This window comes from Musa acuminata, chromosome BXJ1-10 (assembly GCF_036884655.1).
Source record: "Musa acuminata AAA Group cultivar baxijiao chromosome BXJ1-10, Cavendish_Baxijiao_AAA, whole genome shotgun sequence".
NCBI lineage: Eukaryota > Viridiplantae > Streptophyta > Magnoliopsida > Zingiberales > Musaceae > Musa > Musa acuminata.
Genome location: NC_088336.1, coordinates 5,074,044 through 5,146,132, shown reverse-complemented (window position 1 = coordinate 5,146,132; position 72,089 = coordinate 5,074,044). Strand labels below are relative to the sequence as shown.

The 72,089-nt window shown below is 38.5% G+C and overlaps 1 protein-coding gene across 1 annotated transcript; it reads right to left on the bottom strand.

Annotated features, from left to right (window-relative positions):
• Positions 1-38,586: 38,586 nt before the first annotated feature.
• LOC103973590 (caffeoyl-CoA O-methyltransferase) lies at positions 38,587-41,252 on the bottom strand. Its single transcript, XM_009388207.3, has 5 exons — positions 41,069-41,252; positions 40,817-40,896; positions 39,413-39,557; positions 39,197-39,328; positions 38,587-39,009 (listed from the first exon to the last, which is right to left on the bottom strand). Exons 1-5 carry the CDS (start codon positions 41,156-41,158, stop codon positions 38,710-38,712), a joined length of 747 nt encoding a protein of 248 aa, XP_009386482.1. The 5' UTR covers positions 41,159-41,252; the 3' UTR covers positions 38,587-38,709.
• Between the last annotated feature and the right edge of the window lie 30,837 nt (positions 41,253-72,089).

Here is a 72,089-nt window from a genome sequence, read left to right as displayed (position 1 = left end):
CAAGTAATTTCAAAGTAAACTAAGGGGGTTTTGGTTACCTCGTCGTCGAAAGTCATTAAGGCGTAGTTCGCCATCTTGTTTTTGTTGGTTTGCTTCTCGTCATTGGATGAGCTCAATTCGTCCTAAGTTGCCTTGAATACTTCCTTCTCCTTTTTAACTGCATTTTTACTTTATGATTCATGTTTAATAAATTTTATAAATTTACTTGTAAGAAGTTCTTTGTAATCTTGAGTTTTTGCTCAAGTGATCTTCTATTGTTCGAAGTGTCAAATCCTTCCTGTTCTTTGGAAGGTTATTCTCATGTTTGTTTTATGTTATACAACTCATTTTATAGGTCATTAAAAACCTGATAAGTTCTTCAAGTGGAAGATAGTTCAAATCCTTGGCCTTTTGAATGACTGATACTTTAGGGTCCCAATTCTTTGGAAGGGATCTCAATATTTTGTTAACGAGTTCAAAATTAAAAAAACTTTTACGAAGTACTTTTAGACCGTTGACGACATCCGTAAACTACGTGTACATGTCTCCAAGGGTCTCACTTGGTTACATCCGAAACAATTCAAAATCATGCATCAAAAACTTGATTTTCGAATATTTAACTTTAACAGTGCTTTTGTATGTGATTTCAAGTATATGTCAAATGTCAAAAGTCATTTCACATATAGAAACTCGATTGAATTCAGTTTTATACAAAGCACAAAATAAAGCATTCATAGTTTTGGCATTAAAAAGAAAGTCTTCTTCTCCAAATCATTCCAATCGTTCATTGGATGAGAAGACTTTTGAAATCCGTTTTCGATAATATTCCATAAATTAAGATTCAACAAAAACAAAAAAACTCTCATCCAAGTTTTTCAATAAGTGTAGTCCGTCCTATTGAACATAGGAGGACGAAGGATAAAGTAACCCTCTAGAAAGTCGAAAAGAGCCATTTTTCTTGGGTGTTAAAATAAATAAGAAAAATATGGCTCTAATACTAATTGTTAGGATCAAGAATGACAATAAGGGGGGGGGGGTGTGAATTAGTGCAGCGGATAAAAATGATGTCGGTACGAAAATCTTTCGTTTGATAAAAGCTCATATCAGAAATGTGAGTTTAACTTGAAAACGTATGGAAGAGTGTAATGAGAAAGTAAAGCAAGTAAGGCAGTTTGCAATAAAGGTAAATTGGAAGAAGTAAATGCAAACATAGTTTTATAGTGGTTCAATCGTCGAGACCTACATCCACTCCCGATTCCTCTTCCGTCGAAGTCATCGGTATTCACTAATGATCGTCTTTTAACGGACGAAGATCAACTATCCTTTTACACCCTTTCTCCTTTTCACAAGTTTAGGAGACAATCCTTATAAGCCTACCTTTCTTAGACCTCACTTCTCCCTTTAGATGAACTTCTAAATACTAGGAAGAAGTAATCCTAAATCCTAAGAGAGTATCCAAAGTATTCTTTCCCCCATATTCAACTTAATTTGGTGCTCAATTCTTGCTCTCCCCCTCTTTTATGATGACAACAACTTGATGACGGAGTTAAACTTAACTCTAGGAGTTTAAACAAACTCCCCCTATCAATATGCCATATTGATAGAACTTTGAATTTAAACTGAATTCAAGTCATTGCAATATTCATCATGAATACTTGCAACACATCATCATGAACTTATGCATAACATCATACTTCTCCCCCTTTGTCATAAACAAAAAGGAGAAGTCCAACTATTCTTGTATTTGGAATATTAGTTTAACTCCTTGCATGAAAAACATAATATCAAGTTTTATCATCATGCAGTTTTGAAGCTAGAAAATTTAGCAAGTGTTACATCATGCTTAGAACATTCAAGCTATCAAGTTTTAGATATGCAAGTTTTACAGCATACAAGATAGCACTTTTGGTAATGTTCAAGATAGCAAGTTCTACATCATGCAAGCTAGCAATGTTACAAGATTTTAGAACTTGCAAGCTAGCAATTTAGAGATGTTCAAGAAGGCAACTCTTGCTTCTTGAAATATGCAAGTTGCAAGCTAGCAAATTTTTGCTTCCTTTGCAATGTTTGAGCTCGCAATTTTGCTTCCATTGCAAAGTGTAAGTTTAGCATGTTTACTTTTCTTGAGATAGCAACTATTTGCTTCTCTTTAGACTACAAGCTAGCAATTTTTACGATATGCAAGTTTTACTACATACAAGCTAGCAAAAATTTCGAAAGCAAATGCAAGATAGCTTTCTTGTGTAAGCTTATGATTCTTGCTTCCTATTGCAATGTGCAAGTTGCAAGTTTTGCTTCTTGAGATAGGCAAGATAGCACTTTTGCAATTTTTGTTTGGCAAGCTTGTGATGTTCAAGATAACAAGCTCTTTCTTCTCTTTTGAAAAGTGTCATTTTTTCTTTCTTTGCAAAGTGCAAGCTAGCAAAATACCAAACTAGCAAGAGATAATGTTTTACATGAGGCAAGCAAACAATTTGGCAAGTGTTACATTTGCATCTTCTCTTTTGAGAAGTGTAATTTTTGCTTTCATCTTGAATTGTGTAAGCTAGCTAGTTTGCCTCTTTTCATGATGTCCACGCTAGAAATTCTTGCTCCCCCTTTGTCATTGTCAAAAAGAAGGGAAGACTCTTTTATCAATTTTTAGATTATGACAAAGGTAAGTATCAATCTTATTTGTGCATCATTATATATTCAAATTAAAACATACACAATTTCAAAAACCTTATTTTTCATGCACGATACCGAAAAATAAATCAATCATCATTAATGGGCATATCATACATGATACTCAAACATTAAAATTTTTAAGCATTTATCAACATGTTGATCATGATACCAAAATTTATTATTTAAAGCATTCATGATATATATCATATGCAATACATCATGTACATAATTGTCATAAGTATTGCATGCATCATTTTAAATTCATGAATATTTTATCATTGCATGCATCATACCAAATCATAAAATATACAATCATCATTAATGCGTGATTCCTAATCATCATTTATTTTACATCATGATGGTACCAAATTTGTCAAATTATATCCTACCATGCATGATCGAAACTTCTTATTTGTATACATCAAAACAAATTAATGAATATTTCATGTATTCATATCATCACATAGGGAATATCAAGAAGAATTATTAGGTGATGAGATGTATTTCATACATTTAAAGAATTTCACATAACAAAATTCAAGTCATAAGCCTTAAAAGATGTCATGAAAGAACATATAAACAATCTTGATTTATAAAATGAATACTCAAGTTATAATTTCAAAAAATCAAGAGAAACCGTGATTCATTTTACCAAATCTCCCCTTAAATAAATAACATAAAGAATTCTTAGGAGATCATGAAAAAGATAGAATCCATTCAATCTTGTAAGAGAACAAGATATTAATTCATGCATATAAAATCTTGATTTAAGCATAAGAAATCTCAATTTATAAATTTTGAAAAATCAAGATAAAGCTCATTTAAATCATCAAATCAAGATCGTTTTCAAGAGACTCACAAAAGTAATACAAATAGATTCATTAATTTCCCATTTTGAAAAATCAATAAAGTCAAAAAAATAAATATTTCAAGAAGAAACCTTTCCACCTTTTTGTTGTTTTAATTCAAGTAATTTATTTCATACATGCATGTTCTTTTCTTTTATGCCAAATAAAAACATGCATCAACATTTAGGATCGAAAAATAAATTTCGTCATAAAACCATCAAGATCAATAGATTCTCAAAAATTAATTGTTAGGATCAAGAAAATCCGAAAATGAAATTTTACCATATGTTTTTCAAATACACTCATGAAAATAACACATGCTTATCATTATATATAACTTAAAATCTCATGCATAAAATTGTCAATCATGGTATCAAAATATTTAATATTACATCATTATGCATTTCTTCATGCTTGATTTTATTTAATCAAAATCGAGAAATAACAAAGGAAATCAACATGATACACATTATTACTTCTTAACTACATATACAATATTATTATTTTCGAAATTACTAGCATGATCATAATTTTTGTATTTTTATTTTTAAATATGTAATTTTTAAGAAAATTAATTCTAAACTAAAAAATAAAATACATCATGAAAGCACCAAGTAATTTCAAAATTAATTAGGGGGATTTCGATTACCTCATCATTGAAAGCAGTTAAGGTGTAGTTTGCCACCTCGCCTTTCTTGATTTTCTCCTCGTCTTCGGAGGAGCTCGATTCATCCCACTTTGTGTTCTTTTTCTAGTGTTCAAAGCAAGTAGTTCCATTCTTTTTGTTCTTAAATTTTTAAAATTTCTTAGTGAGTAGTTCTTGTTCACCATTGTTAGGATCAAGAGCACTAAGAGGGGGGGGGGGGTGAATTAGTGCAGCATAAAACTTTCGACGATTAAAATCGCGTTCGTACGATAAGAGCGATTTCGGTAGAAAATCCGATTCGTAAATCACTTTAACTTGTAACCAAGCAAGATGTAGTTAAAGCAAAGATATAAGGGCAGTTTGCAGTTATGATAGAAATCAGAACGTAAACGCAAACTGAAATATGATGTTTGTATGATAAAAATGATTTACGTCTAAACGCCGATTCGGAAAATGTAGAGCTTGAAACACGATCGTATATGCGCAGAAGGCAGTAAGCTTTTGAGGAGGTTTGCAGTAAAGATAAGATGCTCAAAGTAAATGCAAACCGAGATTTAGAGTGGTTCGGTCATTCTTGACCTACTCCACTTTTGGCTTCCTCCACCGACGAGGTCACCGACGTCAACTAGAGGCCTTCCTTCAATAGGCGAAGGCCAACCACCCTTTTACAGTTTCACTCCTTTTGACGGGCTTAGGAGACAACCCTTACAGAATTTTCTCTCCTCTCTTTAAAGATCAGAACTTGGAAGAAAAGAGGGAGAAGAACTTTTGGCTTTTACAACAATTTTGAGCTCTAAGAATCATAGAATAAGATCAGGATTTCGGTGTGTTTTGAGTGCCCTTTCAGTGCTGAAAGGGTGGGCTATTTATAGGGCCCAACCCATTTTGAATTTGGAGCTCGACGACTGAGCCTCTAGGCAGTGCCACCTCCTGTCAGGGGCAGTTGCACCTCCTGCCAGAGCTCGAAGACCGAGCTCAGGCGGTGCCACCGCCTGACTGAGGCGGTTGCACCGCTCAGCCAGAGCTCGGAGACCGAGCCCAGGCGATGCCACCTCCTAGCTAGGGTGGTTGCACCGCCTAGTCTCACTCGGAAACTGAGCCCAAGCGGTGCCACCGCTTGGCTTGGGCGGTTCAACCGCCTGGCAGAAATCAAGGTCCGAATGGGTTGATCCATTCGGCCCAATTTGGATTTTTCAGGGGCCCAATTGCCCCAAGATTAAGTTAATGGGATCACCTCCCATTTCTAACTACGATATTTCCTAAGACATTTACAACAACTTGCTCCGGTGCGTCAATCGCTTCTTCCGGCGAGCTTCCGGCAAACTTCCGTCGATCATCCGATGAACCCTCGGTGATGCTCCTGTGGACTTCCGGCAAACTCCTGGACTTGCGACGATCCACTTAGTGAGTTGTGACGAGCTTCTTTGGCAAGCTCATGGACTTCTCGGATTTGTTCCCGCAGAACCTCCGACGACTGTCCGAACTTCCGTCGAACTCTCGAACTCCCAACGTGATCATTGTCTTGATTCCGGTGCAACTCCTACTGCATGTCTTTCTTCCATCGTAGTTAATCCTGTACACTTAAAACAAAACTTCGATCAAGACAATTAATCCTAAGCAATTAACCAAGTTGTCCGGCATGTCATTGGTCCCTCGACGCTTCATCCGATTCTTCGGCGCATCGTCCTCTCCTGCAGCCTATTGCCCAATCGGCCAGTTGACTCCGCAACTCCGATATCCTTGGCACAATACCCGCTCTTCTTGGCCCGATGCCCGAGTCCACAGCCCGAAGCCTTCTGTCGATACGTCGACCGATCCACCGGCCTGACGTCCTATCTTCTAACATGTTCCTCCGACACAACATGATTTTCCTGCTTTAATTGTCTCATCCTGATCGAAGCATCCTGTGTCACTCAAAACACAGATTAAATCATAAACATATATCAAGTAGTTTCATCATCAAAATACGAGATTCAACAATCTTCCCCTTTTTGATGATGACAATCACTTGATGACGGAGTTAAACTTAACTCCCGGAGTTTAAACAAACACCCCCTATCAATATGCCATATTGATAGAACCTTGAATTCAAACTGAATTCAAGTCATTGCAATATTCATCATGAATACTTGCAACACATCATCATGAACTTATGCATAAGTTTATGCATAACATTATACTTCTCCCCCTTTGTCATCAACAAAAAGGAGAAGTCCAACTATTCTTGTGTTTGGAATATTAGTTTAACTTATTGCATGAAAAACATAATATCAAGTTTTATCATCATGCAGTTTTGAAGCCAGAAAATTCAGCAAATGTTACATCATGCTTAGAACATTCAAGCTATCAAGTTTTAGATATGCAAGTTTTACAGCATACAAGATATCGCTTTTAGAACATGCAAGCTAGCAATGTTATAACATTTTAGAACTTGCAAGCTAGCAATTTAGAGATGTTCAAGAAGGCAACTCTTGCTTCTTTAAATATGCAAGTTGCAAGCTAGCAAATTTTTGCTTCCTTTGCAATGTTTGAGCTCGCAATTTTGCTTCCATTGCAAGGTGTAAGTTTAGCATGTTTAATTTGTTGAATCTCGGATTTTGATGATGAAGTCAATTGTCATTTGTTATCTAATCTATATGTTGAGATAAGTGTGCAGGATTAACTATGATGAAAGTAAGACATACAGCACGAGTTGCGCCGGAGTCAAGACAATGATCACGTTGGGAGTTCGAGAGTTCGACGGAAGTTCGGACAGTTGTCAGAGGTTCTGCGGGAACAAATCCGAGAAGTCCATGAGCTTGCCAAAAAAGCTCATCGGAACTCGCCAAGTGGATCGTCGCAAGTCTAGGAGTTTGCCGGAAGTCCGCAGGAGCATCACCGAGGGTTCATCGGATGATCGACGGAAGTTCGCCGGAAGCTCACCGGAAGAAGCGATTGACGCACCGGAGCAAGTTGCAGTAATTGTCTTAGGGAATATCGTAGTTAACACAATGATTAAGTTGGAAATGGGAGGTGATCCCATTAACTTAATCTTGGAGCAATTGGGCCCCTGAAAAACCCAAATTGGGCCGAATGGATCAACCCATTCGGACCCTGATATCTGCCAGGCGGTTGAACCGCCCAAGCCAGGAGGTGGCACCGCTTGGGCTAAGTCTCCGAGCGAGACTGGGTGGTGCAACCGCCCCAGCCAGGAGGTGGCACCGCCTGGGCTCAGTCTCCAAGCGAGACTGGGCGGTGCAACCTCCCTTGATAGGAGGTGGCACCGCCTGAGCTCGGTCTTCGAGCTCTGGCAAGAGGTGCAACCGCCTCAGTCAGGCGGTGGCACCGCCTGAGCTCGGTCTTCGAGCTCTAGCAGGAGGTGCAACCGCCCTTGACAGGAGGTGGCACCTCCTAGAGGCTCAGTCTTCGAGCTCTGCCAAGCGGTGCAACTGCCTCAGTCAGGAGGTGCAACCACCAGATCCTGGAATTCCTGGAATTGACAGTTTTGATCTCCAAATTTGAACTGGGTTGGGGCCTATAAATACCCCACCCTTTCAGCACTGAAAACACACAACTTACACCGAAATCCTGATCTTGTTCTGTGATTTTTAGAGCTCAAAATTATTGTAAAGGCCAAAAGTTCTTCTCCCTCTTTTCTTCCAAGTTCTGAGCTTTAAAGAGAGGAGAGAAAATTCTGTAAGGGTTGTCTCCTAAGCCCGTCAAAAGGAGTGAAACTGTAAAAGGGTGGTTGGCCTTCACCTATTAAAGGAAGGCCTCTAGTTGATGTCGGTGACCTCGTCGGTGGAGGAAGCCAAAAGTGGAGTAGGTCAAGATTGACCGAACCACTCTAAATCTCGGTTTGCATTTACTTTGAGCATCTTATCCTTACTGTAAACCTCCTCAATAGTTTACTGCCTTCTGTGCTTTTACGAACGTGTTTCAAAGTTCAGTGCTTTCCGAATCGGCGTTTAGACGCAAATCAGTTTTATTATACGAACGTCGTATTTTAGTTTACGCTTATATTCTGATTTTCATCATAACTGCAAACTGCCTTCATAGATTTACTTTAACGTCATCTCGCTTGATCTTAAGTTAAAGTAATCTTAGAATCGGCTTTCACACCGAAATCGCTTTTATCGTTCGAACGTTTTTTAATCGTACAAAGATTTCCGCTGCACTAATTCACCTCTTAGTGCTCTTGATCCTAACAATTGGTATTAGAGCGGGGTTAACTCTCAAACGGATTAAAACCCAAGAGAGATGGCATATGCCGGAAACCAAGAGGGCCATTCTATTACACGTCCACCCATGTTCAATGGGACGGACTACACCTATTGGAAGACCCGAATGAGGATCTTTCTTATTTTTATGGATTTTGAACTTTGGAATCTTGTCGAAAATGGATTTTTGAAGTCTTCTCTTCCAATGATCGATTGGAATGAATTGGAAAAGAAGGCTTTCGCTCTTAATGCAAAGGCTATGAATGCCTTATTTTGTGCGCTTGATAAAAACGAGTTCAACCGTGTTTCGGTTTGTAAAACCGCATTTGATATTTGGCACACACTCGAAGTGACTCACGAAGGCACAAGTAGAGTGAAAGAGTCAAAAATCAATCTTTTGTTACATTCTTTCGAACTTTTCCGGATGAAACTGAGTGAGACTATTGGCGACATGTTTACCCATTTCACAGATGTCGTCAATGGTCTAAAAGGACTCGGAAAAAGTTTTTCGGATTTTGAGCTCGTAAATAAAATTCTAAGATCCCTTCCTAAGAGTTGGGATTCTAAAGTCACTGCTATTCAAGAGGCGAAAGATCTAAACAACTTCCCTCTTGAAGAACTAATCGGGTCATTAATGACCTACGAGATGACTTGCAAAGCTCATGAAGAGCAAGAAGACATCCTTCCAAAGAATAGGAAGGATATGACACTTAGAACTTCAGAAGACCACTTGAGAGAAAACTCAAGTGATGAGGACTGTGACGATGATTTGGCACTTCTAACAAGAAAATTTAAAAAATTCATTAAAAGAAACAAGTTTAAGAATGATACAAAAAATAAACTTAAACCCAAGAAGGACCAAGTTATTTGCTATGAGTGCAAAAAGTCGGGACACTACAAAAGTGATTGTCCCCAAATCAAAAAGAGAACATCAAAGAAGAAGGCGCTCAAAGCAACGTGGGATGACTCGAGCGCGTCCGAAGAAGAGGAGTCTAACACCGAACAAGTTGCTCATTACGCCTTAATGGCCATCAGAGAGGAGGTAACGAATTTAATAGATGCAGACTTATCATTTGATGAATTATTAAATGCCTTCCATGACTTATTTGATGAATGCAAGATTATTAGTAGAAAATACAAATTGCTAAAAAAGGAGCATGATAGTCTTACTTGTAATTTCGATAAGTTAAAAGCTGAATATCATGATAGTTTAGGTTCATGCATAAAATGCCATGATCTAGAAACTCTCCAAAAGGAAAACTTGCTACTTAAGGACACCTTGAAGAAATTCGAGGTTGGTAGCAAGTCCTTGAACATGATCCTTACAAACAAGGGTCACGTTCCCAAAAGAAGTGGAATCGGATTTGTGAGAAGTCCTCACCAAAATCCAACTACCTTCATAAAAGGCCCCATCTTACATGTTCGACACCAAAGCAAATGCAACTTTTGTTGCAAATTTGGACACAAAACGCATTATTGTCCATTCAAGAAAATTAGTCCGAACAAATTAATTTGGGTTCCTAAAGGAACCATGATAAATTCTATGCAACATGATAAACAATGTAGATCTATTTTTGAGGCACCCAAAAGCAAATGGGTACCTAAAAATCATCCTTTCCTGTAAAGACATAAAAAATTATAAGCTGGAGCAAGAAATAATATCCTGCTCCTTGGATTCTCGATATTCATGACCCGAGATCCAAAGAGAACTCGCGATGCTCTCTAGCCTAAATAACAGAAGAGGATTAGAAAATTAAAATCACAAATGCGATTTAGATACAATCCTATTTGATTTCTCAGAATTGGAAACCCATGATTCTCAATGCACATATCCTCTGGATTTTCGAACCCATCAATTTCATCCGTTCGTAACTTTCGAATCCAATTCTATATCATGAACTGACTAAGTTTGTCATGAACTTGCAAGGCTTACCAACTTGAACAATCTATCACAAACATGTGTACGACATTGAGAGTATGCACGTCAAAAGATCTATCTTGATCGTGCAAAAGTTCTTATCTTAAAATGAAAATTCTTACGTAATTACGTAAGTAAAGTTGATTGCTCCACAAATAAAAATTCATCTCAAAGTCAAAAACATGCAAATCAGACCACACAGCAGTCAAAACCATGCTCACTGCCTGTAGCGGTTGCACTGCCCCAGCAGGAGGTAGCACCTCCGGCTGTCACGTGTTGCAAGCGGTTGCACCGCCCCAGCCAGAGGTGCAACCGCCCGCAACTCTGCCCCCTTTTAACCCGAGCTAGAGCCGACGGTGGAACTGACCCCAACTCACTCCCTTCCCCTCTTTACTCTTCCAAAGCTTCTCCACCTTCATTTCTCCCCTCATAGCATCCCAAATACTTCTCATTTCGAAGCAAAAAATTAACAATCTCTCCTTCTCTTGAAGATCTCACTAAGGTATTCTTTAAGAAGCCCTTAAATTCTATTTTTGATTCATTTACTCCTGCTCATTACTATCCTCCTAAACAGCAGTAGTTATGGGGTCTAGAAGATCCTCAAGGGACAAAGGGAAGAGGAGATTAGTGGAAGATTTTGATCTTACCCTTTTCGATTCAAAATATCATGCTGAAAAGTTTTCCTCTTTCGAACTTAGGAGTGTCAATAAGGGAAAATATGTAGATTTAAATGAACTAAGAGACTTAGAGACAATCCAATGGTTTGCAAGCTTAGATCTACTCCCTATTTTACAAATTAATGAACCCATCTATCCAAGACTTGTTAGATTGTTTTACAACAATATACAAGTAGATGAAGAAGAAAGAATGTCTACCTATCTCTTAGGACAACATATCTCCATTACGGATAAATTCATTTGCGACATGATAGGCATTCCCATAAAAAGTAGAGGACTTTACTTTAGAGGATCATGGGATGATGAAACTGTTGGGACAACATATGTTGAAGCCTTAGGAACAATTTTCGCCAATTCTAACTTAGCATTTGTTCCTAAAAGTTGTGAACATCTACTGCCATTAAACACTAAGGTACTTCATCATATCCTAACTAGCATCATTCTCCCTAAACAATACCATCATGATGAAGTAAGCCAATTAGAATTAGGAACTATGTATTTGATCATACAAGGACATGACATCTGTCTTGGTTATCTTATCCAGCAAAACATGTTAGAACTATCTAAGAAAGACATGATGCTTCCATATGGTGGTATAATCACTAGAATACTGAAAGCTTACGATATTCCAATACCACCGAAAGAAGAAGTAATAAAAGTAGATAGGTTTAGCATAATAAATAAAAATCTACTTCACCGATTAAGATGTGTTTATAGAAACGGTAACTGGGTTAGAATGCCTAGAAGAACCGATCCTCCTCAACCTAAACCAGAACCGGAAACACCAGTCTTTAGGGGTACTCAATCTCCTCCGATCTGTCCCTTTGAGGAAACACATTCATTTGAGGAAGCTCATACGGGGATTCGGATGGACCGATTTGAACAAAGACAAGAACGACTTGAACATCGACAAGATCAAATCCTATCTGAACTGCAGCAAATTCATCGACAATTTGACTCTTTATTTAGGCACTTTAATTTTCCACCTCATGAATGAGCTTGTATGTGTATATATATGAACACAATCACCTATTGTTATTGTAAACTCCTTATGTTACTCACCATGATGCCCTTTGCCTTGATCCTTGATATGGTTACCTGATGTATTTATTTGTGACCATATGCAGAGTTACAAACATCTCTCATTGTTTAATCTCGTTATTCATTATCGGATTTTACATTGAAACTAAATGTTTTTATAACTACTTTGAAAACCTTGTGCCTTGGTTTCCATGATAAATATAATTTGAAAAAATGATATACCAATGCAGTTGATGAGTCATGACATTGCCATGATATTATTATTGTCATAACACTAAACATCAACTAGCTGATATTTTTACAAAACCTCTAAATGAAGAACAATTTGATTTCATAAGAAGAGAATTAGGAATGTTGATGTGTCCGAATACATAAATTAGGTAAAATTATTTTTCGGACTTAATTGAATGATTAAATCACTTGATTGCCATTACATGCCTAAATACAATGTTGGAAATTATGTGTTGAATACAAAAATTTCCATAACAATAAGCATGTTTTGTCTTCATGATTGTATTTGAAAATCTATAGCATAGTCTTGTCCGAATGCATGAAAGTGTTAATTTCATTTTCGGATTCGCTTAACAATTGGTATCCCAAAAATCGAATTTTCTCATACACTTATATGAAAAATATTTTTCTGAAATGGATTTGATGAAATGATTTCTACTTATGAATTCCATCTTGAAATATGGATGATAATGTTTTTACTTGCAAAGATTTGCTTTACATACATATCTTAATACCTGAAGCATGATTTAATCTCTCATCGGTTTTAACTTCACTCAAAGTAAACTCACAAATAGCTGGTATCACAAATGGCCTTTCTCCTTCATGCAAAAAGATTATAACAAATAAAAAGGAAGAAGTATTCAAAGCAATCTACATATCATGATTTCCTTTATATGCTTGCACAATTGATTTCCTATCACTTACTATTGGAAAATAACATGAACCTAGTAAAGGCATGAACGACTATCACACTTATGCTCAAAATTTGCTTATATTGTTCTCCTGGTATCACAACTACTATGCTTTTTGTTGATAACAAAGGGGGAGAAATATATGAGTATTAATGTCATGCTTGCATCACCAAGAGATGCTATAATTTGCATTATGCCTTGTTTGTATCGTGTCAAGATATCAAACAAAAAACTTGTATCGTAATTTTACGTATTGATATCTTACCATGTGATGAAATGCAATAATTGCTAAAACATTTGAAATGTGTGCATCATGTAATGATATCAAAATCTTACTTCGCAGTTTTACATGTTGATATCTTACAATATGATGAATTGCTACTATTACTATCATTCAAACTTGTAATGTAAAATTTGAAAATGAATGTCAAGCCTTGACATTATCTTCAGAGAGATACATCATGATGGGAATCATGATGGGAGTATTGATAAGTTTAAATGATTTTAACTTATCAATATGTCTCTTGAATTCAAAGGTTTTGAATTCAAGAATGACTTATCTCAAGTATGGCATATAGACAAGGGGAGTTAAGGTTAACTCCATTATCAATTGATTGTCATCATCAAAAAGGGGGAGATTGTTGAATCTCAGATTTTGATGATGAAGTCAATTGTCATTTGTTATCTAATCTATATGTTGAGATAAGTGTGCAGGATTAACTATGATGAAAGTAAGACATGTAGCAGGAGTTGCGCCGGAGTCAAGACAATGATCACGTTGGGAGTTCGAGAGTTCGACGGAAGTTCGGACAGTCGTCGGAGGTTCTACGGGAACAAACCCAAGAAGTCCATGAGCTTGCCAAAGAAGCTCGTCGGAACTCGCCAAGTGGATCGTCGCAAGTCCAGGAGTTTGCCGGAAGTCCGTAGGAGCATCACCGAGGGTTCATCGGATGATCGACGGAAGTTCGCCGGAAGCTCACCGGAAGAAGCGATTGACGCACCAGAGCAAGTTGCAGTAATTGTCTTAGGGAATATCGTAGTTAGCACAATGATTAAGTTGGAAATGGGAGGTGATCCCATTAACTTAATCTTGGGGCAATTGGGCCCTTGAAAAACCCAAATTGGGCCGAATGGATCAACCCATTCGGACCCTGATTTCTGCCAGGCGGTTGAACCGCCCAAGCCAGGAGGTGGCACCGCCGAGCTAAGTCTCCGAGCGAGACTGGGCGATGCAACCGCCCCAGCCACGAGGTGGTACCGCCTGAGCTCAGTCTCCAAGCGAGACTGGGTGGTGCAACCTCCCCTGATAGGAGGTGGCACCGCTTGAGCTCGGTCTTCGAGCTCTGGCAGGAGGTGCAACCGCCTCAGTCAGGCGGTGGCACTACCTGAGCTCGGTCTTCGAGCTCTAGCAGGAGGTGCAATCGCCCCTGACAGGAGGTGGCACCGCCTAGATGACACGGACTTAGCTGGTTTTGCCTAAGTCGTGCGGCACCCTTGCGTGTCCGTCCGCAAAGGTCAGCCTCCCCGAAGCCTCCCATTGTCCCTTAGGACCATCAAAAGAGAGAACGGGTTAGAGAGAATGCCTCAAACGGGATCCACAAGCAAACATGTCCGAAAAACACTTCATAGACAATGCAAATTACAAACAGACTTTACAAGCTCTGAATAGTGGCACAACAAAGGGTAAAATGGTCCATTACAGACCGAAAAGCTCTCGCACGTGTCCACATGACACAACCTTTATTTACAAGCCTAAAGAGGCCACCACCCAACTAAAATGGGACTTATAAGCCTTCGGCCGCCCCTTTACATTCTGTACAGGGCATGAACATGCCAAAAGACACGGACACACATAAGCATTACATCCAACATCTTGTTGAGAAGTTTGTCCGTGACATTCTCCCCCACTTATCCCTTCGACGTCCTCGTCGAAGCCTTTGTGAACACTGCAACTCTTCACCTTTGCTGAGTCTTCAATCTTCCGCTCCAGCTGCAATGCGCCTCCTGGCTCCCAGCTGCACTCCGCTGCTGTTTTTGAGTAGTCGAACTTTGATCCGCCATGCTGCTTCAACTCACCAATGACTCTGACTGTGGTGTGGGGTTGGCTGAGTTGTGTTGATCCTTGTTGATTCCTGCGGATCTCCCAGATGAAGGAAAAGACCATCTTTACTGCGCCAGTCTCTCAAAATTCCCACATGCTGCTTGAACTGGGTGGATGCTTGTTGGAGCTTTAACGAGCATCGCCTCGCAAACTTCTGAAGTTTTTGGGTCCTTCCTCCACAAAATCTGCTCATTGACTCTTCTTTCAGTTAGTTGTCACATCCAAGTAGGTTCGCATCACTTCCGCTTTCGATTGGCATTTCGTTGGGAAATGAAGCGGACAATCTACTCTCAGTAGCACTGATCACCGTTGGTGAGGATTTGACAACTATTGTCTTCCATTATCTTCGAAGGGTCTTTGAACTTGTGCAGAGCTCCTCTGCTGGATAGATAAGAGAACTGGGGTACTCGGTTTCGCCCATTCTCTTAAGAGTTGAGAAGGCAAAGGTTACTTGACTTCGCCCGCCTCCTCGAGGTTGTACTTCATGCATCGAGCTGGTTACTGGCCTTCGCCTGCTCTTTGCTCACACTTCTGAAGCACTTGAAGTGTTTGCACTCCTTGCGTTGAGTTAGTTACTGTGATTCACCTTCTCAAAGCCATTGAACTTCTGGAATGCAGGAAGTTTCCACCCCAACTTGGAGTAATTCTCTAATAGATGAGGTCGCCTCTGGGATTGTACCGTCTTCTCCATCAACCCTGCCGCCTACTCCACTGAGTAGCAAAGGTACAGCACCGCGTACTGCTTGCTTCGTTCCTTGGTCGTGCACTCTTGCATGACCCGAAGTCCTTCACTTACGGCTATCTTGATGAGAAGCACACTGACACCGGTCTTACGAAGTTCCTCGGCCTCTGCCCTTCAGCCTTGTCCCGGTACTTGGAGATTGCCTCTGCATGCTCCACCTCCTCGGCCCCTTTCACGACCAAGCGCTCTCCCTCCGTGAGAGCAAGGGATCAATGACTTTGACGGAAGTCCCGCCTCTGCAGTACCATGGCGCTGCCATGCCCATGGCCCTACTATCCGTCACCTCGCATCTGCATCCCTTTTCTTCACGATCAATAGAGATGTCTCCGTGGCACTCCTCTGAGTCCACCTCCATTCTAACTGATTGCTTGACTTTGGGTAGCTAAGTCCCTCTGGACTCATCGTCGCTTCCTCGCCCCTTTCGACCCCCTGCTTCAACACCTCTGTGTTCTCCAAGCAGTCTGTTTGGTCGATGGAAAGACAGACTGCAACTCCCATGCATGGCCTCTGCCATCGCATTGTAGGGTTTGCACCGATTCTGTTCTCCATAGCTTCCTTGGTAGCAACGTTCGCTTACTCGGCCTTGTCCTCTGACTTGCCGGGCTCCCTTAAGCGAATATGAGCTCTGGAGCAGTCCAACTCTCCAGCTGCTTCGATCATACCTCTGCATGATCAAGTCCCTCCCATGGGACTCCCTGGTACTTGCATACGAACTTTTCCCTTGGTGGAACCCAGCCCCCATATGCTGATGACCAAGGTTTTCATCCGATGTAAAATTCGGTGCACGCCCGGAAGACCCGCCTCTGCGGTACCATGGCCTTCACTCCTTGAATCCATAGCCCTTCTTGCCGTCGTGTTGTTCACCAAAGCGGAGCTCCCAGTAGCTCCCGATCATACCTCCATATGATCTCATCCCTCACGGGACACACTGTCGTGTGTATCGCATTGCCACGAACTGTTCCACCACGATCCGCTGCACCATGTCGCCTCCTGGTGACATCTCCATTGCATTCTGATCCTTGTGGAATAAACTCGAATTGTGAACCCTCCATGTGTGGCCTCTGCCAATACATCGCAGGGTCTCATCCACCTTCGATTTTGTTCGCTCCTTTGGCAATCGACCTTCATCCACCCACTCTTGGGCCACACCTAGATGAAGCACCGCTCTAGGACAGTCCGTCGCCTAGTAGCTCCCGAAGTCCCCCGACTTCGCTGCAATTGATGCACCATTGTCTGGATCCTGGGCCTCTGCCCCTACCAGCACAATCTCCACTGCGCACCGCTTCCTTCATAGCAACTCGAATGGCAACACTGTGGCATATTCTTCAAGAGTACCTGCCTCTGCGTCCTCTTGCCTCGTGCTAAGGCCTTCTGAACCCAACTTCGCCTCCGCAAATTGAGTCGCCTTAGTTCCTCCCTCAAATGCTCCTCCGAGATAAGGTGCATGTGCCCCGAAGCTCCCTTCGTCTTTGGCACCATGCAAGATGAGTCCGCTCCGTCAGAATGAAGGACCCATGGAACAACATGATCCTGCTCTTGCCTCTGCAAGAGTTCATGTCCTTGACCTCTGTCTAAGGAAAGCACTATGCCTCTGCTCCATGTTCCAACTTCTCTGCTGGCTCCCTTCATGCGGCTTGGGTACTTCGCTAAGTTACACCCAAGTTGCTCCGCTCTTCGTTTTCGCATTGAGTCGATGGTGGTCCTCGTGCCCACCATTCCACGGGTCAGCCCTCCCTTGAGTCCGATCTCATATCGACTCCAAGTGTGCCTTCAATTGTGTTGCTCCCCCACTTGATCTCGCAATGCATCCACCAATGCATTCTCTCAAGCGAGATCATGCGACGACTCCTCGCCGCTTGCTCAGTCCATCGAGCTTCGTGGAGTTGTTGTTTATTGAGGTACTCCTCCTCAACATGTAAAGTCCGTCTCACATGATTCTCCCTCTGGAGTACCGAGACTTATCCCTCCTGGATAACTATCCCGTTGGAGCAACATATCTCTTCGTTTCGGAGACCACCATCCCCTTGGACTACTCCGATCTGCTAAACAAACTGTGCATTGTTCTGCCTCCTGCAAACGCACTTGCTAGATTGCGACTCCCCGTCAATACAGCCCCCACTGCACCCCTCAAGGTCTAGCAACATGCTGAACTCATTGCACACTTCAGCCGCCTACGGACGTATCCTTCACATGCCGAAGAGAAAGTTTCAATGCTCCATGGTGCCGAGTCTCGGCCGCCTTGGGATGGCCACGAACATTCCGTCGTCCGCATACAAGCCCATGCATGAGCACCAAAATCTTCGAGTTAGCAATTCCCCTCACCTCTGTGAGCTTTGCATAACTCTTTTGGTCGTTGAGCAACTCTTTCCACCTTGCATGGTCTCATTCTTGCCAAGCGCCTCGCTTGCCTAGAGCACCATCAAGTATAGTTGTCAACGTTGAGCCGTAGCTCAAACTCAGCCATCCCAACCTTTGTGCGCTCCAAATTCTTCCAAGCTTGCCTGTTCTCGTGGTGCCTCTTGCGCGAAGGGTTGGCCATTCCTCTGAATGCCAATCTCGGATGCCCGCTCCGCTGAGCGACTCCTTTCCCTACATCTCCATGCCCGTTTTCCCTCAAACGGTCGCGCGTGTGCTGACTGCCCTCAACGCAGCCCCGCTAGGTCCCCCACGTTTGCATGTCAAGTGTTTCTATGAGTGCTTGTCCCGCTCTGATACCATATGACACGGACTTAGCTGGTTTTGCCTAAGTCGTGCGGCACCCTTGCGTGTCCGTCCGCAAAGGTCAGCCTCCCCGAAGCCTCCCATTGTCCCTTAGGACCATCAAAAGAGAGAACGGGTTAGAGAGAACGCCTCAAACGGGATCCACAAGCAAACATGTCCGAAAAACACTTCATAGACAATGCAAATTACAAACAGACTTTACAAGCTCTGAACAGTGGCACAACAAAGGGTAAAATGGTCCATTACAGACCAAAAAGCTCTCGCACGTGTCCACATGACACAACCTTTATTTACAAGCCTAAAGAGGCCACCACCCAACTAAAATGGGACTTATAAGCCTTCGGCCGCCCCTTTACATTCTGTACAGGGCATGAACATGCCAAAAGACACGGACACACATAAGCATTACATCCAACATCTTGTTGAGAAGTTTGTCCGTGACATAGAGGCTCAGTCTTCGAGCTCTGCTAGGCGGTGCAACCACCTCAGTTAGGAGGTGCAACCGCCAGATCCCGGAATTCCGGGAATTGACAGTTTTGAACTCCAAATTTGAACTGGGTTGGGGCCTATAAATACCCCACCCTTTTAGCACTGAAAACACACAGCTTACACCGAAATCCTGATCTTGTTCTGTGATTTTTAGAGCTCATAATTGTTGTAAAGGCCAAAAGTTCTTCTCCCTCTTTTCTTCTAAGTTTTGAGCTTTAAAGAGAGGAGAGAAAATTCTATAAGGGTTGTCTCCTAAGCCCGTCAAAAGGAGTGAAACTGTAAAAGGGTGGTTGGCTTTCGCCTATTGAAGGAAGGCCTCTAGAGGAGTGTAATTTTTGCTTTCATCTTGAATTGTGTAAGCTAGCTAGTTTGCCTCTTTTCATGATGTCCACGCTAGAAATTCTTGCTCCCCCTTTGTCATTGTCAAAAAGAAGGGAAGACCCTTTTTTCAATTTTCAGATTATGACGAAGGTAAGTATCAATTTTATTTGTGCATCATTATATATTCAAATTAAAACATCCACAATTTCAAAAACCTTATTTTTCATGCACGATACCGAAAAATAAATCAATCATCATTAATGGGTATATCATACATGATACTCAAACATTAAAATTTTTAAGCATTTATCAACATGTTGATCATGATACCAAACATTCATCATTTAAAGCATTCATGATACATATCATATGCAATACATCATGTACATCATTGTCATAAGTATTGCATGCATCATTTCAAATTCATGAATATTTCATCATTGCATGCATAATGCCAAATCATAAAATATACAATCATCATTAATGCATGATTCCTAATCATCATTTATTTTGCAATATGATGGTACCAAATTTGTCAAATTACATCCTACCATATATGATCGAAACTTCTTATTTGTATACATCAAAACAAATTAATGAATATTTCATGTATTCTTATCATCACATAAAAAATATCAAGAAGAATTATTAGGTGATGAGATAAACATTTCATGAATACAAGGAATTGCATAAAAATCATATCATAAGTGTTTCTTGTATTCATATTATCACATGAAGCATACAAGACAACAATGCAAAGAAATCATGTCATGAAGAATATCAATGTGAAAATTCAGCAAAGATCACATGATACAATCGCAAAGTATGATATAATTATGCGAATATCATGAGATGATAATTTATCATATCAATGAAAGTTATCAATGAGGATCAATTTGTGAATACCAAAGATATGATTCATGGTTCATTAAAATTCTTCTTAACAAGTTCACGATCAAGATTCATATAATTCATAATAAAGCAAATTGATGTACAATCATCACACAAGACATACAAGGCAAAGAAATCTTGTTATTTCTATATTATGAAATATATGATATCAAGGCTCATGATTCATTTGAAAAGATATAGCACAAAGAGCAACTTGAAACATTCTTATCAAGATCACATTTTAAAATATTCCAAGTATCAAGATATCAATATGACACTTCATTGAATTCTGAGAAATCAAAAGACAAGTTACACTTCATTTGAAGAATTCTTTTTTGATAAATGTAGGGAGCATAATGAACGATCTTGATTTATAAAGAACTTTATGTTATAATTATCAAGATCATGATTTTAATAATTATTTTCTTTAGCAAAGAATCACAAAAGCACTTTATTTTTGCATAAGAAATCTCATTGTATTATGATTTATAAATTCTTTCTCTACACATGAATCATAGGAGATATGTATGTGAAACAAATCTTTGCAAGTAAAAATTATTTTTAAAGTATTTTTGCATAAGAAATCTCATTGTATTGTTAGGATCAAGATATGTATGTGAAACAAATCTTTGCAAGTAAAAACACTATCATCCATATTTCAAGATGGAATTTATAAGCAGGAATCATTTCATCAAATCCATTTCAGAAAAATATTTTTCATATAATAAGTGTATGAGAAAATCCGATTGTTAGGATACCAATTGTTAAGCAGATCCGAAAATGAAATTAACACTTTCATGCATTCGGACAAGATTTTGCTATAGATTTTCAAGTTCAATCATGAAGATAAAATATGCTCATGATCATAAAAATTTTTGTTTCCAAAACACATAATTTCCAACATGTTATTAAGGCATGTAATAGTGTAAAATCATCATGGCAATTAAGTGATTTGAACATTGAATCAAGAAAGTCCGAAAAATAATCTTAACAAGTTCATGCATTCGAGCACATTTTTGCCATAGTTTTTCAAATACACTCATGAAAATAACACATGCTTATCATCATGTATAGCTTAAAATCTTATGCATAAAATTGTTAATCAAAATATTTAATATTACATCATTATGCATTTCTTCAAATCAAACATGAATTTTTTTTAATCAAAATCGAGAAATAACAATGGAAATCAACGTAATACTCATTATTACTTCTTAACCATGATTTCATATTTTCAATCAAAATCATTTTATTTGTTTATCATAAAATATGCAATATTATCATTTTCGAAATTACTTAGCATGATCATAATTATTTTTTTTTAAACATGTAATTTTTAAGAAAATTAATTCTAAACTAAAAAAGAAAATACATCATGAAAGCATCAAGTAATTTCAAAATAAATTAGGGAGATTTCGATTACCTCATCATTGAAAGCGGTTAAGGCGTAGTTTGCCATCTCGCCTTTCTTAATTTTCTCCTCGTCTTCGAAGGAGCTCGATTCATCCCACTTTGTGTTCTTCTTCTTTGGCCTCTTCCTTCGTTCAAGTTTATTGTTTATTTTAGATTTTTGTTTAATAAACTTATTAAGATTTAGGGTTCGAAGTTCAAGTTCATCATTGTCCTCATCACTTGAGTCATCGCTCAAGTGGTATTCATTTGTCCGGAGTTCCAAATCCTTCCTGTTCTTTGGAAGGTGATTTTGTTCATCATGTTCATCATGTGCATTGTGCACTATTTCATATGTTATCAACGAACCAATTAGTTCTTCAAGTGATAAGTTGTTTAGGTTTTTAGCTTCTTGTATTGCAGTTACTTTTGAATCCCACTTCTTAGAAAGAGAACGCAAAATCTTGTTTACGTGTTCAAAATCCGAAAAACATTTTCCAAGAGCTCTTAAACTATTGACGACATCCGTGAAACGGGTGTACATGTCGCCTATAGTCTCGCTTGGTTGCATTCGAAAAAACTCAAAATCATGCAATAAAATGTTAACTTTCGAGTCTTTGACTCTACTAGTTCCCTCGTGCGTGATTTCAAGTGTTCGCCAAATGTCAAAAGCCGTTTTGCACGTAGAAATCCGATTGAACTCATTTTTGTCCAAAGAGCAAAATAAGGTATTCATAGCCTTTGCGTTTAAAGAAAAATACTTCTTTTCCAAATCCGACCATTCGTTCATCGGTTTAGAGGGAAGTTGAAAACTGTTTTCAATGATATTCCATAAATCCAAATTCATAGAAATCAAGAAAACTCTCATTCGAGTTTTCTAATAAGTGTAGTCCAATCCGTTAAACAGCGGTGGACGAACAACCGATAAGCCCACTTGAAAGCCATGAAGAGCCATTTCTCTCGGGTGTAAATCCGAAATGAGAAATACAGGGCTCTGATACCAATTGTTAGGTTCAAGAGCACTAAGAGGGGAGGGTGAATTAGTGCAGTAGAAAACTTTCGACGATTAAAATCGCGTTCATACGATAAGAGCGATTTCGATAGAAAATCCGATTCGTAAATCACTTTAACTTGTAACCAAGCAAGATGCAGTTAAAGCAAAGATATAAGGGCAGTTTGCAATTATGATAGAAATCAGAACGTAAACGCAAACTGAAATATGATGTTCGTATGATAAAAACGATTTACGTCTAAACGCCGATTCGGAAAATACAGAGCTTGAAACACAATCATATATGAGCAGAAGGCAGTAAGCTTTTGAGGAGGTTTGCAGTAAAGATAAGATGCTCAAAGTAAATGTAAACCGAGATTTAGAGTGGTTCGGTCAATCTTGACCTACTCCACTTTTGGCTTCCTCCACCGACGAGGTCACCGACGTCAACTATAGGCCTTCTTTCAATAGGCGAAGGCCAACCACCCTTTTACAGTTTCACTCCTTTTGACGGGCTTAGGAGACAACCCTTACAGAATTTGCTCTCCTCTCTTTAAAGATCAGAACTTGGAAAAAAAGAGGGAGAAGAACTTTTGGCTTTTACAACAATTTTGAGCTCTAAGAATCACAGAATAAGATCAGGATTTCGGTGTGTTTTGAGTGCCCTTTCAGTGCTGAAAGGGTGGGGTATTTATAGGCCCCAACCCAATTTAAATTTGGAGCTCAAAACTGTCAATTCCCGGAATTTCAGGATCTGGCGGTTGCATCGCCTGAGTGAGGCGGTTGCACCACCTGGCAGAGCTCGAAGACTGAGCCTCTGGGCGGTGCCACCTCCTGTCAGGGGCGGTTGCACCTCCTGCCAGAGCTCGAAGACCGAGCTCAGGCGGTGCCACCGCCTGACTGAGGCGGTTGCACCGCTCAGCCAGAGCTTGGAGATCGAGCCCAGGCGGTGCCACCTCCTGGCTAGGGCGGTTGCACCACCCAGTCTCGCTCGGAGACTGAGCCCAGGCGGTGCCACCGCTTGGCTTGTGCAGTTCAACCGCCTGGCAGAAATTAGGGTCCGAATGGGTTGATCCATTCGGCCCAATTTGGGTTTTTCAAGGGCCCAATTGCCCCAAGATTAAGTTAATGGGATCACCTCCCATTTCCAACTTAATCATTGTGCTAACTACGATATTTCCTAAGACATTTACGGCAACTTGCTCCGGTGCGTCAATCGCTTCTTCCGGCGAGCTTCCGGCGAACTTTCGTCGATCATCCGATGAACCCTCGGTGATGCTCCTGCGGACTTCCGGCAAACTCCTGGACTTGCAACGATCCACTTAGCGAGTTCTGACGAGCTTCTTTGGCAAGCTCATGGACTTCTTGGATTTGTTCCCACAGAACCTCCGACGACTGTCCGAACTTCCGTCGAACTCTCGAACCCCCAACGTGATCATGGTCTTGACTCCGACCCAACTCCTGCTACATGTCTTACTGCCATCGTAATTAATCCTGCACACTTATCTCAACATATGGATTAGATAACAAATGACGATTGACTTCATCATAAAAATTCGAGATTCAACAAGCAAGGCTCGCAAGTTGCATATGACTCAAAGTCAAATGGATCTAGATATCCATCCTTTAGCAACTTTTGACTCCTTCCCTCATGGATGTGACCTAGCCTACAATTCCACAAGTATGCATTATTAACCTCATCTTGTTTCCTCTTAGACACATTTACATTCATGATATGTGGAGTAGTGTCTAGTATAAACAAACTATTATGCAATGTTCCTTTCGTGATGATCTCATCATCTAATAATATTGAACAACCATTGTTCTCAAAAACTAATTTATATTCATTAATTATCAAATATGAAATAGAGATAATATTTTTGATAATAGAAGGAATAAACTAGCATGCATCCAATGCAATAATAGCTCACCAAGCAAATGTGGAGCGACCTTGCCAACAACTACTATAACAACTTTTGCTCTATTACCCATCTTGAGCTCCATCTTGCCTCTCGCCAATCTCCTAGGCCTTGCTAGAACTTACAATAAATTACAAATATGATAAGCACTACCGGTATCCAATACTCATGTGTTATCATAAGAGTCTAACAAATGGAGACTGATTATGAATGTACCTGAAGCTTCTCTAAGCTTCTATTTTGCCCTCTCTGCAAGGTACTCTTTGCAGTTCCTCTTCTAATACCCATCTTTTCCGCAGTGGAACCACTGGCTTTTGTCCTTTGCCGGATCTTTCTTAGCAACCTTTGCTTTCCCTGGTCTACCCTTGCCCTTGCCCTTCTTAAGGGACTTTTCTGGTTTCCTTTTTTTTCTAGTCTCACTAGTATAGAGATCTGGCTTCTCTTTCTTGGTAATGCTCTCTGCCTCCCTCAACATATTGAGGAGCTCTGGGAGAGTCACCTCAATCTTATTTATATTAAAATTCATTATGAACTGTGAAAAGGAATCTGGTAGGGACTAAAGCAAAAGATCCACAAACAGGTTATCCTCTAGGACCATTCCTAGACCTATGAGTTTCTCTATCCACTCAATCATATTTAGGACATGGTTCTGAACTAGTGTCCCCTTAGTCATCTTAGTGTGGAAGAGGCTCTTGAATATCTCATATTGCTAAGTCCTTCCCTATTCTTCAAACAGTTTACGAACATATATGAGAATGAATTTGGCATCTACCTTTTCATACTGTCTCTGTAACTCAAGAGTCATAGAGCCCAACATGTAATTCTAAGCAAGAGTGGAGTCATCTATGTACTTCAAGTAGCGAGTGATCTCATCCTTGCTTGCCCCTTTCTCGGGCGTAGGCATCACTATATCAAGGACGTACGTGATTTTCTCTACCGCGAGAATAATTCTCAAGTTGCAGAGCCAATCTATATAATTTAGACCAATGAGGCGGTTGACATCAAGTGTGCCACGTAAGGGATTTGAAAATAATATTTTTCTGAAAATAAAGATGCAACAAAAATAAATAACATGCAGATTTTATAGAAAAATAAACAAATAAGATATGGACTTCTATCTTAATCTACTCTCATTATTTTTCTAGCGAGTCATGCCATACCCTTAAGACGTGAAACGAAAGTCTCCGACAGACTTCTAGTGGGGATCAAGATCCAATCAATTATTGAATCCTGGATTTTGATAATGAAACCAATCGATAAATGTTTATATTTTAATCTGCATTTTGAGTGACACAGGATGTTTCGATCAGGATGAGATAATTAAAGTAGGAAAAATCATGTTGTGCCGGGGGAAAACATGTTAGAAGATTGGACATCGGGCTGGAGGAACGGTCGATGTATTGATAGAAGGCTTCGGGCCATGAATTCGGGCATCGGGCTAAGAAGAGCAGATATTGCGCCAAAGATATCAGAGTTGCGGAGTCAACTGGCCGATTGGGAAATAGGTCGCAAGAAAAGGCGATGCGCCAAAGAATCAAACGAAGTGTCGAGGGACCAATGACATGCGGAACAACTTGATTAATACTTAGTATTAATTATCTAGATGAAAGTATGTTTTACATATACAGGATTAACTATGATAGCAAAGCATGAAGCAAAATGAAGTCCTAGAGTCAAGGACGCGATTACGTTGGGAGTTCGAGAGTTCGTCGGAAGTCCGGACGTTCATCGGAAGTTTTGGAAGAACCAGTTGAGAAGTCTCGGAGCTTGCTAGAGAAGCTCATCGGAACTCGCCAAGAAGATCGTCGTGAACTCCAAGAGCTTGCCAAGAGTCCACTGGAACATTACCGAGAGATCGTCGGAAGTTTGCCAGAAGATCGTCGGAAGCTCGTCGGAAGAATAGACATAGGAACTTGTTTAGCTTAGCAAATATCTTAGGATTTCATAGTTAGCATATAATTGGGCTTGGATTTGGGCCAACCCAATTAGGGGCAGCTAGGCCCATATAATAACTGTGTTGGGCCCAATAATAGGCCCAAATAGTGCCTCAAGAAGTCTTATCGTCGTGGCACAATCTTCAAGATGGTGTCATACGGTGGTATCGCTAGTCTGAGCGATTGTACTGCCCCTAGCAGGGTGCCAGGTGATGGTACCACCAGTCTGGGTGGTGGTACCACCTAGCACTGCCCCCCAGGTAGTGGTACCGCTAGACCTGGGCGATGGTACCACCCACGGTAGTGTTAGTCAGATTGACACTAGGTGATGGTATCGCCTAGCGCAAGTGGTGGTACCGCTTGTGCCCGGGAAACCCAAGATGGAAAAGTTTTAGGCACCAAGTTTAAATCAACTTGAAGCCTATAAATGCCCCTCTCATCCCTGGTTAAAGCACATAAGTATTGAGAGTAAAAAGTATAGAAACGCTACTGCAATCTTGTGTGAGCTCCTCTTAAAGTTCTAAGGGTTAGAATAGTTTGAGCGAGGAGTGAGTGGGGGTGTAAGGGTTATCTCTTAAACCTGGTAAAAAGAGAATTGAGTTGTAAAAGATTGTTAGTCTTTGCTTATTGAAGGAAGACCGTTAGTGGATGCCGGTGGGCTCGACGGAAGAGGAATCGACGGAGTGGATGTAGGTTACAATGACCGAACCACTATAAATTGGTGTGTTCTCTGGTTTGCATTTCTGTTTATAGCACATTACTTTAACTACAAACCTTCTTACTTACTCTTTACATCCACTACGCATCTTTCGTATGCTTTCAAGCTATCTTTATAAAAATGCTTTCAAGTTAAGTTTTCGAAATTGATTTTCATCGAAAATATTTTTTATCATACAAAGATTTTACGAAGTTGACGTAATTTTATAGCTGCACTAATTCACCCCCCCCCCTCTTAGTGTCGACTCTTGAACCTAACAATTGGTATCAAGCCTTATAATTTCTCAGTTGGTTTAACATCCAAGAGAAATAACTCTTTTCGGCTTTCAAGATGGTCACTCTCTCATTCGTCCTCCCATTTTCAATAGAACGAACTACATTTATTGTAAAACTCGAATGAGAGTTTTTTTTATTTCGTTAGATTTAAATTTATGGAATATTGTCGAGAACGGTTTTCGAATGACTTCTCTTCCAATGAACCATTAGAATGATTTGGAGAAGAAAACGTTTTCTTTAAATACTAGAGCTATGAATACTCTATTTTGTGCCTTAGAAAAATATGAGTTTAATCGGGTTTTTATATGTGAAACGGCTTTCAACATTTGGCATATTCTTGAAACCACTCACGAAGATACAAATAGATTAAAAGATTCGAAAATCAACTTTTTAATGCATGATTTTAAACTTTTTCATATGAAACCAAGTGAAACCGTTGTTGACATATACACCTATTTTTCGGATGTCGTCAATGGTTTAAAAGCACTTGGTAGAAGTTTTTTGGATTTTGAACTTGTAAACAAGATTGTGCGTTCTCTTTCTAAAGATTGGGATTTAAAAGTAAATGTGATACAAGAGGTTAAAAACCTAAACAACCTACCACTTGAAGAACTAATTGGTTCATTGATGACATATGAAATGGTAAAAAATGCACATGATCAACATGATGAACATGATGAATAAAACCACCTTTCAAAGAACATGATGAACAAAACCACCTTTCAAAGAACAGGAAGGATTTGGTACTTAGAACAATTGAGGACTACTTGAGTATAAGCTCAAGTGACGGTGAACTTGAACTCACAATGAAAGTTAAAAAGTTAATAAAACAAAAGTTGAAGAACAAAAATAAACTTAAAAAGAATACAACTACTTGCTATGAACGCAAAAAGAAGGAAGCAATCTTGGACGAAACAAGTTTTTGACGATGAGGTAATCCAAACTATGCCTTAACAGTTTTTGACGATGAGGTAATCAAAATGCATTTAATTTATTTCAAAATTACATAATGCTTTTCATGAGTTATTTTAATTTAGTTTAGAATTAATTTTCTTAAAAAATTACATGTTTAAAAATGAAAATACAAAAATTATGATCATGCTAGTAATTTTGAAAATGATAATGAAAATTACATGTTTTATGTTAATGGAATAAAATGTTAGATTTAAATCTAATGATGATCCTATGAATGTTTTTTTAGGAGTAATAATGTATATCATGTTGATTTCCATTGTTATTTCTCGATTTTGATTAAATGAAATCATGTTTGATTTGAAGTAATGCATAATGATGTAATGAAAATATTAAATGTTTTGATACCATGATTGACGACTTTATACTTGAGATTTTAAAGTTATACATGATGATTTTTGTGATTTATTGGTCTTGATGGTTTTTATGATGAAATTCACTTTTCGATCCTAAAAGTTGATGCATGTTTTTATTTGCAATAAAAAGATAAACACATACTTGTATGAAACCAATAACTTAAGATGAAACATCCTTATCTTATTGATTTTTCGATAAAAGATTAATGAATCCATGTATATTATGCTTTTGTGAATCTCTTGGACTATGAAAATGATTTGATGAATTTGAATAAGTTTTATCGAAATCATAATCTCTCATGAAATCTTTTATATGAATCAAGATTTTTTATGAACTCCTAAGAATTCTTTATGTTATTTATGTAAGAGGACATTTGCTAAAATGAATCACGCTTTCTCTTGATTTTTTAGAATTATAATTTTTATGATTCATAATGAATTAAGAGATATTATACATGAATCAAGATCGTTTATGTGTTCTCTCATGACATCCCTTAAGGTTTATGACTTAAATTTTATTATGTAAAATTCATTGAATTTATGAAGTATTATATCTCATCACCAAGTTCTTTTTGATATTCTTCATGTGATGATATGAATGCATGCAACACTCATGATATTATTTTGATGCATGCATTGATGAAATAATCATGATGAAAATTTTTTTTGATATTCACGACTTAATTTTTCATCTTTGTTACCTTACCTTTGTCATAATTTGAAAATTGATATAAAGGGTCTTCTCTTCTTTTTGACAATGACAAAGGGGGAGTAAAACGTGCTAGAAAGCAAATTTGCTAGCTCACACAATTCAAAAAGAAAGCAAAAATTACACTTCTCAAAAGAGAAGAAATTGCTATTTTGAACATCACCAAGAATTGCTATCTTGAAATCTCAAGAAGATGCAAAAATATGCTATCTTGTATATCGTAAAGAAAAGCAAATATGCCAACTTGCATATCTTTAAATTTGCTAGATTGTATGTTGTAAAACTTACATATTTCACGAAGCAAGTGTTGCTTTCTTAAATATCTCGAATTTGCTAGCTTGCATGATGTAGAACTTGCTATCTTGAACACTACAAAGAAGTATTATCTTGCTAATCTCAAGAAACAAAAATGTTAAACTTACACATCTAGTAAAATTTATAAAATTGCAAAACTCTAAATTTTTGCTAGCATGCATGATGATAAAAATGGATATTATGTTTTCCATGCAATGTGTTGAACTTATATTTCCAAACATATGAATAGTTGGACTTCTCCTTTTTGTTGATGAGAAAGGGGGAGAAGTATGTTGATGTCATGCATGATTTGATCATGACATGTTACTTGGACTTTTCAATCCAAGAGTTTTTATCAATATGACATATTGATAGGGGGAGTTTGTTTAAACTCCGGGAGTTAAGGTCAACTCCGTCGTCGATTGGTTGTCATCATCAAAAAGGGAGAGATTATTGAATCTTAAAATTTGATGATAAAACTAATCTATAAGTGTTTATATTTTAATCTATGTTTTGAGTGACGCAAGATGCTTTGATCAGGATGAGATAATTAAAGCAGAAAAAATCATGTTGTGCCGGGGGAAAACATGTCACAAGATTGGACGTCAGGCCGGAAGAATGGTCGACGTATCGACAGAAGGCTTCGGACCATGGATTTGGGCATCGGCCAAAGAAGAGCGGAGTCAATTGACTGATTAGGCAATTGGCCGTAAGAAAGGACGATGCGCTAAAGAATCGGACGAAGCGTCAAGGGACCAATGACATGTCGAATAACTTGATTAATGCTTAGTATTAATTGTCTAGATCGAAGTATGTTTTACATATGCAGGATTAACTAGATAGCAAGGCATGAAGCAAAATGAAGTCCCAGAATCAAGGAAACGATTACGTTGGGAGTTTGAGAGTCCATCGGAAGTCCGGATGTTCGTCGAAAGTTCTGGAGGAACCAGCCGAGAAGTCTCATAGCTTGCCAGAGAAGCTCGTCGGAACTTGCCAAGAAGATAGTCATGAAGTCCAGGAGCTTATTGGGAATCTGTCGGAACATTGCCGAGAGATCGTCGGAAGTTTGCTAGAAGATCGCTGGAAGAATAGACATAGGAACTTGTTTAGCTTAGCAAATGTCTTAGGATTTCGTAGTTAGCATGTAATTGGGCTTGGATTTGGGCCAGCCCAATTAGCATAGCTAGGCCCATGTAAGAACTGTGTTGGGCCTAATAAGAGGCCCAAACAATGCCCCAAAAAGTCTCATCATCGTGGCATAGTTTTCGAGACTGTGTCAGGTGGTGGTACCACCAGTTTGGGTGGTTGTACCACCCCTGGTAGGGTGCCAGGCGATGGTACTGCCAGTCTGGGCAATGGTACCACCTAGCACTGCCCCCCAAGCGGTGGTACCACTAGACCTGGGTGGTGGTACCGCCCAGGGCAATGTTAGTCAGACTAACACTGGGCGGTGGTACCGCCAGTGCCCGAGGAACCCGAGATGGGAAAGTTTTGGGCTCCAAGTTTGAATCTACTTAAAGCCTATAAATACCCCTCTCATCCCTGGTTAAAGCACACAAGTATTGAGAGTAAAAAGTATAGAAACGCTACTGTAATCTTGTATGAGCTCCTCTCAAAGTTCTAAGGGTTAGAATAGTTTGAGAGATGAGTGAGTGGGGGTGTAAAGGGTTATCTCCTAAACCCTGTAAATGGAGATTTGAGTTGTAAAAGGTGATTGGTCTTCACATATTGAAGGAAGACCGTAAGTGGATGCCGATAGCCTCGACGGAAGAGGCATCGACGAAGTGGATGTAGGTCACAACGACCAAACCACTATAAATTGGCATGTTCCCTGGTTTGCATTTTTGTTTAGTATATTACTTTAACTGCAAACCTTCTTACTTACTCTTTACATCCACTATGCATCTTCCATATGCTTTTAAGTTATCTTTACAAAAACGCTTTCAAGTTAAGTTTTCAAATTCGGTTTTCGTCGGAAACGTTTTTTATCATATGAAGATTTTATGAATTTGATGAGATTTTACAACTGCACTAATTCACCCCCCCCCCCTCTTAGTGCCGACTCTTGAACCTAACAATTGGTATCAAGCCTCGTAATTTCTTAGTTGGTTTAACACCCAAGAGAAATGGCTCTTTTCGACGTATCGACAGAAGGCTTCGGGTCGTGGATTCGGGCATCAGGCCAAGAAGACTGGATATTGTGCCAAGGATATCAGAGTTGCAGAGTCAATTGGCCGATTGGGCAATAGGCCGCAAGAGTGGACGATGCGCTAAAGAATCGGACGAAACGTCAAGAGACCAATGACATGCCGGACAACTTGATTAATGGTTAGTATTAATTGTCTAGATCAAAGTATATTTTACATGTGCAGGATTAACTATGATAGCAAGGCATGAAGTAAAATGAAGCCCCAGAATGAAGGACGCGATTATCTTAGGAGTTCGAGAGTTCGTCGAAAGTTCGGACGTTCGTCGGATGTTCTGGAGGAACCAACCGAGAAGTCTCGGAGCTTGCCAGAGAAGCTCATCGGAACTTACCAAGAAGATAGTTGTGAAACCCAGGAGCTTGCCAAGAATCCACCGAAACATTGCCGGAAGATCGCCAGAAGCTCACCGGAAGATCGCTTGAAGCTCGCCAGAAGAATAGACATAGGGAATTGTTTAGATTAGCAAATGTCTTAGGATTTCGTAGTTAGCACATAATTAGGCTTAGATTTGGGCCAACCCAATTAGGGGCAGCTAGGCCCATGTAAGAACTATGTTGGGCCCAATAAGAGGCCCAAACAGTGCCCCAAGAAGTCTCATCATCGTGGTACAGTTTTTGAGACTGTGTCAGATGGTGGTACCACCAGTCTGGGCGATTGTACCACCCCTGGTCGGGTGCCAGGCGGTGGTACCACCTAGCACTGCCCCCTAAGCGGTGGTACCACTAGACCTGGGTGGTGGTATTTCCTAGGGCAGTGTCAGTCAGACTGACACTGGGCGGTGGTGCCACCCAACGCAGGCGGTGGTACCGCCCGTGCCCGGGGAACCCGGGATGGGAAAGTTTTGGGCTCCATATTTGAATCAACTTGAAGCTTATAAATACGCCTCTCATCCCTGGTTAAAGCACACAAGTATTGGGAGTAAAAAGTATAGAAACACTACTGTAATCTTGTGTGAGCTCCTCTCAAAATTCTAAGGGTTAGAATAGTTTGAGAGAGGAGTGAGTGGGGGTGTAAGGGTTATCTCCTAAACCCGATAAATAGAGAATTGAGTTGTAAAATTGAGTTGTAAAAGGTGGTTGGTCTTTGCCTATTGAAGGAAGACCATTAGTGGATGCCAGTGGCCTCGACGGAAGAGGAATCAGCGAAGTGGATGTAGGTCACGATGACCGAACCACTATAAATTGGCGTGTTCTCTAGGTTACATTTATGTTTAGCATATTACTTTAACTATAAACCTTCTTACTTGCTCTTTACATCCACTACGCATCTTCCTTATGCTTTCAAGCTATCTTTATGAAAATGCTTTCAAGTTAAGTTTCCGAAATCGATTTTCATCATAAACGTTTTTTATCATACGAAGATTTTATGAAATTGACGTGATTTTACTGCTGCACTAATTCACCCCCCCTCTTAGTGCTGACTCTTGAACCTAACATCAATATCTTACTATAACTTTGAGGGATTCGACTAATCACACAAAGCTCAAAAGGTAGGCAACTCTTGCTAATCACAACGCCTTGTGATTCCTATTCTGTTCGGCCTCCGAACCATCATGGCCTCGAGGGACTCGATCAACCATGATATTCAGTTAATTTAACACCTTTGTTATAAGATTAGTTTGATTTGATGATTTACTCTCGAGAGACTCGACCAAGTATACAATATCCTTATGTCACCGATGACATATCTATGTCATAGGCAAGATAGTGAATCATGACATAGGTGAGCCTCGAGGGACTCGACCAACTCAATCTACTTTGAGAATCGATCCCTACCTATAATGATGGAAGGCCACATGGGTTAATTTAATTACCTCATATTTACTGATTTAATATTATTGAGAGAGGAGATTTTGTTTCGGTCTCCTAATATAATGTGTTATACACATACATATTTAATATATATGTACATTGCATGTAAATATATATACATATCTAGTAAGTGTATAATCAATCACACATCATATGAGTAATCATACCAGATGATCATGAACCACATCCTAATGTGATCAAGCTTGAGCTAGTGAGTTTGATCACTCACATCAAGATCTATGTATGCAACGGAGTATCTCCATGCCCTGTGATCGTCCATCTCGTCATCGTCGGTTCTGTCGGCATCTTGGTGCATCTTCATACGTTGCGATCGTCCATCTCGGCCTTGTAAGTTCCAATATCGCTTCCACGCTCCCGCTGCACCTTCTTATATAATTACAACTTAATCACAAGCACGCTGGCTTGACAATAAATGAAAAATAAATTAGAGGCTCGCAGGCTTCAATAATAATAATAATCGCATCACATATATACACATCATACGGTCTATGATCATCCGTCCACATCATACATCACATGTACACATCACCATGTAGGACTATTAGATAATAATAATTAATTAAATTATTTTAATTAATTATATTAATATTTTGGGAACCCTACCGTAGTGTGCCCTTCATGGCAGGTTCCCCACATAGCAAGTAATTCCTTCTTAAGCAAGAAAATCTTACCATATAGAGACTCCTCGAAAACCAAGAATCCAAGGTCACTAGACTGCCTTGCATGGCTAGGAAATCCTAACCACCAAGGAGTCTCTTGCAGCTAGGAAACTATGGTTGTAGGGTTGCCATGGGTTGCAGGTGCCCTATGCGGCCAAAACTCTTGGCCGCATGGGCAACCCCTATAGCCAGGAAACCTGGCTGTAGGGTTTGCCATGCAGCAGGTTGAGGATAGCCATGCTGCTCTCATTCCTACTGCTTTTGGCCAAGCCGAGAGTAGTAAATTGGAGCTCTCGGCCAAGGCTACAAGCAACCTTTGACCAATCCAAGGGGTAACTTACTACACTTTCTTCCCCTTTTGTGTCAACAAATTTGATAACAAAAACCCTATCTAAAACACCTCTTAACAGTAAGAAAAGTTGCAGCAAATATTTGAAAACTACAACAAAAAATCACAGCAATCACGCAAAATAAATTCAACATGATTGAATACAACACACGCAGTTTAAAAGCCAATCTTTTGCATGAACAACCTGGCTCTGATACCACTATTAGGAAATCTAGGGTGATAAAACATGTACAGTAAAAGAATAGAAAAACAAAATCTTAGAATTTCAGTAGAAAAGAATGTTTCATCGTCATACAAAAGTTGGTGCTCGAAAACCTACAAAACCGAAAAACTAAATGCAAGAAAATTACCTAGGGAGATCATATATCTCTGAAAATATACAAATCTGTAAGGGGGAATGAAGGAGGTCAACTGTGATTACCTAGGGAGATCATATATCCTCCTCTTTAACTGTGATTCACATGCAAGGGGCTGTGAAGATGCTCCTCAAATCGTTGTCGAAAACTCTTCCTCACGCGCACCACACAATCGAGAAGGGGTTGTGCCTTCTTGCTGTCCACATGCCCCAAATAGGGGTTGTAGTATAAGGAGAAGAGGGAGAGAGGAGAATAGGAGGAGGTAGCTAAAAAGAACCAGTAGCCTATGAGTCTTTGGTTCCCTTCTATTTATAGAGCCCCCCTGTCAACTTAACCTTAATGGATCCTATCATATTGGGTACTAGATCTCTATCCAACTACCTAAGCCTCTTAGATTATTAGGTCTCTGCCTAATAATCTCTTATTGGCTCTTATTGGATCTCACCTATAGGATCCAATAATTCAGGGGCTTATTCGATATCTAATAAGATAGGGGCTCCAACGGATATCTCATATCCGAACCTTTACTTGTTGCAATACTTGTCATATGTGTGTGACCCTTTAGGCCCAATATCAAGCTAGTCATGAGTCATACTTATCGGAACTCCTGCTGGCTCAGTGAATTATTATCTCCATAACAATTCACTCGACTTATCGACTATGGATGTACTAGGCCACTACGCCGTAATCCCCAAACGATACAAGGGAATCCAGTCATTTGAACCTATCTATCCTCAATTATCATATATCTATAGTCCCTCATCTATCTAATACCTCAGAGACAATATACCAAGCATAGTACTATCAAGCCTATACAGTTTCTACTCGAGTCTCACTTTAATCGGATTTTCCCGAAGAACTCTTTCTCTCTCAATCCGAATGACCATCATCAGGGATTTGTTTGAGCAAGAATATATGGGATGCTCCTCTTATAACACTAAGAGTGAATGATTCTCTATCGACACTCAATAGCTCTCGTAAGGTTGGCTGCCACTCCCGATGACCGGTTGTGCTAGATTTGGAACCTCCAAACCTTTAAGTCCAGTATCAACAAGTGAAGTACTAATACAGGACATCCTATGAGTCTCAAGTCTAAGGACCAGATACACCACTAGGATGATGGAATCGTTGTTTAACAATAAAGCATCATCAACTATCCAACATTCCATAATCGGATCAATTAGTGAACTCATTCTCCAATAAGCATCTGCATTGTATCCCTAGTGTCCCCACATATGTAGCTATGAGACTAACTGCATCCATCATATGGACAGGTATACAACACACCAATCTGTCCGGTTATCTCGATGTCCCTTTCGAATAACCTATGATCGGGATTATTTAGGATTTGTGTTTAAAGGCGAATTGTCTCATTATCGTGATCTCATCATGATCCGATTCCCATTGCACAGATTCATGGACATCACAATATATTTATGCAACAGACAATATAAAGTGATAAAATATCAAATAATAATAATAAGTAAAAAGATTACGTGTCAAGTCACATATGCCATCATTAACGTGATTGGCTTGCAGGATACCTATGACTAGTACCTGTCCAGGGATTTGTTTGAGCAAGAACACATGGGATATTCCTCTCATGACACCGAGAGCAGATAATCATCTAACGACACTCAATAGCCCTCATAAGGTTAGCTATCACTTTTGATGACCGACTGTGCTAGATTTGTCAAGTCACATATGCCATCATTAACGTGATTGGCTTGCAGGATACCTATGACTAGCACCTGTCCAGGGATTTGTTTGAGCAAGAACACATGGGATATTCCTCTCATGACACTGAGAGCAGATAATCATCTAACGACACTCAATAGCCCTCATAAGGTTAGCTATCACTTTTGATGACCGACTGTGCTAGATTTGGAACCTCCAAACCTATAAGTCCGGTATCAAAGAGTGGAGTACTCATACAAGACATCATTGGTCTCTCAAGTCTAAGGACCAGATATACCACTAGGACGATGGAATCACTATATAACAATAAGGCATCATCAACTATCTAACATTCCGTGAGTAGATCAATCAGTGAACTTATTCTCCAATGAGCACCTGCACTATATCCTAGTGTCCCCATATGAGCAACTATGAGACCAACTACATCCATCATGTGGATGGGTATATAGAATACTAGTCTGTCCAATTATCTTGATGTCCCTCTCGAGTAACATATGACCGGGATTATTTAGGATTTATGTTTAAAGGCGAATCGGTCTTATTATCATGATCTTATCACGATCTGATTCCTATTGCACAAATACATGGACATCACAATATATTTATGCAATAGGCAATATAAAGTGATAAAATAATAAATAATAATAATAAGTAAAAAGACTGTGTATTAAGTCACGTGTGTCATCACTCACATGATTGGCTTGTAGGGCACCTATGACTAGCACTTTCTTGCTGCCCAAGTGGGGTATTTAAAGACCCCAAATGGTTTTAAAAATGAAGTGAAAATTTTAAATTTCTAGGTCTTCTGGGTATGGGCAATAACACCGCCTGCGGGTGGTACCACTACTTGACACACGGACACTAGACGGTACTATTGTCAAATCTGGACAATACCACTACTTGACAGCCTGAAAAAGTGTATTCTTGAATTTTTTAGCTCATATGCGGTTCCATCGCTAGTTTGGTGGTGCCACCGCCTAACCCAACTTTTGTGTTACTGAATAGGCCTCCCAATGAGTCCAAATCAGACCTAATTTACACCCAATTGGCTCCTAATTGAGTTAATATGATTACACAAAAAAAACTAACTTAATTAGTCCTCTAAACTACTTCGATATAGATAAATGATTACAAAGCATGAATCCTTTGTCCGGCATATCATTGGTTTATCCGACTTGCGTCCGACCCTTCAACGTATCATCTTCTTCTTCAGCGTATTGCCTAATCAGTATATTGACCTCCTACAACATCTGATCTTCTTAGCACAATATCCGATTTTTTTGGCCAGATACCTGAACTCATGGCACAAAGTCCTTCTGCTAGCATGTTGACTTGTCCTTCTTGTTGATGTCCAATCTTCTGACATGTTTTACTACGACCCAACTTCTGATTCTTATTACTTCAATTAATTTATCTTTTCATGGTCGAAGATAGTCCTGTGTTACTCAAACGCTGATTAGATCATAACTTCATAAATTGATTTTATCATCAAAATCTGAGATTCAACAATTACAACATTAAATTATTTGATGATGAAATTTTTGATATTTAATGATAATTTTTGTTTGTAGTTAATAATCATATTTCTTGTCTGGTGTCTCGCCATGAGTTGTCCTATTATGAAAGGCAACGAGATACGATCAGTGAGAGTTTCCTTTGGTGCTCAAATCAGCAACCCTGATCTATGGCACTCGATTTAGGAATGAACTCCTTAGAAATGAAATGGTTAGAGAATTAGATCAACCAATAATAATTTGGGAGACTCTTCTTGTTTGAATGGATGTAAATGGATCTGCAATCAAGCTCAGCAGCAGCCTTATTCCTTGTCCTTGTACAAGTACAATTTATTCATGAGAGGCTGCTTCAATCACGATAGCCATGAAGGACATCAACGAAGACGGCGACAAAGAGTGAGGCCGTCGGCGATGGAGAGGTGGCAGATCTCCACCCGCGAGTCGGCAGCGAGGTACGCATTGAATTCCAAGATGGCATCCCGGCTCTCCATGATGTACCAGGGGAATGGTCGCTCTGCCATTGCCTCCGCCACCACCGAGCCATTCCAGAGCGTGTTGTCGTACCCGATGATGCCCCCCACCCTTACCATTTCCACCACCCTCTCATGGTAGTTCATATAGTTGCTCTTGTCTGCGTCCACAAACACAAAGTCGAACCATCCCTTGTATTTCTCCTGAAAGTAAAACACACACCCGGCCATGTACATCTCGATTCAATCCATTCAAACACTACATATCAAAGATTATTTCCTAGTACTCATTTTTTCTTATCATTTCTTTTACCATAATATGTGTACGATAAGTGGTTGAAATCAAATTGGAAAACGCACTAGTGAGTTTGTAATGCTTTCTCTCTCTTACCTCCTTCGTTAGTTCATTGAGGATGGGTAGCGCAAGGCCCTCGCGGAAGTCGACCTTGTGTGCCACCCCGGCCTTCTCGAAGAAGGGGAGTCCGAGCTCAAAGTTCTTACGATTAGTGTCGATGGCTATGATCTAACACACGAGGAGAGCTGAGCTGTATCTCAAGACCAATTGCATCGATCAAGAAAGCTGTTCGTGTTATAGAAAGGACTCTACCTCGCCATCGTGGGGGAGGCTGAGGGCGGTGGCGAGGAGGGAGTAGCCGGTGAACACGCCGATCTCCAGCGTCTTCTTGGCATTCATCAGCTTCAATAGCATGCTCAAGAATTGCATTTCATCTGGACCCGTTGCCATGACGTTCCTGGTCAATATCATTCCCAAATCGTAACAACTAATAGAACCATCAGAAACTGGAAGTATAATGGCAACAGGAGGATGGGCCATGAGACTCAAAGTCCAACTTTGAAGAGCAAACATGCGCAGATCACAGAAACGGTTTGTATATAGTGAAGAGTATATTATGCTGGCGGCGGTTGAGAAAATATTAGTCACTGAAATTAATGATGTGGGATGCACATATGGTGCAGTGACATGAAAGTGATACTAGTCCAAAATATGCTGACTCTTCCTAAAGTAGATCTCATGCAACCAAAAAAGTTTGAACTGTTAAAATCAATCATAAGAAATATAAAGGGCCACGTACTCGAGTTGTTACGTATTTTGGGAGAAATCTTCAATTTAACTGTTGCAACCATTCGATATTAGAGTAAAATGGCTCTTTAATTTCGAAAAGGATGACAAAATGCAATTAGGATGATTAAATTACACCACAAAACTTCTGGGATGATGTTTGTTAGTTCTCACTAACTTGACGTATGACTTGTTAAGAAAAGTTTCATATGTGAATGCGGACTAAGAATTAATCTTAAATTGCTAAGATCTAAAGAAAATGCAGCTATATACACATGTATGGAAGCCTTGACTAAGTATCCCTCGAGCTTGAATTTTTCAAACTCTCAGCATGTTGTTGTTACTGTCGAGTAATCCGGATAAGCAAAGTGATGAGGTTACTGGGTAATGCAAACAATATTTATATGAACCGGTCCATATTTTATTGTAAGTAAAAGCCTCGGGATTGCACCGTGCGAGGGAGTTGAGAACACATATATTGGACCAGATCTGAAGGCTTTTAGTAGACATTGCTAATTTAGAAAACTGGATGAATTAAAGATGATTTCTTTTTGCTTAACCATTTTGTGAAATTCGAAGTTCCATTCTTATATATTTAGGGAGAAAAATAAAGTCACAAACTGATTAACTAATCACTCCAGATAATAATATATCTTCTTTTGTCAATGAAGTCTTACACAAGGGATGATTTTTTACTCATTTTTACGTAAGCAATACATATTTTAACCTTTACTGTAAAGAAAAACAAAACGAATAGCATCAAAAGCTGCACTTTCTATTCTTCCATAAATTAAGATTAATAGAGGCAAAAATTCATGTTCGTCACTAAAAAACAAAGGCGTAAACCGAAGATAAAAAAAAAAAAAAGCAACATGATTGTGTCTTAATTATTATGTTCAATAAAACCAGAAACGAATTGCCGGAGCTTGCCTGAGGTCTGTGGCTGTCATTTGCCGGAGCTCCCTCAATGCCTCGGGCTCACGAGGGTACACACTGGTCTCCATAATGTACTACAATGTACACCGCACAGGGCAAAACATACCCGTAGAGATCAGAGAGAGAGAGAGAGAGAGAAAGAGAGAGAGAGAGAGAGTATTTATCCTTTTCTGAGTGTATATGTACATGAACAAGTATACAAAAAGATCTCGGATAGAGGAGAGAGCGAGAAAGAAAAGGATAAACCTGGGAAAGTGCCTCGCTCTGCAGGATGCACCTTTGTTCCAGGATCGGCGGCAGTTCCTTGTCTCCTACTCCCTCAGATGATCCTGCCATAGCTGCTCTGCCTCACCTACTTCTTTCTCTCTTTGTGATACGAGGACGAGGAGAGCTGGGTGGTGATGTCCTCGAGGAGCTGAAGTATCGGATGGCCAGTAATACAGCACCATTCCGGCGTGATATATAAGGACTGCATGTACATTATTATAAGTACCACTTGATTGCGATGATATTAGACGAGATGACAAAGTCACATTTGGCCAATAAAAAAATTTTTTGTCTAGGAAATTTTTCGTCATTAGTGACGAAGAAGATACCTTGGACACTAAATTATTTCTCCGACGATGAATTGTATTTATTGCAACTTGTTCGAAAATTATCATTAAGATGATAATAAGGGCAATGTGACAATTTCGGTGACATAGATGTTGTAAGAGTCTTAGAGATGAAAGAGTGGCGATTCTTTAGTAACGGACTGTTTTGTCAATAATATTTCATAACATCATCAAAATTTTAATAATAATTTTAAGGATTCCCACTTGAGAGGTTCATAAAGTCAAAATATGGAATGTCCTTTTAAATATTGGAAGAAAGACCGAAGCTTTACATTACAATTCTAATTTCACCCAATAATTCAATTCAAGGTTGATAAAATAATAACTTAGTACTATATTTTTTGAAAAAGTTATTAACATAAAATATTTTAATTTATAATAATAAATAAATAGTATTTATATTTTTTCCTAAAACATAAACAACGAAGACGGAATTCGAACTCAAGACTTTGTGATAAATTATCAAAGTGTCAGATGAGATTTCAAACTTTCAACCTCTGTAAATTAGTCTTATACACCACCATTAACCAATATTTAAGGTGTAATATTGTTCCCATTATATAATTAGATCAACATAAAATAAAAGGAAATAACCTAAAATATCATGCTTTTTTTTTTAATGATAGTGGATCGAATTTGTTGGATTTTGTATCTGGATCCACTTAAGTTGCATCAATTATATCATGATAACATATGATGTGAAAAAAAAAATTGATCACTATTATTAGCCTAATCACTGTTATATAATTTATCATATAGTAATTCATAAACAGTTCCCATGACATTGAAAATATTTTTTTTCCTGTCATATATATTATTGCAGTGACAATTCCTCTGAAAAATCTCTATTAAGACATTCAGATGGTTGGCACACAACTAATAGAAATAACTATTCCCTGGAGAGTATATCAGTGTCTAATGAATGCTCTGTCAAACAGTATTGCAATTTAGAAAGGATGAAATCAGCTTCCAACACTTCAAGATAATGTTTCTTACCCCACTATCTACAAAGAATTAAAAGAAGCACTTAAAATATCTGAAGTAACATCCACTAATATATATTTGTGTTTTAAATAAGATAATCCCAATATTTGTCATGGTGCTTCATGAAAAATCCTGGAATCGTATTCTAACTTTGTTCTCCCGAAAACAACTTCCTCTTTGACTACACTCGGCATCTTTCTTGTGTTCACACCGATCTGACATACTGGATGATGGTTTTCCGATGCAGTGACATTTCAGACTGCCGATGATATGTTCTTGTCCAAACTCTGAGTGAGCTGTCATTTGGCCACAAATAACAACGTACTGAAGCAATCTGTTGTTATCATCATCGATGCATTGAATAGATTTGAACTGTGAAAATTTTGTCATCAGCAGAAGCCTTTTTGTTCAGAATACCTCTCAGCAGTTTTATTGCACACTAAGAAAACTGCATGTTTTCATCAACTTGTATGCTAAGAATTTATACACGTCATTGTATGATTAGCTGAAGCTATTTCTTTGGTTTTCGGAACCAAAAAAAGAAAAACTGTAGCTGCTAATTTGGTGAGAAAGCAGACTACAGATTCTAAAGCCCAAAGAACTTCGCCAACATCTGTCGGTTATCAATAAGGATTCAGATCAGCAACGCATAACACAGATCACCAGTTAGCTTCACTCTGAAGCTACTCCGCTTGTTAGCTGGGGAAGGGCTCATCCGATCTTCAAACAAAAGAAAGTCAATTCAGGCATGGTCGTTGACTCTTCGGTACATTGTCGCACGCAATGTCATCTGTATGGTCAAAGTCTATCCAACAAAATCAATCCGATTATTGACTTTTTATCTCACAAGAATAGTCAACTCCTTTCCGATAGTAACAGATAGGGTAATATTCTCCTTAGGAATACACTTATCCACTCTATGACCAATTCCATTGATATTTCTTCTTCTCTCATCCTCATCGACATGGTGGACTTAGAAAAAGGCTTTTGACGCTTTCTGTTTGTGTGTTTTCCTTTTTTCTCGACAGTTTTAAAACAATTAGAAAAGTTATTTTTCCTCCTATTATGGTTTGTTTGTCTCTTCTCTGCTTATCTTATCAATGATATATCTTCAAACCGGTTCCATATTCACAAAGAAATTAGGAAATAATATCCTTGTCTCATACAACATCCTTAATGCTTTTGTGAAGATCGTCTCTTTAGTCTTAAAGGTGCCAAAAATATCATATTTAATGTATGTTGATGATTTTCCTCTCACCATGAGAGACAATTTTAAATTATTTTTAAATCTTGCTAAAGCTCTTGACTTTGTAAAATACTCCATTTAAAATAAATGACGTATGAAATACTTTAATATTTTATTTAGCTAAAATAATATCCAAGTTTGATAGTCGATATAGCTTTATATCATATTCAAAAGGTTGGGACAAAAAAAAAAAAAAAAGAAGGTTTCCTCTCATAGGGTGGAAAAATTATCCTCATCAATTTATTGATTAACTTAGTTCCAACTTATTATCTTTTCAAGTCATGGGTCTGTGAAAAAATCCTTAGATAAATGACAAGAGTTCCTACACAATTTTTCTGGTATCCCTCCTCTAATGCTAACGACATGAGTCCCATAAGCTAAGATAGGATCTCTTCTCCTAAAGTGGATGGTGGCTTCGCAAATTAGAGATCTCATCTCATTTGGCAAAAATAACTAGCAGTATCAAAAAAATTCTCCATCTTATTAACAAGAAAAACCTTTTCTGAATTAAGGTGTTGGTTGCTGGATATGGACAATAATTTTCTTCTCAAATCCTCCTGTAAAAACTCCTGCAAGCACACCATTCAAATAAATATTCAGTAATCTAAAAGGTGGGTTGCATAATTTTATTGATAATGGCTCAATACTAATATTCAAATCCACCCATGATTAGATAGTATACCTTTCAACATGCTATCTTTCTCAATATTAATAATAGTACGTTGAATTTTCAGAACCGTTGTTCTAATGGAACATTCAAATTCAAACTTTGAATTGATGACATGACTAGAAGAATTACTTGGTCGGCTGAAATGTCATATGGTATCTTGTTGTTCCAAATTAATTTTTTATTCTCGAGTTGACATATATCTCATGTGCAAACTTTTTTTTTATGATTCTTCTAGACGTGTTCTTGAGTAGTTTTGCTAGATCTAGAGATCTACGACACTGTACAAACCAACTTAAATATATATATTTTGTTCTTTAACAATTGGATTAAAGAGAAGCACATAAGAAGTAATAATAAGTGGGCTGTGGTTGCTGTGGAGAAATCGAACTACCGCATTTTTCCACAAAAACTACGCTAATTCATTCTCCCTTTCATGCAAGAATTGCTATCGTGTAATTTTTTGTAACCCAACAAAGATAATAAAGTAAAAAAATAAAAGCGACAAAAACACCATATTTATGTGGTTCGGTCAATTAACCTTGACCTACATCCACGGACGAAAGAGGAGCAAATCACTACTATAAAAGAGACTATTACAAATGCCTTAGGAAGATGTTCCTAGGCTATAAAACATCCGAAAATACTAAACAAGAAAAAACCCAAAATATAAGCCCAAACTATTTTATTGAGTGTGGAGTTAAACCCAAAACAAACACTTAAGTTTTTTTGTGATGCATCTGACTTCAAAGCCTAGACCCTTATTTATAGTTCCAATAGGAGATAACAAGCCTGATTTTTCCGACTTGCCAAACTAACAAATCTCCACCTTGGCATGTCCCAACAAAACTTGCTCCACCTTCTTCATAAAAACCCCAACGGGCAATCACCAACAATGAACACCAACCAAGTCCAAGCATTGCTTGAACTTATAAATCGGAAGAGGCTTCGCAAGCATATCATCTGGATTGTCTTTCATATGAATTTTCTGAACAAGGACCTTTCCCTCAGCAATAGTATCACATTTGCATCCAACAATTTTCTTACCCGAAGGCAGCTTCACAAGATCCCAAGTTCTATTCCGATGGAGAGATTTTATTTCTTCATTCATCGCAATCAACCACTTAGCAGAATTATCACAAGAAACTACATCTGAGTAGGAAGTAGGCTCACCAACTTCACTTATTTCTTCTGCAACAGACAAAGCATATGCAACCAAATTTGCATATCTTTGTGGTGGTCGAATATTTCTCCGTGGTCTATCCTTGGCTATGGAATATTGCTCTTCTGGATCATCTGTGTTAGTAGACTCGGGACCATCTACTGGCATTCTTTGAGTAGAAGAGTTCGACTTAAAAGAATCTGAACTACCAATCTCAAGCTCCACCTGTTTCTGTGCACTATCATTTGTACAACTAGTAGATTCCTCTTTGGAAGATAACATAGACAATTCATCAAAAGTAACATCTCTACTGATTACAAATTTTGGAGATTTGGGATCAGAACACCATAATCTGTATCCTTTCACCCTAGAAGCATACCCAAGGAAAATGCATTTTCTAGCTCGAGGCTCTAATTTTTCTTCATTTACATGCATGTATGCTGGACACCCAAAAATTTTTAAATCAGAGTAATCAGCAGGAGTACCTGACCAAACTTCCTCCGGAGTTTTAAAGTTAAGTGCTACAGAAGGAGCGTGGTTGACAACGTAACAAGCCATATTAATCGCCTCTGCTCAAAAGTCCTTTGTTAACCCTGCATTTGAGATCATACACCTTGCTCTCTCCAAGAGTATTCTGTTCATACGTTCGGTCACACCATTTTGTTGAGGCGTCATCCTAACAGTGCGATGCCGAACGATTCCTTCATTTTTGTAGAATTCATTAAAGTCACTTTCACAAAATTTCATGCCATTATCTATTTGAAGCCGCTTAATCTGTTTACTTGTTTGCTTCTCAATCAAAGCCTTCCATTGTTTAAAGGTTAGAAAAACATCATTTTTATGCTTCAGAAAATAAACCCAAACTTTTCTAGAATAATCGTCAATGAAAGTCAACATATACCTGGCACCACCCTTAGACTGAACATGAGCTGGACCCCAAAGGTCTGAATAAATATAGTCAAGAGTACCTTTCGTTTTGTGAACTGTCGGAGATTTGAAGCTGACTGTTTTCTGTTTTCCAAAAATGCAATGTTCATAAAAATCCAATGGCCCAGTACTCTGTCCGTAAAGTAGACCCCTTTTGCTCAATATGTTCAAACCTTTTTCGCTCATATGACCCAAACGCATATGCCATAATTTGGTGATGTCAGAATCAGATAATGATGATGACGAGACTGCAACTGAGCCTGTGACAGTAGTTCCCTACAAAATATATAAGCTACCAGACCTACAAGCTTTCATAACAATAAGGGCACTTCTAGAAACTTTCATAACTCCACCTTCAGCTGTGTATTTACACCCAAGGGCCTCTAGGGTGCCTAAAGAGATGAGATTCTTTTTTAAATCAGGAACATGTCTAACATTAGTGAGCATCCTCACAATACTATCATGCATTTTAATTCGGATTGTTCCTCTACCAACAACATCATATGCTGCATTATTGCCCATCAAAACAATTCCACCATTATAAGATTCATACGTGGAAAACAAATCTTTATTAGGACACATGTGATAAGAACAACCCGAATCTAAAATCCATTCAATTTTAGACCTCGTCCTGTCATCAATAGCAGAGAAAATATTTCCAACATTCTCATTAGTTGCTACACTAGCTTTAGCGGATTCAGTAGTTTTCTTAACAATTTTTTCCTTTTGCTTTAATTTATTTTCAATTTAAAGCAATCAGCCTTAATGTGCCCTATTTTTTGACAATATCTGCATTCCAAATTTCTATGTCTGGATTTAGATCTAGATTTAGATCTACTACTGTCAAATTCTCTTTTATCTATTCTCCCCCTAACAACTAGACCTTCAACCTGATTCTCTCTATTTGTTTGCTCCTTAGATTTTAGTATAGATTTAATTTCTTGATATGAAATTGTTTCTTTTCCATAAATCATAGTATCACGGAAATGCTTAAAAGATTGGGGAAGAGAACACAAAAGTAACAGGGCCTTATCCTCATCATCAATTTTTGCATCTATATTCTCTAAATCCATAACCAAAGAATCAAATTTATCAAGATGTAAGAGTATAGATGTACCTTCAGTCATCTGAAGCATATACAAACTCTACTTTAAGTAGAGATGATTCTCTACTGTCCTCTTCATATACTGTCCTCTTCATATACAAGGCTTTAAGCTTATCCCACATGCTCTTAGCCGTAGTCTCCGTAGCTACCTCCTATAAAACCTCGTCAGAGAGATTTAGAATAATGTTGGATCGGGCCTTCTTATCCATACCCACAAAATCTTCTTTTGACGTACCATTTGGAATGTTCTTAGCCCCCTGTAGTGCCAAATCAACTCCATCTTGAATCAGAATGGCCTCCATCTTAAGTTGCCACATGCCGTCGAATTTCTCGACAATGATCTTTGTTATTGTCATTGTTGCCAAAAGATCCCCAAACCAGGCTCTGATACTAGTTTATTAGAGCTAGCCCCAAGAAATTTACCAAAGGGTAATTTTGGCAACCTAACAAAGATAATAAAGCGAAAAGATAAAAGCGACAAGAACACCAGATTTACGTGGTTCGGTCAATTAACCTTGACCTACATCCACGGACGAAAGAGGAGCAAATCACTATTATAAAAGAGACTATTACAAATGCCTTAGGAAGATGTTCTTAGGCCATAAAACACCCGAAAATACTAAACAAGAAAAAACCCAAACTATAAGCCCAAACTATTTAACTGAGTGTGGACTTAAATCCAAAACAAGCACTTAGGTTTTTCTTATGGTGCATTTGACTTCAAAGCCCAGACCCTTATTTATAGTTCCAATAGGAGATAACAAGCCTGATTTTCCTGATGTGGGACTATGAAACTTACCAAACTAACAGTAATGATTCTGAAACTATCCTTCCAACTAAGTGGACCCCTAGGATTGTTACTTGCCTTCTCTGAAGGATGTTTGTCCTAACACTAATTAATCCATTCCAGTTGTGTAGGTTTTGGATTATGTAAAGCTCGCAATGCATGATCAAGAACATTTATATTGCACGTTGATTATTCTCTAATCATCAAGCTAACTCCTTGGCATATTTCTTGCCTTGCTTGCTTTGCAGCAGCAAAGCATGTGAACACTGTGAATGTCGACAATGATTCTGGGAGTAACTTGCAGGTCTCAAGGCACACAGCACAGTCAACAGTGCCATGGACATTCTTCTCTCCTACTTGGATTCCACAGAGAGGGTAGAGACAAGCCATCGCATGCATCAGCAGCGCAAACCAAAGTATCATCTGATAAGAATTAAACGAAGAAGATAGAAAGATAGAAATTATAAAAGAAACTATGAAATGTATAAGATGTAATTGGCTAATACATTTGATAGTGAGCTCTTGATAGCTATTTATACACACTCAGCAGGGAGGTTATACACATTCAGCAGGGAGGATTTTTCTCAACTACTTAGAGATTTCCTCAACTGCCTTGAGGAAATCTTATCTACTTATCATGCCCCCGCAAGATTGAGCTTCCATCAAGGATGCCGATCTTGGACCGATGAGATGAAAATGGTTTCCGAGCGAGAGGCTTTGTGAGTGAGTCTGCTAGTTGATCAGCTGTATGTACGTGAGAAACACGGAGTTGGTGTCTGACAACTTGATCTCGCACGAAGTGGAAGTCGATGGCAATGTATTTCATGCGGGAATGGAACACTGGATTGACACATAAGTAGGTAGCACCAATATTGTCACAATATATTGTAGGAATAACCGTGGAGTTGACGTTGAGTTCCTTAAGCAGATTTGTGACCCAATTGAGTTCAGCAGCGGTGGTGGCGATGACATGGTATTCAGCTTCAGTTGTAGATCGTGCAACCATCTTTTGTTTTTTAGAACTCCAACTGATTGGAGTGGCTCCAAGGAAGACAATGTATCCTGATGTAGATGTTCTGTCATCAAAGTTCCTTGCCCAATCAGCATTAGCAAAGGCATGGATATGGAGTGAAGTATTTTTGCGAAGAAAAATGCCATAATTAAGAGTCCCTTTAAGATACCGCAAAATTCGTTTGACCGCAGACCAATGCATAGTAGATAGTCGATGCATGAATTGTGATAATTTATTGACGGCAAATGAAATATCTGGACGCGTGAGAGCCAAGTACTGTAAGGAGCCAAGGACTTGTCGATATTGAGTCAAATCTGTAGCAGGACTTCCATCACATAATTTAAGTGATTCATTGGTAGAGAGAGGAGTTGTAACCTCTTTCGCATCCTGCATGTTTGTCTTTGATAATAAATCTTGAATATACTTTCTTTGTGATAGGAAGAGACCTAAAGATGTAAATGTTGCTTCCACTCCCAGAAAGTAGCTTAAAGTTCCTAGATCTTTGAGGGAGAAGCGATCGGCCAAGTGCTTTAGAAATGCTTGAGTCTTCAAAGGATCATTTCCTGTGACAATAATATCATCCACATATACTAAAAGATATATTATGCTTCCATTCTGCTGGCAAATGAATAACGAGGTATCAGACTTGGAATTGATGAAGCCAATTGAGGTCAAAAATGAGCCAAGCTCGTTATACCAAGCCCTTGGAGCTTGACGAAGTCCATAAATAGCTTTTTGAAGTTTGCAGACATGCCTCAGATATTGAGGATGAACGAAACCAGGAGGTTGCTGCATAAAGACATCTTCAGTAAGTGACCCCTGTAAAAAGGCATTGTTAACATCCAATTGTCGTATGTGCCAGCCCTTTGAGATGGCCAAACTCAAGATAAGACGGATTGTTGTGGGTTTAACAACGAGACTAAATGTCTCTGTGAAGTCGACACCAGGTCGTTGATGAAACCCTTTGGCGACTAGACGTGCTTTATATCTGGCAACGGATTCGTCTGGGTTCCGCTTAATTCGAAAGACCCATTTACACCTGATGATATTTTGTGTGTGATGAAAGGGTACTATGGTCCATGTAGAGTTGTGGAGGAGAGCATCATATTCGTCACACATGGCTTTACGCCAATGAGAAGATTTTTGGGCTTGAGTGATTGTAGTGGGTTCACTGGCCTTAGTGGAGGAACTTGTTATAGCATGTAAGTCAAGGACCTGATGTGGTTTGAAAATACCACTTTTGGAGTATGTTGTCATTGGATGTCTAGGGGGAATGGAAGTGGTAGATTGTGTTGGTGGTATAGCCGAGGGCGAGTCATTGTCATGGACCGGGCCAACCGTCGGCACAACAATATCACTAGGTCTAGGAGAAGGTAAAGCCAGTGGCAATATTGCCGAGGGTATTACCTCATTAATAGGGGAAACTTGTGAGGAAGGAAGTGGAGAAATAGAGGGAGTGAGAAGTTGTTGAACAGGAGTAATAGTAGTATGCGGATCTTGAGGGTAAGGACTGGACTGTGTCATTGGAGGTTCGTGTGAAGAGATCAGAGGGATATTCCAGTGATGTATGTTTATCGGAGTAGCTTGCATGGTAGGATTATTTTGAAAAGGAAAGACAGACTCCTCAAAAATAACATGACGTGATATAAAGATTTTTTTAGTTTGGGGTTCATAACATCGAAAAGCATTATGTTCAAGGGAGTAGCCTATAAAAGTGCAAGGCTTAGATCGTGGTGTTAGCTTATATGACACATAGGGACGGAGCCATGGATAACATAAACAGCCAAAAACTTTGAGTTTATGAAGGTTTGGAAGCTTGTGGAATAATTTTTCAAATGGTGACTGGTATTGTAAGACTAGAGTGAGCATACGATTAATGAGATAAACTGTAGTTTGAAAGGCTACTGACCAAAAAGGTGGTGGCATGGATGCTTGATGTAGAAGGGAGAGACCAGTTTCAACAATATGCCGATGTTTGCGTTCGGCAGAGCCAACCAATTGGGGAGTATGTGGGGGTGACTTGAGGTGTTGTATACCACAAGCAGAGAGACAACATGTGAGGGCTTGATATTTGCCTCCGCCATCAGAGTAAATCGTTTTAATGGAAGATTGAAAAAAATTTTCGACCAACTTTCGAAAGTTGGTAAATACTATGGAAACATCAGACTTATGGTGGAGAGGATATAATCTTGTGTACTTAGTAAAATAATCTACAAAAATGATATAAAAACGAAACTTGTCAAAAGAAGGAATTGGGGCAGGGCCCCATACGTCAGTATAAATGATTTCAAATGGTTTAGAGCAAGAAATGGAGGTTGTCTCAAAAGGCAGTTTATGACTTTTATTGCAAAGACAAGCATCGCAATGACTGACAGTGCTATTGATTTTCAAAGTAGGAAGAGAATAATGAGAAAGTAATTTTTGCTGGATAAAAGGGGAGGGATGACCAAGACGACGATGCCATACATCAACCGGAGCTACGATTGAAGAGTGAGCAGTAGGAAGGGTAATTTGCGAAGCGGATGACCACTCATAAATCTTATATTTGTTCTAGCCCTGGACCAAGGATGCCCCCGTGCTCAAATCCTTGACAAGAAAAAAGTTAGGAAAGAATTCAATTGAGGTATTATTTTGTTTACAGAATTGAAAAACAGAAATGAGGTTTCTTTTAATGTTAGGTGCACACAGAACATCATCGAGTGTAAAAGTTGTGGTAAGTGAACTAAGCGTTGAGGAACTAGAATGAGTAATAGGAATTCTTTTACCGTCACTGATGATGATATCTTCATTTCCGTCATAGTTGTTATGGATGGACAAGTTTTGAAGATTAGAGGTGATGTGATGAGAGGCGCCCGAGTCCACAATCCAATTAGGTTGGGTAGGAGTTGGAGTAGCCATGAAATTCGCCTGAGGCCACTGTGATGGAGCAGGGAGCCTAGGGCGAGATCGATAAACTTTTGCAGAGTGTCCGACTTTATCACATAGTTGGCAAACGACTCGTTGGTGGCTTGTGAAGTCAGGACGCGATAATTGAGGATTATGAAGGTTACCACCTTGATATGGGGGGTTTGGTCTAGGTGCCATAGGGCTGGGAGGCAGCTTAGCCAGACCGTTCTTGACGTGCTTATTATACTGGTTGCTCTTCCTCTTGGATTTTTGATTGACCTGAGCTGTAATAGGTGGTCCGAGCAACATATCATCACGCTTCAAATATGTCTCATAGTCGATCAACTTATCATAAAGTTCTTCGAATGATATTGGTGAGTCGCGTGCCCGAAGAGCTGCTGCCAGTTCTTTATACTCGCCTCCTAGGCCATTGAGGGTATGGATTAGGACTTCTTCATCACTGAGAGAATGACCTATCAAAGCTAAGTCATCGATGATAACTTTGATAGTTTGTAGATAATCAGCAATAGTACTTCCCTCTTGTTTTGTTTTCATCAGATTGGAGAGAAGTCCGAGCATGAGTACGTGAGCGATTTGCCAAAGTTGTTTGTAACTTGCACCATGCTTCTGCAGCAATCGTACATGAGGATATCAGCGGGGCAACGGATCCAGCAACGGTAGCTTGAATAGCTTGGAGGATGAGGCGATCTTGACGTAACCATATTTTGTGGGCTGGATTTGGCATTGGACTAGGTTCGCCTGGGATGTTGACCATGTTAGGTGGACATGGGAGAGAGCCATCAATGTAACCTAGGAGATCATAACCAAATAGAAGATTAGAAAGTTGTGCCCGCCAAGATGCGTAGTTACCGCCTTTAGATAATTTGAAGGGAATGAGTGCTGCAGCATTGATGGTGATAAGACTTTGAGAAGTACTCAGAATCCCTACAGAAACAGGGATAGGAATATCATAAGGGGAAAATGAAGACATCCCATATTTTGTGGCGGTTTAAGTGATAAGATGTAAAGATATAGGAGGGAGAGAGGAGGAGAAAAGCATATCAATGCGCTGAAGAGGAGGCTGCAGCGATGAAGCTGCAGTGATGAATTGCAGAGGAGGCTGCAGCGCGATGCAGAATGCAGGAGAGATTGTTGCAGCGAGGTGGGAGAAATCTCTGCAGCTTGCAGCGATTTCTGCAGCGATGCTGGAGAAATCTGCAATGTTGGAGATAGTTGCAGTAATGTAGTGTTGGAGTTTGGTGGCCGGAAGAGCGGCGGAGTTGTCAGCGGAAGACTTCGGTTGGCAAGGGAGCAGCAACCGACGGTAGAAACAAAGGCCGTGACTGTGCTTCCTTTAGGAGCGTTGCCCACGGATCTGATATTAGCAGCCGCAAGTGCTGCAGTAGGCTGCAGTGAATGGCTACGGCTGAGGGGCGGAGACATCGCCACGAGAGGAATGGTAGAGCGGCTGCGACTCAAGGGGAGGCGGTGGACTCCGGTCGGGAAGCCGTTGTGAGGAGTCAAACAGCGAGAAGAGGGCTTGCTCTAGGCAAACTGCTCTGATACCATGATAAGAATTAAACGGAGAAGATAGAAAGATAGAAATTGTAAAAGAAACTATGAAATGTATAAGATGTAATTGGTTAATAAATTTGATAGTGAGCTCTTGATAGCTATTTATATACACTCAGCAGGGAGGTTATACCTTTCTCAACTACTTAGAGATTTCCTCAACTGGCTTGAGGAAATCTTATCTACTTATCACCATCTTCCTTGCAGATTTGGATTAGCAGCAACGGACTGCAAGCTTGCTGTTCGTACTATGCTGCTCAACTGTCATCAGCTGCTTTTAGGAGGAGGAAGTAGGATGTTTATATATAGATTAGCTCTCTTAATTTTGACATACATAATTTGAAGAATTAAACTTGTGATAAAAAAAATTCCTTCAAGAACTTGGGTTTAGTAAGTACTTATAATCTTAGTAACATCCTGATTTAGTATCATATTAGATATGGCTAATATTAGGATTGATATATAAGGATTAGGTGGATATATTACTGTTAACTTGGACTTAAATATTTTGAGTCAGTGATTCAATTTAAAAAAAAATTAATAAGTCAATTATGTCATCATGTTATATTGTGATAATTGGTATCAAAATTGACAATGGTGAGAGGCTCAACTAGAAGAAGACTACTCATGGACAAGATCGACAAGTCTCACAAAAAATTGATACATCAAAATCAGATTAGTAAAGAAACAAGGAAATTTGCCATCATTTTTTATGAAGATTTGAGCTATTACAGATTATTTCAAGTCATAACAAACTAATCGACTTTCTCTGGACCCTATCTTCTGTGTCTGCATGAGATCTGATCATATGGGTTTGACACGTGATACAACACTCATAAGCTTAAATTGATGGAATGAATTGGGTTATCAGTAATTCTTAGCTTAAATTATTAGGAGAGAGTACGTGATTTAAACTTATTACCTGCACCGATACCATGTCAAAGCTTATGAATGGAACGATCAATAAACCTCGTAAGCTTAAGCTATTATGAAAGGGATCAAAATTGGGCCTTACGAGGAAAACAAACATAATAACCCACAAGTTTTGATATTAGAGAATAAATCAGTCGAGTCTTCTGAGGTACCCAACACCTATCCAATCCTCTTAGGTCGAATCAAAATTAAGATGGTTACTAGTCGGATATGAGACAAATACTGATAGGTAAAAAGAACCAATTGAGCCAAGCTTGGCATGATACTATCCATTGTCATTCTTAATTGAAATCAAAGCATCCGTTTTGCTTTTTGTAGAAACGTAATAATAGAGATACCACCACATACAAACCTACCACACTCGAAACACTTGTTCTTGTGCTGATGAGGAATTAACGTAGCACTCAAAAGTAACACACACACACACACACACTCTCTTTCCATCCTTTAGAGAAACGGATAATATTATCTTACCATAAATTATTTAGAAATTTTCCGTTAAAAGCAAGAGATGATATCTTGCATTTTGGGTGCTCAAGATTTATGACTAGAGATCCAAAATAACTCATAACGCTCTCTAGCTAAAATGACAAAAAGAGGATCACTAAAATTAAAAATATCAATTACAAAATGATACTTATATTCCATACATTAATGATGGAATCTTGTAAAACACTTAAGTTTGATCCTTCAAAATTTTGAAACTTGTAAACTCTTATGCATAAATTTCCCTTCACATGTCCTCCAGATTTCCGAATTTATCGGATACATTCCTCAATTCTTCCGGATCCAACTATATCTTACAAGATCATGAACTTACAGCTTGCGATGCTTGCATGATGAGTCATAAACATATTTAAAACATATAAGCTCTATATTACATTTGAGTAGAGTATGCATTTCATAAGATCGATCATGAACATATGAATTTTCTCTATCTTATGATGTGAATCTTTACATGATTATGTAATTAGGGTTGTGTGCTCCACAAACAAACATTCCCTTCAAATTGAAATCACCCACATCAGCCCACACACCCCTGTAAGTAGTGCTTACTGCCTATAGGTGGTGGTACCGCCCAATTGGTGGTAGAACCGCTAGTTGTCACGGGTGGCAGGCGATTGTACCGCCCAGCCAACGGTGCCACTGCCCGCAATTTGCCCTCTTATAAAACCGAGCTAGGGCCAACGGTAGGACCGACCCTAACTTTTTTTCCACTCCCCCTTGTAGCTCTAAATCCTCCTTCAACTCTATTCTCTCCCTCTAGCTGCCCAAAACTCTCTATTTCCTACAAGATCAAGGATCAATCCTACATCTTCTTGAAGATCTCAACTAAGGTATTCTCTAAAAGGCATTGATTTCTCTTTTATATCATCTACTCTTGCTCATTATTTATCTTCATAATAGTAGTATTTATGTGTTCTAGAAGATCCTCTAGGGACAAAGGGAAGAGGAGATTAGAAGAAAATTATGATTCCACACTTTTTGATTCAAATCAGCATACCCTAAAGTTTGCATCCATTGAATTTAAGAATGTTCATAAGGGAAAATATGTTGATTTAGATGAACTAAGTGATTTAGATCCTATTCAATGGTTTGTTAGGTTGTTTTATAACAATCTACATGTACATGAAGAAGAAAGGGTGTCTACCTATCTTTTAGGGCGTCATATATCCATTACGGATAGATCTATTTGCGATATCATAGGCATCCCGGTAAAAGAAAGAGGTTGTTATTTTAGAGGACAATGGGATGATGAAACAGTTGGTACCACATATGTTGATGCCTTAGGAATAATTTTTGGCAATCCCAACTTAATGAAACTTCCAAAAAGCTGTGAACATTTATTACCATTAAGCACCAAAATACTTCATTACATCTTAATTAGTATCATTCTCCTGAAACAATACCATCACAATGAAGTAAGTAAATGGAACTAGGTACCATGTATTGGATCATGAAAGGATATAACAACTGTTTTGATTATCGTATCTAACAAAACATGATAGAAATATCTAAAAAGAACATGATGCTTCTATACGGTGGCATAATCACTAGAATACTCCATGCTTACGATATTGCAATTCCACTCGACGAAGAAGTTATAAAGCTAGATAGATTTAGCATCATAAATAAAAATCTATTACGACGGATGAAATGTATATTTAGAAATGGTATGTGGGTTAGAATGCCTAAAAGAACCGATCCCCCTTAACTAGAACCAGAACCAGAAACACCAATCTTTAGGGATAATCTATCTCCTCCAATTGGTCCCTTTGAGGAATCATATCCAGTAGAGCAAGCACCTCCATCATCTATCGAAGACATAGGGATTCAGATGGATCGCTTTGAACAAAGACAAGATCGGCTTGAACATCGACAAGATCAAATCCTATTTGAGCTGCAATAGATTCACCGATAGTTTAACACATTGTTTAGACATTTTAACTTTCCACCACCTGAATGAGCATATGTATGTATTTAGAAAAAGTGGACAAAATTCCTTCGTATCATGTTGTAAAACTATGTTGTTGTAAACTTTTTATGCTATTCACTTTGATCGCAATGCCACTTACTTTGATGATCACAAGTCCTTGATATGTTTAACTATTGTTATCTACAACTTGATGTATTATTTGGTGAGCATTTATGGAGTTAGGAATATTAATGTTGATTGAACTTCATTTTTGAACTTTCTTGATTCTTTGATCACTCACTTAAATTCGATGCTAAAAATTTATGATATGAATTTGACATGATTGTATGCTTCAATTACATGTTTACTTTAATGTTGGAAATTTTGTGCCTTGGTGCTAAAAGTTTCTATGATGATTAACATGTTTACCTTCATGATTGTAATTGAAAAGCTATAACAAAACATTATCCGAATGCATGATTTTGTTGTATTTCTCTTCCGGATTTAATATATTTCTTGAGTGGAGCTTTCATGAGCCTATGCCATATCGAATTTATTTCATATCCATGCTCCATCACTAAATGATTTTTGATACATGGAATTAATTGACAAATGCATCTCTTATGGACTTATCTTTTGTGAATTTTTATTGAGAAATGGATTTGATATAATGATTCTTTCATATGAATTCCTTCTCAACGAAGGAAGATTTTTTTTTTTGAGATAAACACTTGCAAGCATTTATTTTCAAATGTATATTTTAATCCTTGTGAATAATGAAGCATAATGAAACTCTCTTATCGATCTTAACTTCATTTAAAGTTGGTTCTCAATGGCTTTACCTTCCTTACTTTCCTCCTTCATGCAAAGCCTTGATGATAAATAAAAGGGAAGAAGTAATGAAAGCTATCTCCTTAATGTTGAGAACTTTTGAATGATACCATGTCATGAATTTTTACCACACTTGCATATATTGTTGAATCATTCTCCTTTTTATTGATAACAAAGGAGGAGAAAAATGTGGTAAATTGATGATAAATTTATGCAATTTTACACTTGAAATGTTTGCATTATGATAAGACATCTAGAGCTTAATTTGATAAATTACAAATTGATATCTTGTCGTAGAATGAATTGTTGTGAGTGTTATACTTCATATTTGAAATATATCCTTCATAAATGTATGCAATTTTACACTTGAAATGTTTGCATTATGATAAAATATCTAGAGCTTAATTTGAAATATTACAAATTAATATCTTGTCATAGAATGAATTGCTATGAGTGTTATCCTTCATATTTGAAATATAAGACTTGAAAATGGATGTCATGCCTTGACATCATTTTCAGAAAGTTACATCATGATAGGAATCATGATGAGTGTATTGATAAGTTTAAAAGAACTTAACTTATCAATATGTCTCTTGAATTTAAAGGCTTTGAATTCAAGAATGACTTTTCTTAAGTATGCAATATAGATAGGGGGAGTTAAGGTTAACTCCGTCATCAATTGATTGTCATCATAAAAAAGGGAGAGATTGTTGAATCTCGAATTTTGATGACGAAGTCAATTATCATTTGTTGATCTAATCTATATATTGAGAAAGTGTGCAGGATTAACTACGATGGCAATAAGACATGCAACAGGTGTTGTGCCGGAGTCAAGATCAAGATCACATTGGGAGTATGAGAGTTCGTCGGAAGTTCTGCGGAAACTAACTGAGAAGTCCAGGAGCTTGTTATAGAAGCTCATCGAAACTCGCTAAGAAGATCGTCGCGAAGTCCAGGAGCTTGCCGGGAGTCCGCCGGAGCATCGCCGAGAGGTCGTCAGATGTTTGCTGGAAGTTCGCCGGAAGAAGCGATTGACGCACCGAAACAGGAATTATAGTAATGATGTCTTAATTATCATAGTTAAAGTATAGATTAAGTTAGGATTGGGAGGTGATCCCACTAACTTAATCAGGGGCCAATTGGGCCCTTAATAGACCCAAATTTGGCCGAATGGAATAGCTCATTCGGACCTAGAATTCTTGGCCAGTGGTGGCACCGCCCAGGAGACTCGGTCTCCCAGGGATTCTGGGCGGTAGTACCGCCCCTGTCAGGCGATGGCACTACTGGCAGTTATTGCTGCCAGCGGTGGTATCGCCCCAGTCAAGCGGTGGTACCACCAGAGCTCGGTCTCCGAGCTCTATCAGGCGGTGGTACCGCTAGAGCTCGATCTCCGAGCTCTGTCAGGCGGTGGTACTGCCAGGACCCCGAAAATTCAGGAATAGATACTTTTAGGCTCTATTTTCAAACTCATTGGGGCCTATATAAACCCCACCCTTTCCTGCATGAATGGGCAATGAAAACTCGACATTATCTTGAGTCTTTGAGGCCTTAAAAGTATTGTAAAAGTTAAAGTTCTCCTCCTTCTTTCTTCTAAATGTTAAGATCATTCAAGAGAGGAGTGAAACTTATAAGGGTTGTCTCCTAAGCTCGTCAAAAGGAGAAAAGCTATAAAAAGTGGTTGGCCTTTGCCAATTGAAGGAAGGCCTCTAGTGGATGCCGGTGACCTCATCGGAGGAGGAAGCCGATGGTGGATGTAGGTCACGTTGACTAAACTACTCTAAAATCTCGGTTTGCATTTACTGTCAATATCTTTCCTTTATAGCAAACTGCCTCTCCTCCTTACTATGCTTTAAATATGTCTACATTTGCTTTGACCTAAAACATCTTCCGAGATTGGCTTTCTACAAAGACTTTACGAAATCTACGTTTTTGTGATTTACATTACTGCAAATCATCTTAGTCTTCTTTTGCATTTTCACTTAAGACTTCAAGCTCAAATTCGTTTCGAAATGAATTGAGTTGAATCGGCTTTATTCGAAACAAGATTTTTGAAATCGTGATAGTTTTTCGCTGCACAAATTCACACCCCCCCCCCACCCCCCCTCTTAGTGCGCTCTTGATCCTAACACCTAGTTGGCCCCTAACTAAGTTAGTGGGATTATCTCCCAATCCTAACTCAACTTAAGGTTAAATTATGATAATTTAAGACATTAACTAATCAATCTTGGTTCGGTATGTCAATTGTTCTTCCGGCGATGTTCCGATGAACTTCCGACGATTTTTGACAATGTTCCAGTGCACTCCCGACAAGCTCTTGGACTTTATGATGATCTTCTTGGCAAGTTCTGACGAGCTTCTTTAGCAAGCTCCTAGACTTCTCGGTCAATTCTGGCAGAACTTTCAACGAACGTTTGGACTTTCGATTAACTCTCGACCTCCCAATGAAGTCTCGATCTTGACTTTGGCCCAACATCTGCTTCATGTCTTACCGCCATCGTAGTAAATCCTGCACACTTATCTCAATATATAGATTAGATCAAACAATTTACCGATTAATTTCATCATTAAAATATGAGATTCAATAATCTCTCCCTTTTTAACGATGATAATCAATTGATGATGGAGTTAACCTTAACTCCCCCTATCTATATGCCGTACTTGAGAAAAGTTATCAACATGCATATCATGATTTACCAATACGATACCATGTATTTATCAATAAAAAATGATGTCAAGGTATAACATCCATTTTCAAGACAATGATGATAGACAATCATCATTTTCAAATATGATACGAATTTCGAACATAAAATTTAGCAAGATAACAATTCTTGATAAAAGATAACAATTCATCAATCCATGGCAAGATATCAATTGTAAATAGCAAGTTGAGCTCATGATATCTTATCATAATGAAAGACATTTATCAAGTATTCATGAAACATTTCAAGTATCTATAATGCATATGAAATATATTTTAATATATTTCACGCATTTACGATAAAATAGATTTTATACAGTTGTCTTAAACATTCAATCTGTCATCAATTTGCCATATTTCTCCCCCTTTGTCATCAATAAAAAGAAGAACTATTCAACAATGCAAGTGTGGTAAAAATTCAAGCAAGTTTCACACTAATTTATCTAAATCATAAAGGAAGGTAAGCAAACACAGAGCTAACATTCAAAGTTTCACAATATTAAGAAAAATCCGATATTACATCGTTGCATGGTAACATTCAAAAGTTCTCAACATCAAAAGTTATCAATATTAAAGAGATCACAACATCAAAGTGAACATAACATCAAAAGTTCTCAACATCAAAGGTTCACAACATTAAAGAGAGAGAGAGAGATTCCCCTTTGTCGTCAACAAAAAGACATACATTAGCTATTCAGGTGGTAGTAAATCAAAATATCTAAACAAAGTATTAAATTGTTGATGAATTTGCTGTAACTCAGTTACGATTTGATATTGATATTGTTCAAATCGATCCATTCGAGTGCCTATGTCGTCAACAGATGAGGAGGGTGCTTACTTTGTTGGAGGTGTTGCCTCAAAGGGACCAATAGGAGGAGATTGATGTTCCCTAAATATTGGTGTTTCAGGTTCTAGATTAAGTAGGAGGGGGCTAGTGTTAGGATCGGAGCGGTACTAAGAGGGGGGGGGGGGGGGGGGGTGAACTAGTGTAGCGGATTAAAATTTATAAATTTAAAAACGATTTCATAAATGCGTCGAGATTTCAATTCGTCAATGACTTGGAGAAAGTAGCTTACGTAAAGTGAGAAGATGAAAACCGAAAGCTTTCTGCTATGTAAATAACTGTTTCAGAAAAGTAAATACTCACACATTCAAGGAACACACCAATTTAAAGTGGTTCGGTCAAAATGACCTACATCCACTTGTGAAGCCTTCTTCAATGAGGCTCCCAACTTCCACTAGCAAATCACTTTGAAGGGGAAGGACAAATACCCCTCTTACAACCTTTTACAAGTGGTTCACACTCTTACAAATTTTCAAAAAGAAAGAGGGAGGTGAACACTCAAGCTATTGAAAACAAAACTTGCTAAAGACTTTGCTAAGACTTTTATCACAATCTCTTGCTTCTCAAAAGTTGTCTTCTCTGTTGAGAATTGAGGGGCATTTATAGACCCCAAGAGGATTCAAATTTGGGCTCCAACCTTACGGGTCACTGGATGGGCTTCAAATCTGGCCCAAACCAGGTCATATTCAAGCTAAGTTGGCCCCTAACTAGGATATAGGATTATTTCTTAATCCTAACCCTAATTATATGCAAACTACGAAAACAAGACATAATTCTAAGTAGATCTTTTAACCGGTAACGTTGAGTTTCCTTCCAGTGAGCTTTCCGGCGATCTTCCGAAGGACTTCCGATACACCCTCAGATTTCATCCGGAGGACTCCCAACAGGCTCCCAATCTTGTGGCGAGTTCAGTGAATCTTTGGCAAGTAGCCGAGCCTTCTCAGTGATCTCCACAAACCTTCGACGATCTCTTCGGCGGACTTCTAAAAACTTTGACAAGTCCTCGATTTCTTCTCGATTGGTTCCGACAACACTTTCGATGAATCTTCGGACTCTCGGCAGACTCTCGAACACCCATCGAACTTGACTCCGGTAGACTTTGCTTTATATCTTCAATCTATCATAGTTAATCGTGTATATTTATCTTAATAATATGGATTAGATCAATTAACCTATCAATTGATTTCATCATCAAAATTCGAGAGTCAACAATCTCTCCCTTTTTGATGATGACAATCAATTGATGACGGAGTTAAACATAACTCCCCCTATCTAAATGCTATATAATGAGAAGATAAAAATACTTGAATTCAATCTCTTTGAATTCAAGCCTAAACCGATAAGTTCTATCCGTTGAACTTATCGTTATTCTTAATAAGCATGAGTAAATACGAAACTTCATATTTCTCATAATTTCAAGCTATGAAAATTATTTTCAAGTCAAATGATAAAAGACAATTATCATTTCAACAAGAGATATGAGCTTTCAACATGAATTCCATGATATAAATGTAAGACATGATTTCATATGATCAACCAATCTAAGAACTTGCGATATTCTCAAAGAGTTTTGCGATGCATATAAGACATTTGCATTACACAAGCTTTTGCAATTCATATAAGTCATGCTGTCGCATTGGCACAAGTCATCAATATTTTACTCATTCTTCTCCCCCTTTGTCATCATCAAAAAAGGAGATGAGACTTTTGAGCATACAATTTATGATTAAAAATTTACCATTAAGATTGATCATTAAGCATTCATAAGATTATACAAAATTCATCTTATAACAACAAGTTCAGCATTTGTCCAAAATTCATATTATTAGAAAGAAAATCAGCATTTATCCAAACTTCATATCATTCGAAAGAAAATCAGCATTCATCCAAAATTCATCTAAAAAAGAATCAACATGGCTTTCATACAAAAAGAACAAAGATGGCAAAGCTTTAACTTGGCATTAAGAGTAATTATACAAGGATCGCATGTCAAGGTAACAGAATAAGAAGGCATATCTATTAATCCTTAGTAGGAAATCCATAGTTCTTATACATTATATCTATCTTTTGATTCATTTGTCGTAATTCTCTCAAAATTTTAACTTGTTGAGATTGAATTTGCTCTTGCTGTGATTTGAGTTGCTCTTGTTGTGATTTGATCTGATGCAATTATGCCATAATGAGATCTTCAAAGGATGAAGCAGGAGCAGATTCTGAAGGTGCTGCACCAAAGGGACTAGGAGGAGGAGATTCATTTCTCCTAACAATTGGTGTTTCAAGGTGTTTTTACTGGTGGGGGAATTGGATCAGTCCTTCTAGGTTGCCTAATCCATATACCATTGCTAAAGGTGCACCTAAGTCTTTTGAGTAGGTTTTTATTGATGGTATTAAATCAATCAACTTGAATTATTTTTTTATCGGGTGAGACACAAATATTATGGGCAAGTATTAATCGAGTGACTAACCCCCCATATGGTAACATTGTATCTTTAACTATTATATCCTGCATGTGTTGCCGGATTAAGTATCCAAAACAATTATGTTGTCCGGTCATAATCCAATATATGGTGCTTAGCTCTATTTGACTCATTTCATTAAGATGAAATTGCTTAGGAAGTAGTATGCTAGTCATGATGTGATGAAAAATTTTAGAGTTAAAGGGCAGTAAGTGCTCGTAACTTTTGGGTATTATGCCTAAGTTCGGTTTTACAAAAATAGTTTCTAAGGCTTCGGAGCAAGTTGCTCCGATTATATTGACATCCCATTTATTTCTAAAATAATAGCCCCTATCTTTTTCAGTAATTCCAATTAGTTCACAAATATTGCTATCAAAGATTTAAATTTGTGTTCCTAAAAGGTAGGTTGTTAAGCTATCGTTGTTCACACATAGGTTTGCATAAAATAACCTAACTAACATAGGATAAATTGGTTCATTGATTTGTAGGAGAGTTAAGGCATCTAAATCTGCAAACCATCTAATGGATTCTAGGTTTCCAAGTTCATCTAGATCAACATGTTTGCCTTTATGTATAGTTCTTGTTTCGAAATTAGGAAACCTAAGAGCTACTTCATTAGATCTAAAAAGATTTTGGTCATAGGAATCTCCTTCCACCCTCTTCCCTTTTGTTCTTGTTGATCTCTTAGGAGCCATGTCTAAACAAGATGATAAATCAAGGAAAAAACTATGAAGAGTAGGCAAAATAATGAGAGGAAGAAGGAAAGATTTCAGATTTTACCTTATGGAGAATTCCTTGGAAGATAGAGAGCTTGATCAAATAAGAATCCCTCTCTTAGGCTTCTAAAGGTTAGAATGAGGGTGAGAGAGGTTTAGAGAGTTTTGTGAGAGTTCTAGGGAGAGATCTCACGAGTTGGGGGCGGTTCCACCGCTAGCCCTAACTCTTCCACTTATATGTAGATTCTCGGGCGGTGCCACTGCCTGGAGACCGAGCGCCCAAGTGGTGCTACCGCCAGTTCTAGCGGTGCCACCGTTGGCATGCCAAAAATTTTCTTTCCCTCCCCCTTTTTTATTTTCAGAGGTGTTTGATTCAAGATAGGATAGGATCTTGGATTGTTCTTTAAGATGCCATTTAGAATCCAAAAAGAAGGAAGAAGTCAAATTGTTAGGACTCTAGCTTGGAGAGTCCTAATTGAGAGGGACATTCATGTAAAACCTACCTAAACCAACCCTTATTAAAGAGGTGAAGAGGCCGGCTAAGGTTAGGAGGTTGTTTCTTAGAGAAGAATAAGGAGTTGTAAAGGAATAGGAGTCTTGAGTAGGAGTCCTATTAGGAGTTGGTTAAAAGTAGGAGTCTTGAGTAGGAGTCCTATTAGGAGTTAGGGTTTAGAAGCCCTATAAATAGTCATGTATTCCTCCTCTTTTCACAAGCAATAGATGAATCTTTTCTGCAGCTTTTGAGCAGCAACTTGGAGGGAGGAACCCCTATAGAGTTCCAAGGAGGCCGATCCCCTAAAGAGATCAACCCCAAGTTTAGAATCTGCAAGGGTTCTAACACAAATCCACAAAAACCGGAAAGAGGAAAAAAAATTCAGAAAATACATATAATCAAGTTTATTCACAAGGACAATTTAACATACCTAGTTCCCTTCTAATAAAGTCAAATTGGTCTTCATTTAAGGCTTTTGTAAAAATGTATGCTAATTGATTTTTTTGTGTCAATAAACTCTAGAATGACATTATTGTCAAGGACATGGCCGTGTATGAAATGATGCCTAATGTCGATATGCTTAGTCCTAGAGTGTTGAATTGGATTTTTGATAAGACAAACGACACTTGTATTATCACATTTTATGAGATTGTTCTTCAAGTAAATTCCATAGTCTTCCAATGTATTCTTCATCCAAACAACTTGTGCACAGCATGCACTTGCAGTAATGTATTCGGCTTCTACCGTAGATATTGTAATTGAATTTTGTTTCTTGGAAGTCCAAGAAACAAGTGCATATCCTAAAAATTGACATGTTCCGAATGTGCTTTTTCTATCTATCCTGCATCTGCCAAAATCGGCATCTGCATAAGCTATTAGATCGTATTTGTCAGAATTCAGATACCACAATCCTAAATTGGGAGTTCCTTTAAGATATCTAAAATTTTTTTTAACACTTTTAAGATGAGATAATTTCGGATTGGATTGAAACCTAGCGCAAAGTCCTACACTAAACATGATATCCGGTCTAATCCCGATGAGGTAAAGTAGACTACCTATCATTCCCCTATACGTTTTTTGATCAAAGTTTTCATCATTTTCATCTATATCTAATTTAGTGGAGGTACTCATAGGAGTGTTTATCGCTTTTGAACCATCCATGTTAAAATGTTTTAGCAATTCTAATGTATATTTAGATTGATTAAGGAATATACCATCACTAAGTTGTTTAATTTATAATCCTAAAAAGAAAGTTAATTCACCCATTAGACTCATTTCAAATTCATGACTTATACATTTTGCAAATGATTCACATAGTAATTCATCCGAAGAACCAAAACAAATATCGTCAACATAAATTTGCACAATAAGAAAATTATTTTCAAAGTGTCTGATGAACAATGTAGTATCAACCCTGCCTTTGGTAAAATTATTTAAAATAAGAAAGGAACTAAGCCTTTCATACCAAGCTCTAGGAGCTTGTTTCAAGCCATAGAGAGCTTTAGTCAATTTGAATACATGATTAGGAAGAAGAGAATTTTCAAATCCGGGAGGTTGTTCGACATATACTTCTTCGGAAATAAAACCATTCAAGAAGGCACTTTTGACATCCATTTGAAATAGTTTAAAATCGTTACTACTAGCATAGGCAAGGAGCATCCTAATGGCTTCTAACCTTGCCATAGGAGAGAAGGTTTCTTCATAGTTGATACCTTTTTCTTGGTTGAAACATTTGGCCACTAGTGTAGCCTTGTTTCTAACCATGATACCGCATTCATCTTGCTTGTTTCTAAAGACCCATTTAGTGCCAATGACTAAATGGTCACTAGGTTTAGGAACAAGCTTCCATACCTCATTCCTCTCAAATTGGTTCAATTCCTCTTGCATTGCAATAACCCATGAATCATCTTTCAAGGCCTTGTCAATACATTTAGGTTCAATTTGAGAAAGGAAGGCGGCGTTAGCACATAAATTCTTGAAAAGAACGAGTTTGAACCCCTTTTGATGTATCTCCTATAATTAGCTCCTTTGGATGAGCATCCACATACTTCCATTCCTTAGGTAAGGAAGAAGATGCATCCAAGTTACTATTTTGAGGAGGGGGTTCACTTAAATTCAAATTATCAAAACCAAGATTATCATCAAAATCATTTTTATTTAACTCAAAAATTTCATTAAAAAATACATGAATAATTTCTTCTATAATTAAGGTTCTTTTGTTCAAAACATGAAAAGCCTTAGAAACAGAAGAGTAACCAAGAAAGATGCCTTTATCGGATTTGGCATCGAATTTTCCTAAGGCATCATTTTCATTCAAAATAAAGCATTTGCAACCGAAAACTTTAAAAGAAGAAACATTTGGTTTTTTGTTATTCAATAATTCATAGGGAGTTTTTGATAGAGATGGTCTTATTAGAACCCTATTGATGACGTAGTAGACCGTATTAACGGCTTCGACCCAAAAATACTTGGGTAGACTATGTTTATTCAACATAGTTCTTACCATTTCTTATAGATTTCTATTTTTTCTTTCAACTACTCCATTTTGTTGAGGATTTCTCGGAGTGGAGAAGTTGTGGTTATATCCATTAGATTCATAAAAGCTTTGGAAGTCACGATTTTGAAATTCGCCACCATGATCACTCCAAATTGATGAAATCATGAAGCCTTTTTCATTTTGAGTAAGTTCATAAAATTTAGATAAGCATTTGAAGTAATCAATTTTGTGAGCCAAGAAATAGGTCCAAGTGTATCTACTATAGTCATCTACAATTATAAAGGCATATTTGCTTCCTCCTAGACTCGTCATGTCAATTGGTCCAAATAAGTCCAAATAGATCCATTGCAATGGTCTAGTGGTGCTAATTTGATTTTTTGGTTTGAAACTAGTTTTTATTTGTTTACCTAGTTGACAAGCATCACATATTTTATCCTTAATAAACTTCATATTGGGAATCCCTCATATTAATTCTCTAGATGAGATCTTAGATATTAGTTTCATACTTGCATGGCCTAATCTCCTATGTCAAAGCCAAGCATCATCATTTAAAGCGGAGAAGCACATTTCATTACTTAGTTCGTCAAGGTTGATGGTGTAGATATTATTTTATTTTAAAGCAATCATGGACATATTATTGTTTAGTTTTTTAATAATGCACGTATTAGATTCAAATCTAACGATGTAACATTTATCACATAATTGACTAATACTTAAGAGATTATGTTTTAATCCATCAACTAGTAATACATCATCAATTGAAAAACTTGATTTGTTACCTATGGTTCCCTTGCCAATGATTTTGCCTTTGTTATTATCTCTGAAGGTGACGTACCCTTCTTCTTTGCTAGTGAGCATAAAGAAATGAGATGGATCTCCAATCATGTGTCTTAAGCATCCACTATCTCTTGCTCCTAGCTTGTAGGTTTGTCTACAAAAGAGGATGGTTTTTAGGTATCCATTTGATTTTGGGTACCTCAAAAATTGATCTACCAGTTTTGTTATTCATCATTGAAGTATTTATAGTTCCTTTAGGAACCCATATCAACTTATGTGGACTAATTTTCCTAAATGGACATTTGTAAGCAACATGTCCGGATTTACAACAAAAATTACATTTCAAATAAGGTGAAACATGTAATGTGGGTCCTTTAATGAAAGTGGTAGGATTTTGGTGAGATCCTCTAACAAAACCAATTCCACTTCTATTTGCAACGTGACCCTTGTTTGCAAGGATCATGTCCAATCCCTTGCTAACGACCTTAAACTTGTTTAAGGTCTCTTTAAGTAGTAAATTTTCATTTTTTATTGCTTCTAAGTGTTTACACTTAGAGCATGGAGGAGTTTGAAGACTATCAAGCTTATTTTGTAGTAAGACATGCTCTTCCTTTAAAAGATTAAACTTCTTACTAATAGTTCTACACTTATCAAATAATTCGTGAAAAGCTATAGAAAGTTCATCGAAAGATAAATATTCATTAATTAAATCACATACCTCTTCTCCTAAAGCCATTAGCGCGAAGTTTGCCTCCTCTTTGTTGCTAGCTTCTTTACTTTCGGAATCACTTGAATCATCCCAAGTCGCTTTTAAAGCTTTTTTCTTCTTTGGTTGCTTCTTCTTGGCTTGGGGGCATTCATTTTTGAAGTGCCCCGGATTCTTGCATTCGTAGCATATTACTTGGTCTTTTTTATGTTCAAATTAGTTTTTGATGTTATTTTTTAATTTATTCTTTCTTATAAATTTTTAAAATTTTTGAGTTAAAAGTGCAATGCCATTGTCACTATCCTCATCACTTGATGGTCCTTTCAAGTGGTCTTCTTGTGATGTAAGCACCATATCCTTCCTATTCTTTAGAAGGGGGTTCTCGAGCTCTTCATGAGTATGGCACGTCATTACGTAGGTCATTAGAGACCCAATAAGTTCTTCGAGAGGAAGTGTTTTAAGGTCCTTGGCCTCTTGAATGGTCGTAACTTTTGGATCTCAACTTTTTGGAAGGGATCTTAAGATTTTAGTTACTAGTTCAAAGTTAGAAAAATCTTTACTAAGAGCTTTGAGTCCATTGATGACATCCGTGAAACGGGTGTATATATCTCCGATGGACTCACTTGGTTTCATTCGGAAAAGTTTGTAAGAGTGCACAAGAATGTTGATTTTAGATTCTTTCACTCGGCTAGTGCCTTCATGAGTAACCTCAAGAGTTTTTCAAATATCAAAAGCCGAATCACAAATTGAAACGCGATTAAATTTATTTTTGTCCAATGCACAAAATAAGGCATTCAAAGCCTTTGCATTTAAAGCAAAAACCTTCATTTCCGATTCATCTCATTCGCTCATTGGAAGAGAAGATTTTTGAAATCTATTTTCGACAATAGTCCCAAGCTCGAAATCCATGGAAATGAGGAAGATTCTCATTCGAGTCTTCCAATATGTGTAATCCGCCGACCCATTAAACATAGGTGGACATGTAATAGAATGACCCTCAACCATCTCTTAGGTATTAAACCAAATATGAGAGTTAGCCTACTCTGATACCAATTGTTAGGATTGGAGCGACACTAGGGGGGGGGGGGGGGGGGGTGAATTAGTGCAGCGGATTAAAATTTATAAATTTGAAAATGATTTCATAAATGCGTAGAGATTTCAATTCGTCAATGACTTGGAGAAAGTAGCTCGAGTAAAGTGAGAAGGAGAAAACCGAAAGCTTGCTGCTATGTAAATAACGGTTTCAGAAAAGTAAATACTCATACATTCAAGGAACACACCAATTTAAAGTGGTTCGGTCAAAATGACCTACATCCACTTATGAAGCCTTCTTCAATGAGGCTCTCAACTTCCACTAGCAAATCACTTTGAAGGGGAAGGACAAATACCCCTCTTACAACCTTTTACAAGTGGTTCACACTCTTACAAATTTTCAAAGAGAAAGAGGGAGGTGAACACTCAAGCTATTGAAAACAAAACTTGCTAAAGACTTTGCTAAGGCTTTTATCTCAATCTCTTACTTCTCAAAAGTTGTCTTCTCTATTGAGAATTGAGGGGTATTTATAGACCCTAAGAGAATTCAAATTTGGGCTCCAAGTTTTGAATTCCTTTGGGTTCCCGAAGCTGGTGGTGCCACCGCCTATCAGTGGTGATGCCACCACTTGTCAATGTCACATTGACTGTTTACTAGCGGTGGCACCGCCCGTCCTTTCGGGTGCTAGGCGGTGCCACCGCCTAGTTCGACGGTACTACCGTCTAATCCTTCAGGTTCTGGATGATACCATCGCATAGTCCAGCGGTGCCACCACCCGACCTTACGGGTCACTGGTTGGGCTTCAAATCTGGCCCAAACCAGGTCATATTCGGGCCCAGTAGGTGCATAACCAGGATATAGGATTATTTCTTAATCTTAACCCTAATTACATGCAAACTACGAAAACAAGACATAATCCTAAGCAGATCTTTTAACCGGCAATGTCGAGTTTCCTTACGATGAGCTTTCCGGCGATCTTCCGATGGACTTCCGATACACCCTCGGATTTCTTCTGGCGGACTCCTCGCAAGCTCCCGATCTTGTGGCGAATTCAGCGAGTCTTTGGCAAGTAGCCGGGCCTTCTCGATGATCTCCGTGAACCTCCGATGATCTCTTCGATGGACTTTCAAAAACTTTGACAAGTCCCCGATTTCTTCTCGGTTGGTTCCGGCAGCACTTCCGATGAATCTTCGGACTCTCGGTGGACTCTCGAACACCCATCAAACTTGACTCTAGTAGACTTTGCTTTATGTCTTCAATCTATCGTAGTTAATCCTACACACTTATCTCAATAATATGGATTAGATCAATTAACCCATCAATTGATTTTATCATCAAAATCCGAGATTCAATAGTCAGTCCTAGGTAATCTAGTCTAAGTCCCATTTCTGACTATATATCTTAATCTTCTTAGTGGGTTTCTATTTCTGACATTAAACCTATGATGAAAAGTGGAGTATGGAGCACCGATGTAAACAAGGGCAACTTCTGATGATTGAACCAATTGGAGAGGAACCGAAAGCTAAGAATGTGGACTCCGATCATGAAGGTATAAATTCTAATGAAGATGTTGGACCTACCATACATACAATGCATGCATTAGCCGACTACTCTATTCCACAAACTATGAAAGTTGGCGAAACTCTAGAACATCAGCCTAATATAGTTTTGATTGATACTGGTAGCACTAACAATTTTATGGACAGTGAGACTATTGATCGATTGGCCCACCATATTAAATACTGTGACAGATTCGAAGTAAAGATCGTTGATGGATGGATTTTTACTTGTGATAGCAAATGTTCAAAGATAAAATTGATTATATAGGGCTAGCCTTGCAATGATTACTACATTGAAAGACCGACCTGTTGCTTACACTATCAAAAAGTGGAGACCATACTT

Excerpts from the sequence above, each read along its gene's own strand:
- LOC103973590 (XM_009388207.3), bottom strand. The coding sequence starts at position 41,158 with ATGGCAGGATCATCTGAGGGAGTAGGAGACAAGGAACTGCCGCCGATC. Across the intron at positions 40,897-41,068 it reads AGAGCGAGGCACTTTCCCAG|TACATTATGGAGACCAGTGT; the intron begins GTTTATCCTTTT and ends TGTACATTGTAG. Across the intron at positions 39,558-40,816 it reads ATGACAGCCACAGACCTCAG|GAACGTCATGGCAACGGGTC; the intron begins GCAAGCTCCGGC and ends GATATTGACCAG.